Genomic DNA, 60,948 nt, shown 5'->3' with positions numbered 1-60,948 from the left:
AGAACAATGGGGCTGATACAAAGGGGACGTAATTCGTACGAAAGAACAATAGGGCGGATACAAAGGGGACGTAATTCGTACGAAAGAACAATAGGGCTGATACAAAGGGGACGTAATTCGTACGAAAGAACAATAGGGCGGATACAAAGGGGACGTAATTCGTACGAAAGAACAATAGGGCGGATACAAAGGGGACGTAATTCGTACGAAAGAACAATAGGGCTGATACAAAGGGGACGTAATTCGTACGAAAGAACAATAGGACGGATACAAAGGGGACGTAATCCGTACGATAGAACAATAGGGCGGATACAAAGGGGACGTAATACGTACGAAAGAACAATAGGGCGGATACCAAGGGGGCGTAAAACGTACGAAAGAGCAATAGGGCGGATACAAAGGGGACGTAATACGTACGGAAGAACTATAGGGCTGATACAAAGGGGACATAATTCGTACGAAAGAACTATATGTCGGATGCAAAGGGGACATAATTCGTACGAAAGAACAATAGGGCGGATACAAAGGGGACGTAATACGTACGAAAGAACTATAGGGCTGATACAAAGGGGACGTAATTCGTACGAAAGAACTATAGGGCTGATACAAAGGGGACGTAATTCGTACGAAAGAACAATAGGGCGGATACAAAGGGGACGTAATTCGTACGAAAGAACAATAGGACGGATACAAAGGGGACGTCATCCAATCAAAAGTAACATAGGGAGGATACAAAGGGGACGTCATCCAATCAAAAGTAACATAGGGCGGACACAAAGGGGACGTCATCCAAGCAAAAGTAACATAGGGAGGATACAAAGGGGACGTCATCCAATCAAAAGTAACATAGGGCGGACACAAAGGGGACGTCATCCAATCAAAAGTAACACTAGGTGGACCTATACGGGACATAACTCCGTACAAAAAGAAATAATTGCCGATATTTTTGGACTTATTCCGTATTGAAGCGCAAGGAAGATGTATAGTCAACATAATATACAGGCTAGGATAGGCTACAGTACTAACATGATAATCGTGCTTTAATGATTATGCTTTAATTATGCTTTGCATGTTATAACGTTGATAACATGATTATTATGCTATACTTATGGTTTGGTTGTTAAAATGCTAATGGCGTGATAACAATTTTAAAATAAAGCTATGGATGTTATAACGCTTACGGAATGTTAATTATGTTGTAATTTGGCTATGGATTTTTTAACGCTGATAACGCGATAATTATATTATAATTTTGCTATGGACGCTATAACGTTGATAACATGGTCAGTGTACTATGGACGTTATAACGTTGATAACATGGTCAGTATACTATGAAGTTTATAACGTTGATAACATGGTCAGTATACTATGGACGTTATAACGTTGATAACATGGTCAGTATACTATGGACGTTATAACGTTGATAACATGATCAGTATACTATGGAGTTTATAACGTTGATAACATGATCAGTATACTATGGACGTTATAACGTTGATAACATGGTCAGTATACTATGGACGTTATAACTTTGATAACATGGTCAGTATACTATGGACGTTATAACGTTGATAACATGGTCAGTATACTATGGACGTTATAACGTTGATAACATGATCAGTATTCTATGAAGTTTATAACGTTGATAACATGGTCAGTATACTATGGACGTTATAACGTTGATAACATGGTCAGTATACTATGGACGTGATAACATGATAAGTATAATAAGCGTTATGTATTATACTACTCACTGATAAAATGATAGTTATGTGATTTTTGATATCACTGATATCACTTTCATAGCGTTCGATCCATTCCATCGTCACAAATAAATATATCAACATCAGGAATAGTCAGTACGCAACCACAACAGGCAGGGTACATACACCAGCTGTCAGCTGAACCAAGGTAAAGCGTTCACATGTAGAAACGAAATCCCTGCTCTACTGTCGCCCCGGAATATAGAATGTGACCCATACTGTCGTCCGGAATATAAAATGTGACCCATACTGTCGTCCGGAATATAAAATGTGACCCATACTGTCGTCCGGAATATAAAATGTGACCCATAATGTCGCCCCGGAATATAGAATGTGACCCATACTGTCGTCCGGAATATAAAATGTGACCCATACTGTCGTCCGGAATATAAAATGTGACCCATACTGTCGTCCGGAATATAAAATGTGACCCATAATGTCGCCCCGGAATATAGAATGTGACCCATACTGTCGTCCGAAATATAAAATGTGACCCATACTGTCGTCCGGAATATAAAATGTGACCCATACTGTCGTCCGGAATATAGAATGTGACCCATACTGTCGTCCGGAATATAGAATACGACGCATACTGTCGTCCGGAATATAGAATGTGACGCCCTGTGTCGACCCGGAATGTAGAATGTGACTCCTATTGTCGGGCCGAAATGTGGAATGGTAACAGCAGAGATTGTTGTAAACCGCTGTCCATTGTCATGCTGTGCTGGGTTTCAACATGACGTCGGAGGTCCACCTTTCTCTGGAAGGCTCGGCCACATTTGTCGCACGCGAAAGGTTTGAATCCTGTATGTTTCCGACTGTGAGTGATGAGATTGGAGGACTGGCTAAAGGCTTTACCACATTGTAAACATTTGTGAGGCTTCTCTCCTGAAAAAAAAACGTAATTAAATGCATTATATTATTATATCAGCTGTTTTGAAATCAACTACGATAAGAAAACGAACCTCGTGAAACATCTGTAACAGTTCATTGTGCTTGTCACTATAGTTTCTATATTAACACTATGCTACAGTATTTTGTACATTTTCGCGGAAATGTTACTTTGTAAACCAAATAAATTACGTTTGTGGTAGAAGTACATGCAGTGTGATTAAGAAAAATAAGAATTTAATTTAAGAAATAATGTCTCTAATTTAGACAAGAAACTTTATGGCTGACCATTTAGTATTTGCATTAGGGGATCGTGTAGTTATAACAATTTATGAATTATTTATTTAGTCTCGTTTCCGTTATGAAGCAGACAGATAAGTACAGATTTCTCCTCGTCTTTCTGGTGTGCGCTTTCATTTATTTTGTAATGGTGTGTGGTTCCGTCTCTGTTTATTTTGTAATGGTGTGTGGTTCCGTCTCTGTTTATTTTGTAATGGTTTGCGGTTCCGTCTCTGTTTATTTTGATATGGTGTGTGGTTCCGTCTCTGTTTATTTTGTAATGGTGTGTGGTTCCGTCTCTGTTTATTTTGTAATGGTGTGTGGTTCCGTCTCTGTTTATTTTGTAATGGTGTGTGGTTCCGTCTCTGTTTATTTTGTAATGGTGTGTGGTTCCGTCTGTTTATTTTGTAATGGCGTGTGGTTCCGTCTCTGTTTATTTTGTAATGGTGTGTGGTTCCGTCTCTGTTTATTTTGTAATGGTGTGTGGTTCCGTCTGTTTATTTTGTAATGGTGTGTGGTTCCGTCTCTGTTTATTTTGTAATGGTGTGTGGTTCCGTCTCTGTTTATTTTGTAATGGTGTGCGGTTCCGTCTCTGTTTATTTTGTAATGGTGTGTGGTTCCGTCTCTGTTTATTTTGTAATGGTGTGTGGTTCCGTCTCTGTTTATTTTGTAATGGCGTGTGGTTCCGTCTCTGTTTATTTTGATATGGTGTGTGGTTCTGTCCCTGTTTATTTTGTAATGGTGTGTGGTTCCGTCTCTGTTTATTTTGTAATGGCGTGTGGTTCCGTCTCTGATTATTTTGTAATAGTGTGTGGTTCCGTCTCTGTTTATTATGATATGGTGTGTGGTTCCGTCTCTGTTTATTTTGTAATGGTGTGCGGTTCCGTCTCTGTTTATTTTGTAATGGTGTGTGGTTCCGTCTCTGTTTATTTTGTAATGGTGTGTGGTTCCGTCTCTGTTTATTTTGTAATGGTGTGTGGTTCTGTCTCTGTTTATTTTGTAATGGTGTGCGGTTCCGTCTCTGTTTATTATGGTATGGTGTGTGGTTCTGTCTCTGTTTATTTTGTAACGGTGTGCGGTTCCGTCTCTGTTTATTTTGTAATGGTGTGTTGTTCCGTCTCTGTTTATTTTGTAACGGTGTGTTGTTCCGTCTCTGTTTATTTTGTAATGGTGTGTGGTTCCGTCTCTGTTTATTTTGTAATGGTGTGTGGTTCCGTCTCTGTTGATATAGAGGTTACACAACGAGTGGTTGTTGGATATGGAATTTATTTCACACGAGTAAGTTATTTTTTAAAAGTTACAAAAGACACGAGCTTTAGCGTTCGTAAGTTATCTTTTAAAAGTTGCAAAAAACACTCGCTAAAGTTCGTGTCTTTTGTAACTTTTAAAAAATAACTTACTCGTGTGAAATAAATTCCATATCCAACAACCACTCGTTGTGTAACCTCTATATAAACACCTTCCGTGGTATCGACCATTCATTACCATATTGACCTCTGACAAGTCGGTGTTCAGAAAGTGAGAATATGAACGTCGAGCTCAAAAGTTTACTGTAGCAGTTTAATGGGCTAGAATAAATTTAGGCAAAAATGACACTCAGCTCTGTAGACCAGACATAGAGGTGGTTGTTACTTTATGTCAAACTATCTCTCTAAATCATCTTCAATTTCTACACACAATACACAATAGGAGAGATCCGAACACATACAGTGTGTATACTGTCGAAACAGTTGCGATAACTTACTGGGTAACGTTGCCCAGGTATTGATAGCGGAACGTTTTGAACTCTCGATGTGTTTCATTGTACGGGATGTGATGGAGGTTTGTTTCTTAACTACAAAACGTGTCCGCGATATTCCGAGCGCGTTCGTAGCTGTCCAAGTGCTGCTTACCAGGGCACATACTAGACACAAACACTTCTCCTTTTTCTCATATTAAGTGACAGGATATTATTGTATCGTTTAAGTCAGCAAGTAGTGTTATTTTGCAAATTAATGCATTTTTTAAACATTGTCATTTTCACTATCTAAAACTCATATACCGCGAGCGAGACTAGCGGCAGTAACGAGTTAGAGTGTACGTACTGACAATACAGAAAATTAAGAAAAAGAAAAAGAAACAAAAACAACAAAAACAAAAACAAGATATATTAGACAATGCTTTGGTTAAACATCTATACAATGAATACAAACACACTGGGAGTGTTGGAATGTGACAAAGATCACATCTGTACCCTATATCCCTGTAACCGATTTAATGACAAAAATGCTAAAAAGTCTGAGTAAAAGTCCGTGTAAAATCTATCGGCAACAAAGTGTAGCAATGACACCAACTCAAGTAATAATCGCTCGCAGCAACTGCTGAATTAATGATGAATTAAGCCAACCTTATCCTATTGTTCAAACAGAAAGCCAAAAGCGATAAAAATACAATGGTTTCGATCTTCAAACAGAGCGACAACTGAGGAACAATCATGTGATATGATATTCCAGTTTTTGAAACACGGAGCGATTGCTTGTGTGACGTCATGCACGATACAGCACGTGACGCCTAAAGGTCAAAAGTAATACGAGGAAAGGAAACTCATTTCCCTGATTTCTAGCACGTCATCCAGTGTAGGGCACTGATATTGATGACGGCTCTCCCGGGAATTCCTGGAAAGGTCACGTGGTTTTAAGGTTAGGGATGATTGTCGTTATGAATTCGGACGGTGCAGACTTTGTGTGATTTTGAGATAAAAGTTGGCATGAGAGAAATAATGACATTTAGATGTTGCTATATACATTTGCTTTTAGATGTGGCCATAGGTCATATCAAGTATTGACTGTTTTTATGCCGTTAGAACGATGTGGACATACAGGGGAAACTCTTTATCTCAAAGTCAGTGGAACCGCGAATCAACATATCCCGAGTAAGCCTGATGACTGACAGAGAAAACAAACCATTTTCACACATTATATTAAAAAAGACATCGTTAATTGGTACAGTGACCGATATCGACATATGGGTGGGGGTATTTGGGGGTTCTATTATAATCTAGGACAAGACATGTATGCGTAAGGTGTTTTCTTGTCAAGATACGTGTTGTAAAAGTATAATAGGTTTTTCATCATCTTACAATAAGGTGAGGCCGTTAGGACACTGCTAGCAAGTAAACTCCATGCAACACCTAAATTACAAATTAGCAGATGGAATAAGTGTGTGGATGAGTTGATTATCACAGCTAAAACAGCTTACATGTCATTCTTTACAAAATGCATTGGCACGGTCTAAATCAAACATTCCGGTTTACTGTACACAGTCTAAATCAAACCGTCCGGTTTACTGTACACAGTCTAAATCAAACCGTCCGGTTTACTGTACACGGTCTAAATCAAACATTCCGGTTTACTGTACACGGTCTAAATCAAACCGTCCGGTTTACTGTACACGGTCTAAATCAAACATTCCGGTTAACTGTACACGGTCTAAATCAAACATTCCGGTTTACTGTACACGGTCTAAATCAAACCGTCCGGTTTACTGTACACGGTCTAAATCAAACATTCCGGTTTACTGTACACGGTCTATATCAAACATTCCGGTTTACTGTACACGGTCTAAATCAAACATTCCGGTTTACTGTACACGGTCTAAATCAAACATTCCGGTTAACTGTACACGGTCTAAATCAAACATTCCGGTTTACTGTACACGGTCTATATCAAACATTCCGGTTTACTGTACACGGTCTATATCAAACATTCCGGTTTACTGTACACGGTCTAAATCAAACATTCCGGTTTACTGTACACGGTCTAAATCAAACATTCCGGTTTACTGTACACGGTCTAAATCTAACATTCCGGTTTACTGTACACAGTCTAAATCAAACATTCCGGTTTATTGTACACGGTCTAAATCAAACATTCCGGTTTACTGTACACAGTCTAAATCAAACATTCCGGTTTATTGTACACGGTCTAAATCAAACATTCCGGTTTACTGTACACGGTCTATATCAAACATTCCGGTTTACTGTACACGGTCTATATCAAACATTCCGGTTTACTGTACACGGTCTATATCAAACCGTCCAGTTTACTGTACACGGTCTAAATCAAACCGTCCGGTTTACTGTACACGGTCTAAATCAGACATTCCGGTTTACTGTACACGGTCTATATCAAACATTCCGGTTTACTGTACACGGTCTAAATCAAACATTCCGGTTAACTGTACACGGTCTAAATCAAACATTCCGGTTTACTGTACACAGTCTAAATCAAACATTCCGGTTTACTGTACACGGTCTAAATCAAACATTCCGGTTTACTGTACACGGTCTAAATCAAACATTCCGGTTTACTGTACACGGTCTAAATCAAACATTCCGGTTTACTGTACACGGTCTAAATCAAACATTCCGGTTAACTGTACACGGTCTAAATCAAACATTCCGGTTTACTGTACACGATCTATATCAAACATTCCGGTTTACTGTACACGGTCTATATCAAACATTCCGGTTTACTGTACACAGTCTAAATCAAACCGTCCGGTTTACTGTACACGGTCTATATCAAACATTCCGGTTTACTGTACACGGTCTAAATCAAACATTCCGGTTTACTGTACACGGTCTAAATCAAACATTCCGGTTTACTGTACACGGTCTATATCAAACATTCCGGTTTACTGTACACGGTCTAAATCAAACATTCCGGTTTACTGTACACGGTCTAAATCAAACATTCCGGTTTACTGTACACGGTCTATATCAAACATTCCGGTTTACTGTACACGGTCTAAATCAAACCGTCCGGTTTACTGTACACGGTCTAAATCAAGCATTCCGGTTTACTGTACAGAGTCTAAATCAAACATTCCGGTTTACTGTACACAGTCTAAATCAAACCGTCCGGTTAACTGTACACGGTCTAAATCAAACATTCCGGTTTACTGTACACGGTCTAAATAAAACATTCCGGTTTACTGTACACGGTCTATATCAAACATTCCGGTTTACTGTACACGGTCTAAATCAAACATTCCGGTTAACTGTACACGGTCTAAATCAAACATTCCGGTTTACTGTACACAGTCTAAATCAAACATTCCGGTTAACTGTACACGGTCTAAATCAAACATTCCGGTTTACTGTACACGGTCTATATCAAACATTCCGGTTTACTGTACACAGTCTAAATCAAACCGTCCGGTTTACTGTACACGGTCTATATCAAACATTCCGGTTTACTGTACACGGTCTAAATCAAACATTCCGGTTTACTGTACACGGTCTAAATCAAACATTCCGGTTTACTGTACACGGTCTATATCAAACATTCCGGTTTACTGTACACGGTCTAAATCAAACATTCCGGTTTACTGTACACGGTCTAAATCAAACATTCCGGTTTACTGTACACGGTCTATATCAAACATTCCGGTTTACTGTACACGGTCTAAATCAAACCGTCCGGTTTACTGTACACGGTCTAAATCAAGCATTCCGGTTTACTGTACACAGTCTAAATCAAACATTCCGGTTTACTGTACACAGTCTAAATCAAACCGTCCGGTTAACTGTACACGGTCTAAATCAAACATTCCGGTTAACTGTACACAGTCTAAATCAAACCGTCCGGTTAACTGTACACAGTGTAAATCAAACCGTCCGGTTAACTGTACACAGTGTAAATCAAACCGTCCGGTTAACTGTACACAGTGTATTATATCGAAGCTCGGGATGGTATACGATTCTGTCGATCTCTGAATACGAATCATCATCTGATGAATTTGACCTTTCCAGGCGTTTGTGCGAGATTGCACCAATCAATTAGTGTCTCGGACATAGATCACCGGGGGACTTACAGCCCCCAGTGTTTTATGAAATGTAGAATTGATGGATCCTGGTAAAGAACAAGATATCTCTACATATCCGATATATTTAAATTATACAAGAATCAGGACAGATTTGTAGGTAGTTTCAATTGACTTTTGTTGATAACAAATCAATCGAATTATCTGAACACAGATATGAAGTGTTTTTGCGCCTTTATATCAGACAAAATTGTCGTCCTCTCCAAATTCGGATGTAGCGACCCCGGTTATATATATTGCACTTCTCTACACATCTTATCACGTCCATTACACTTCTCTACACATCACGTCCATTACACTTCTCTACACATCTTATCACGTCCATTACACTTCTCTACACATCTTATCACGTCCATTACACTTCTCTACACATCTTATCACGTCCATTACACTTCTCTACACATCTTATCACGTCCTTACACTTCTACATTATCACGTCCATTACACTTCTCTACACATCACGTCCATTACACTTCTCTACACATCTTATCACGTCCATTACACTTCTCTACACATCTTATCACGTCCATTACACTTCTCTACACATCTTATCACGTCCATTACACTTCTCTACACATCTTATCACGTCCATTATACTTCTCTACACATCTTATCACGTCCATTACACTTCTCTACACATCTTATCACGTCCATTACACTTCTCTACACATCACGTCCATTACACTTCTCTACACATCACGTCCATTACACTTCTCTACACATCTTATCACGTCCATTACACTTCTCTACACATCTTATCACGTCCCATTACACTTCTCTACACATCACGTCCATTACACTTCTCTACACATCACGTCCATTACACTTCTCTACACATCTTATCACGTCCATTACACTTCTCTACACATCACGTCCATTACACTTCTCTACACATCTTATCACGTCCATTACACTTCTCTACACATCTTATCACGTCCATTACACTTCTCTACACATCTTATCACGTCCATTACACTTCTCTACACATCTTATCACGTCCATTACACTTCTCTACACATCTTATCACGTCCATTACACTTCTCTACACATCTTATCACGTCCATTACACTTCTCTACACATCTTATCACGTCCATTACACTTCTCTACACATCTTATCACGTCCATTACACTTCTCTACACATCTTATCACGTCCATTACACTTCTCTACACATCTTATCACGTCCATTACACTTCTCTACACATCTTATCACGTCCATTATACTTCTCTACACATCTTATCACGTCCATTATACTTCTTTACACATCACGTCCATTACACTTCTCTACACATCTTATCACGTCCATTACACTTCTCTACACATCTTATCACGTCCATTACACTTATCTACACATCTTATCACGTCCATTACACTTCTCTACACATCACGTCCATTACACTTCTCTACACATCACGTCCATTACACTTCTCTACACATCTTATCACGTCCATTACACTTCTCTACACATCTTATCACGTCCATTATACTTCTCTACACATCTTATCACGTCCATTATACTTCTTTACACATCACGTCCATTACACTTCTCTACACATCTTATCACGTCCATTACACTTCTCTACACATCTTATCACGTCCATTACACTTCTCTACACATCTTATCACGTCCATTACACTTCTTTACACGTCACGTCCATTACACTTCCTTACACGTCACGTCCATTACACTTCTCTACACATCTTATCACGTCCATTACACTTCTCTACACATCTTATCACGTCCATTACACTTCTTTACACGTCACGTCCATTACACTTCTTTACACGTCACGTCCATTACACTTCTCTACACATCTTATCACGTCCATTACACTTCTCTACACATCTTATCACGTCCATTACGCTCCCCTAAAGTCTTATCTCTCTCAGGAATTACACCTAATGACGCTGGAAGGAGTTGATTCCTCTCTCAGCAATTACACCTTATGACGCTGGGGAGAATTGATACCTCTCTCAGGATTTAAACCTGGTGACGCTGGGGAGAATTGATACCTCTCTCAGGAATTACACCTTATGACGCTGGGGAGAATTGATACCTCTCTCAGGAATTACACCTGATGAAACTGGAGAGAATTGATACCTCTCTCAGGAATTACACCTAATGACGCTGGAATGAGTTGATACCTCTCTCAGGAATTACACCTGATGAAACTCGAGAGAATTGATACCTCTCTCAGGAATTACACCTAATGACGCTGGTTAGAATTGATACCTCTCTCAGGAATTACACCTCATGACGCTGGGGAGAATTGATACCTCTCTCAGGAATTACACCTTATGAAACTGGAGAGAATTGATACCTCTCTCAGGAATTACACCTAATGACGCTGGTTAGAATTGATACCTCTCTCAGGAATTACACCTCATGACGCTGGGGAGAATTGATACCTCTCTCAGGAATTACACCTGATGAAACTCGAGAGAATTGATACCTCTCTCAGGAATTACACCTAATGACGCTGGTTAGAATTGATACCTCTCTCAGGAATTACACCTCATGACGCTGGGGAGAATTGATACCTCTCTCAGGAATTACACCTTATGAAACTGGAGAGAATTGATACCTCTCTCAGGAATTACACCTAATGACGCTGGTTAGAATTGATACCTCTCTCAGGAATTACACCTTATGACGCTGGGGAGAATTGATACCTCTCTCAGGAATTACACCTGATGAAACTGGAGAGAATTGATACCTCTCTCAGGAATTACACCTAATGACGCTGGAATGAGTTGATACCTCTCTCAGGAATTACACCTGATGAAACTCGAGAGAATTGATACCTCTCTCAGGAATTACACCTAATGACGCTGGTTAGAATTGATACCTCTCTCAGGAATTACACCTCATGACGCTGGGGAGAATTGATACCTCTCTCAGGAATTACACCTAATGACACTGGAGAGAATTGATACCTCTCTCAGGAATTACACCTTATGACGCTGGGGAGAATTGATACCTCTCTCAGGAATTACACCTTATGACGCTGGAGAGAATTGATACCTCTCTCAGGAATTACACCTTATGACGCTGGGGAGAATTGATACCTCTCTCAGGAATTACACCTTATGACACTGGAGAGAATTGATACCTCTCTCAGGAATTACACCTTATGACGCTAGGGAAAATTGATACCTCTCAGGAATTACACCTGATGAAACTGGAGAGAATTGATACCTCTCTCAGGAATTACACCTAATGACGCTGGAATGAGTTGATACCTCTCTCAGGAATTACACCTCATGACGCTGGGGAGAATTGATACCTCTCTCAGGAATTACACCTAATGACACTGGAGAGAATTGATACCTCTCTCAGGAATTACACCTTATGACGCTGGGGAGAATTGATACCTCTCTCAGGAATTACACCTTATGACGCTTGAGAGAATTGATACCTCTCTCAGGAATTACACCTTATGACGCTGGGGAGAATTGATACCTCTCTCAGGAATTACACCTTATGACACTGGAGAGAATTGATACCTCTCTCAGGAATTACACCTTATGACGCTGGGGAGAATTGATACCTCTCTCAGGAATTACACCTTATGACACTGGAGAGAATTGATACCTCTCTCAGGAATTACACCTGATGAAACTGGAGAGAAATGATACCTCTCTCAGGAATTACACCTAATGACGCTGGAATGAGTTGATACCTCTCTCAGGAATTACACCTGATGAAACTCGAGAGAATTGATACCTCTCTTAGGAATTACACCTAATGACGCTGGTTAGAATTGATACCTCTCTCAGGAATTACACCTCATGACGCTGGGGAGAATTGATACCTCTCTCAGGAATTACACCTTATGACGCTGGGGAGAATTGATACCTCTCTAAGGAATTACACCTTATGACACTGGAGAGAATTGATACCTCTCTCAGGAATTACACCTTATGACGCTGGGGAGAATTGATACCTCTCTCAGGAATTACACCTTATGACACTGGAGAGAATTGATACCTCTCTCAGGAATTACACCTTATGACACTGGAGAGAATTGATACCTCTCTCAGGAATTACACCTTATGACGCTGGGGAGAATTGATACCTCTCTCAGGAATTACACCTTATGACACTGGAGAGAATTGATACCTCTCTAAGGAATTACACCTTATGACGCTTGAGAGAATTGATACCTCTCTCAGGAATTACACCTTATGACACTGGAGAGAATTGATACCTCTCTCAGGAATTACACCTTATGACGCTGGGGAGAATTGATACCTCTCTCAGGAATTACACCTTATGACACTGGAGAGAATTGATACCTCTCTAAGGAATTACACCTTATGACGCTTGAGAGAATTGATACCTCTCTCAGGAATTACACCTTATGACGCTGGGGAGAATTGATACCTCTCTCAGGAATTACACCTGATGAAACTGGAGAGAATTGATACCTCTCTCAGGAATTACACCTAATGACGCTGGAATGAGTTGATACCTCTCTCAGGAATTACACCTGATGAAACTCGAGAGAATTGATACCTCTCTCAGGAATTACACCTAATGACGCTGGTTAGAATTGATACCTCTCTCAGGAATTACACCTCATGACGCTGGGGAGAATTGATACCTCTCTCAGGAATTACACCTTATGAAACTGGAGAGAATTGATACCTCTCTCAGGAATTACACCTAATGACGCTGGTTAGAATTGATACCTCTCTCAGGAATTACACCTCATGACGCTGGGGAGAATTGATACCTCTCTCAGGAATTACACCTGATGAAACTCGAGAGAATTGATACCTCTCTCAGGAATTACACCTAATGACGCTGGTTAGAATTGATACCTCTCTCAGGAATTACACCTCATGACGCTGGGGAGAATTGATACCTCTCTCAGGAATTACACCTTATGAAACTGGAGAGAATTGATACCTCTCTCAGGAATTACACCTAATGACGCTGGTTAGAATTGATACCTCTCTCAGGAATTACACCTTATGACGCTGGGGAGAATTGATACCTCTCTCAGGAATTACACCTGATGAAACTGGAGAGAATTGATACCTCTCTCAGGAATTACACCTAATGACGCTGGAATGAGTTGATACCTCTCTCAGGAATTACACCTGATGAAACTCGAGAGAATTGATACCTCTCTCAGGAATTACACCTAATGACGCTGGTTAGAATTGATACCTCTCTCAGGAATTACACCTCATGACGCTGGGGAGAATTGATACCTCTCTCAGGAATTACACCTAATGACACTGGAGAGAATTGATACCTCTCTCAGGAATTACACCTTATGACGCTGGGGAGAATTGATACCTCTCTCAGGAATTACACCTTATGACGCTTGAGAGAATTGATACCTCTCTCAGGAATTACACCTTATGACGCTGGGGAGAATTGATACCTCTCTCAGGAATTACACCTTATGACACTGGAGAGAATTGATACCTCTCTCAGGAATTACACCTTATGACGCTGGGGAGAATTGATACCTCTCAGGAATTACACCTGATGAAACTGGAGAGAATTGATACCTCTCTCAGGAATTACACCTAATGACGCTGGAATGAGTTGATACCTCTCTCAGGAATTACACCTCATGACGCTGGGGAGAATTGATACCTCTCTCAGGAATTACACCTAATGACACTGGAGAGAATTGATACCTCTCTCAGGAATTACACCTTATGACGCTGGGGAGAATTGATACCTCTCTCAGGAATTACACCTTATGACGCTTGAGAGAATTGATACCTCTCTCAGGAATTACACCTTATGACGCTGGGGAGAATTGATACCTCTCTCAGGAATTACACCTTATGACACTGGAGAGAATTGATACCTCTCTCAGGAATTACACCTTATGACGCTGGGGAGAATTGATACCTCTCTCAGGAATTACACCTTATGACACTGGAGAGAATTGATACCTCTCTCAGGAATTACACCTGATGAAACTGGAGAGAATTGATACCTCTCTCAGGAATTACACCTAATGACGCTGGAATGAGTTGATACCTCTCTCAGGAATTACACCTGATGAAACTCGAGAGAATTGATACCTCTCTTAGGAATTACACCTAATGACGCTGGTTAGAATTGATACCTCTCTCAGGAATTACACCTCATGACGCTGGGGAGAATTGATACCTCTCTCAGGAATTACACCTTATGACGCTGGGGAGAATTGATACCTCTCTAAGGAATTACACCTTATGACACTGGAGAGAATTGATACCTCTCTCAGGAATTACACCTTATGACGCTGGGGAGAATTGATACCTCTCTCAGGAATTACACCTTATGACACTGGAGAGAATTGATACCTCTCTCAGGAATTACACCTTATGACACTGGAGAGAATTGATACCTCTCTCAGGAATTACACCTTATGACGCTGGGGAGAATTGATACCTCTCTCAGGAATTACACCTTATGACACTGGAGAGAATTGATACCTCTCTAAGGAATTACACCTTATGACGCTTGAGAGAATTGATACCTCTCTCAGGAATTACACCTCATGACACTGGAGAGAATTGATTCCTCTCTCAGGAATTACACCTCATGACACTGGAGGGAATTAATACCTCTCTCAGGAATTAAACCTTATGACGCTGGTTAGAATTGATACCTCTCTCAGGAATTACACCTAATGACGCTGGAAGGAGTTGATACCTCTCTCAGGAATTACACCTTATGACGCTGGGGAGAATTGATACCTCTCTCAGGAATTACACCTTATAACGCTTGAGAGAATTGATACCTCTCTCAAGAATTACACCTCATGACACTGGAGAGAATTGATACCTCTCTCAAGAATTACACCTCATGACACTGGAGAGAATTGATACCTCTCTCAAGAATTACACCTCATGACACTGGAGAGAATTGATACCTCTCTCAAGAATTACACCTCATGACACTGGAGAGAATTGATACCTCTCTCAAGAATTACACCTCATGACACTGGAGAGAATTGATACCTCTCTCAGGAATTAAACCTTATGACGCTGGGGAGAATTGATACCTCTCTCAGGAATTACACCTAATGACGCTGGAAGGAGTTGATACCTCTCTCAGGAATTAAACCTTATGACGCTGGGGAGAATTGATACCTCTCTCAGGAATGACACCTTATGACACTGGGGAGAATTGATACCTCTCTCAGGAACTGTTTTTGATACACTGTACTGATGCATTTTAAAACTTATCAACTTTGTCCTTATCTCACTTTTTAGATTAAATACCTGTGTGTATGTAGGTATGCTTCTTCATGTCGGACTTTTGGTGGAAACGCTTGCCACAGTATGGGCATGGGTATGGTCTGGTATCACTGTGGATGAGGAGGTGTGTTGACAGGGTGGATGAACGTTTGAATCCCTTTCCACATTGTTTACACTCAAATGTCCTCTCATGAGTGTGAACAAGCTTGTGTTGGTCAAGGCTAACCGCGTGACCAAACGTCTTGTTGCATACGTCGCAGGCGTAGGGTCTCGTGCCGCTGTGAGAACGTCGCACGTGCACCTCCAATCCATGAGATGTACTGAACAGTTTGTTGCATTTGGCGCATTCGTATGTACTTGCGCATGGTCCTGGTGATAGCTCTCCCTGAAGACTTTCTTGGTCTTCGGTACAAACGTCCTTGTCGTTAGTGTTATCCGGAATATACGGATAACGAAACGGGTAACCACCAAAACAGTTGTAAGACAGCAGCAAGTTTTGTAGAAGACACCTAGCGTCCACCCCAAGACTTCCCGTCCACCCACCATACATATACGGAAGTAGGTTCATCGGCCAAATCCAAGATGATTCAGCATCTGTGAACAGGGAGTCATATATAACCATACAGAGTTTTACTTAATGGCAGGAAGAGATTAACTATACTGTACAACAGACAGAAAACCAACAATACAATTCACAAGTGTCATAGTGTGTTAACTACAACAGACAGAAAACCGACAATACAATTCATAATTGTCATAGTGTGTTAACTACAAAAGACAGAAAACCGACAATACAATTCACAGGTGTCATAGTGTGTTAACTACAAAAGACAGAAAACCAACAATACAATTCACATGTGTCATAGTGTGTTAACTACAAAAGACAGAAAACCGACAATACAATTCACATGTGTCATAGTGTGTTAACTACAAAAGACAAAAAACCGACAATACAATTCACATGTGTCATAGTGTGTTAACTACAAAAGACAGAAAACCGACAATACAATTCACAAGTGTCATAGTGCGTTAACTACAAAAGACAGAAAACCGACAATACAATTCACAATTGTCATAGTGTGTTAACTACAAAAGACAAAAAACCAACAATACAATCCACAGGTGTCATAGTGTGTTAACTACAACAGACAGAAAACCGACAATACAATTCACAGGTGTCATAGTGTGTTAACTACAACAGACAGAAAACCGACAATACAATTCACAGGTGTCAAAGTGTGTTAACTACAAAAGACAAAAAACCAACAATACAATTCACAGGTGTCATAGTGTGTTAACTACAAAAGACAGAAAACCGAAAATACAATTCACAATTGTCATAGTGTGTTAACTACAAAAGACAGAAAACCGACAATACAATTCACAATTGTCATAGTGTGTTAACTACAACAGACAGAAAACCGACAATACAATACGCAGGTGTCATAGTGTGTTAACTACAAAAGACAAAAAACCAACAATACAATTCACAAGTGTCATAGTGTGTTAACTACAACAGACAGAAAACCGACAATACAATTCACAATTGTCATAGTGTGTTAACTACAAAAGACAAAAAACCAACAATACAATCCACAGGTGTCATAGTGTGTTAACTACAAAAGACAGAAAACCGACAATACAATTCACAGGTGTCATAGTGTGTTAACTACAACAGACAGAAAACCGACAATACAATCCACAGGTGTCATAGTGTGTTAACTACAACAGACAGAAAACCGACAATACAATTTACAATTGTCATAGTGTGTTAACTACAAAATGTACAACAGACAGAAAACCGACAATACAATACACAGGCGTCATAGTGTGTTAACTACAACAGACAGAAAACCGACAATACAATTCACAGGTGTCATAGTGTGTTAACTACAACAGACAGAAAACCGACAATACAATTCACAGGTGTCATAGTGTGTTAACTACAAAAGACAAAAAACCAACAATACAATTCACATGTGTCATAGTGTGTTAACTACAAAAGACAGAAAACCGAAAATACAATTCACAGGTGTCATAGTGTGTTAACTACAAAAGACAAAAAACCAACAATACAATTCACAGGTGTCATAGTGTGTTAACTACAAAAGACAGAAAACCGACAATACAATTCACAATTGTCATAGTGTGTTAACTACAAAAGACAGAAAACCAACAATACAATCCACATGTGTCATAGTGTGTTAATTCGTGCCGGGTCAATTTGGCCTGGTTCCTTGGTGTACTAAAAAAAAATTCATTCCGCGCCGTAGTTTCTACTAATTATTCGCTTTGTTTTAGATAGATAATATTAAAGAACTACGAAAATAGATATGTTTATCGTAAGGTACTTACATTATTTAAACTTACAAGAGTTTTTTTTTTAAATATTAAATTCCCTCAGACACACACCACTAAAAGAGGAAACTGTCCAATCCCCAAACATACATCACTGACAAGTCAAAGTGTCCGAACCCCTAACAAACTTTACTGACAGGTAAAATCCCCCTTACGTACGTCGCTTACAGGACACATCGCTGACGGATCAAGTGTCCAATCCTAATATCTGACTATCATATTTCAAAATACAGTATCAAAAAGGAAAAGAAAACAAACAAAAACAAAATAGTAATAAATAAATATGAACAAATTAAAGTACACCAAAGTGTGAATTCGCGTCATTCGAGAAGTAATCATCGTTATCGGAGAATGTCTAATGTCGACATTTTTTGTTTTGTTTTGTAAATAACAGCCAGGAATTAAATTACATTTTACTCAAAGACAATTAATGTGTCTATTTACCATTCACACCTCTAGTTGAAAGTGAAAATGAAATAGAGTTCATTTTACTATTGTATTTATTCGACGAGTTAATTTATTTCCAATGAAACAAGGTTTTGACAGTTATCACATCACCTGAGAAACGTTGTATTTGTGTCCAGTGTTAAAAAAAAACCAAAGGTAACGAACGAACGTTTATTATGTCACAATACGGATTCAACGATGGCAATACAATACAATACAACACAAAGCAATAATATACAATGTAATACAATAACATACAATGTAATACAATATAATACCATACAACACTACAATACACTAATATACAACAAAATAAATCACACTACCTTACAGCACAATACAATAAATCACCACACAATACAATATAATATAATACAAAACACGATACAATACAATACAATAGAATAAATCACCACACAATACAATACAATATAATACAAAACACGATACAATACAATACAATACAATAGAATAAATCACAATACAATACAATACAATACAATATAATATAATACAAAACACGATACAATACAATAGAATAAATCACAATACAATACAATACAATACAACACAATACAATATAATATAATACAAAACACGATACAATACAATAGAATAAATCACAATACAATACAATACAATACAACACAATACAATATAATATAATACAAAACACGATACAATACAATACAATATAACACAATACAATATAATACAATACAAAACACGATACAATACAATACAATAGAATAAATCACAATACAATACAATACAATACAATACAACACAATATAATATAATATAATATAAAACACGATACAATACAATAGAATAAATCACAATACAATACAATACAATACAACACAATACAATATAATATAATACAAAACACGATACAATACAATACAATATAACACAATACAATATAATACAATACAAAACACGATACAATATAATACAATAGAATAAATCACAATACAATACAATACAATACAATACAACACAATACAATATAATATAATACAAAACACATTACAACACAATGCAATTAAACACATTACAACACATTACAACACAATACAACACAATGCTGCTATTGGTACGTATGTACATAATATACATTTGTTATATAGTATTTCATAAACAGCAATGCCCATCTACAGCGGAATTTTTGTGAGATAACAAATTGAAGGAATTGATATTCTTGTTTTGCTAGATGTTATTTTTTTACTTTGATTTTGTAACATATTGTTTTATACTATTGTTTTGTTAGGTATTGTTTCATACTTTTGTTTTTTTAAGATATTATTTATACGATAGTTTTGTTAGATATTAATTAATAGTATTACATTGTTATATATTATTTATCATATGGCAGTGTAATCCTTCAGATGTTTTACATGCTATTAAGTTAAGTTTTATATTATTATATTATAATAATTTAATAATATATCGTATTTTAATTATTGATTTGTATGACATTGTTTACATCACACACCACAGTACGGCTGTGTACATAACTGACTATTTAACGATGAATTGTCAAACGAAGATATTCAATATTCCAGACTCACATTTAAATTTTTGTATCAAATGTTTAAAACATAAGAACCACTTCATAGTCAATAATTATCGAATGCCTTTTTTACCTTATAATTAACTCTGTACATTTATATGATCCTCGTCTGAATGTTGTTTACAGTTTTAAATTCTGTCTTCATTTTTGGAGGAAATAAAGAAAATGATATTAATAACCACGATGTGTACATTCCGGTGATTTTAAAGTTAGGCATGATATGATCAGATTGACCTAGCTGGCAGCAGTCTGTAGTGGATCAAGTTCTTTATTGACTTTGAGTCTTCCGACTGATCAGAATCCTATACATACATAATATACAAATTTTACTTAGCATTGAAAACATAGAGAAAAAAAAAATCATAGATTCGTGCCAGAGACAATATACTCGGAGAGCGTAACTATGTTAAAGAAACTCTTTTGACATTTGCCACTTTGATGTATTTGGCCAATTTTTCTAATTCTTTGGTATTTTGTCCGTTAAATAATTGTATCAATTTAAACATACTTGGTTTTTTTTAATAGTAACTTTTCAAATATTTCTTACGAATATCAGGATAACATGGGCATTTTAGAATGGGATTGCTCCTCGACATCCTTTAGACTACATACTAGCAGTGTGTACTTCACAATGAGAGGGTGTAATTGTCTCCAACAGTAGCTCTCACAAGTTTAAGGCATTACGGATAAACCTAATTTAGGAGAGAAATAGTTTACACTCACGAAAACAATAACAACAATAATCTTATTAAATAAAAAAAAACCCGCGACATTTAGATAAATATATATAGTAGCTGACAATGTACCCGGGAAGTTGCCCTGTGTTTCGACTGCTTTGATTAAAGTGTCTTTTCGTTGAAGAACAGGATACTGTCCATTGACAAATCATATCTCTACAGTGTCCAAAGGAAGAAAAAATCCATTTGTGTTATAATTGAAAGCTAACATTGTTAAATCAAGCTGAACACAGTCTGTTTAAATGTCCTATAGGCTGGCTATATAATAGAGTGGGATCTCTCTTTAATAGTTAAGCAAACACAGACATTTGAAATTAGAGAAACACCTGTTTAGCATGAAAGAGTGGCTCGATATGCATTGGTTATCAGGACTAGGGAGGAGGTTACAAGGTATTTTACTATAACTACTTCAGATTTACTTAAGATCATATTATAATTATACTTCTGTCAAAATTCCCACCCTAGCATTGCTAGCACGTCAAACTACACGTACTTATGTCTAGGATCAATTCATAAAAGAGATAAGAGATATTCGACTTCAAATTAAGCAAATAAGCCATTTATAAATTAAAAATATACTACCAACCGTCGTCTTTTCTTTCTTGCCAGGGTCTAAATGCTGTAAAATTTCCTCCAATCGTGCTTATCTTCTCTGCGTCAAGTGTCGCACGTGCTGGCCACGCGTTGTCTCGGAAATGGAGGATGGATGAGGCAAAAGGACCGTGTTGAAGATCTGATTTGGAAATATCTGGTACTATAAATAAAATGTCAAAAGTTACCAGTATTCTTCATAATGTCAATGGTCGTTTAGCCTATAATTATAATCAATCTGTTCATATGTCGAATCAGGGTAATACTTGCCAATTAGCATCTATTGTGTAGAGATCTCCTAACATTGATTATTTCACTATTCCTACATTACAATATTAAGTACATTTAGTTACAGATTAAAGAAATGAAGATAACCACCGTGTTTTACAATGACCACTTACATTCTTCAGTTTATTTGATTGTTTTGTGTTATATATGGGTGATGTATTGTATTGTTTTGTGTTATATATGGGTGATGTATTGTATTGTTTTGTGTTATATATTGGTGATGTATTGTATTGTTTTGTGTTATATATGGGTGATGTATTGTATTATTTTGTGTTATATATGGGTGATGCATTGTATTATTTTGTGTTATATATTGGTGATGTATTGTATTGTTTTGTGTTATATATGGGTGATGTATTGTATTATTTTGTGTTATATATGGGTGATGTATTGTATTATTTTGTGTTATATATGGGTGATGTATTGTATTATTTGGTGTTATATATGGGTGATGTATTGTATTGTTTTGTGTTATATATGGGTGATGTATTGTATTATTTTGTGTTATATATGGGTGATGTATTGTATTGTTTTGTGTTATATATTGGTGATGTATTGTATTGTTTTGTGTTATATATGGGTGATGTATTGTATTATTTTGTGTTATATATGGGTGATGTATTGTATTATTTTGTGTTATATATTGGTGATGTATTGTATTGTTTTGTGTTATATATGGGTGATGTATTGTATTATTTTGTGTTATATATGGGTGATGTATTATATTATTTTGTGTTATATATGGGTGATGTATTGTATTATTTTGTGTTATATATGGGTGATGTATTGTATTGTTTTGTGTTATATATGGGTGATGTATTGTATTGTATTGAGTTATATATGGGTGATGTATTGTATTATTTTGTGTTATATATTGGTGATGTATTGTATTGTTTTGTGTTATATATGGGTGATGTATTGTATTGTTTTGTGTTATATATGGGTGATGTATTGTATTATTTTGTGTTATATATTGGTGATGTATTGTATTGTTTTGTGTTATATATGGGTGATGTATTGTATTGTTTTGTGTTATATATGGGTGATGTATTATGTTATTTTGTGTTATATATGGGTGATGTATTGTATTGTTTTGTGTTATATATGGGTGATGTATTGTATTGTTTTGTGTTATATATTGGTGATGTATAAATAAATTTGCTAATGAAAGAAAACTAAAGAAAAATAGACCATCTGTAAACTTGATATATTCTGGAAATTTTTGAAACGTCCATAGGGAGAAAAAAAGAATAGTGTAGAAAAAACTAACACTATGTAGTTGTATATAGTCCGCGTGGTAAAAAAAACCTAATACTGCATAAAATATTATATAATCCGCGCGGAAAACAAAAACTAATACTGTATGCAATTGTATATAGTCCACGACGAAAACAAAAATGTATTCCATATAAAATTGTATATAGTCCACGACGAAAACAAAAATGTATTCCATATAAAATTGTATATAGTCCACGACGAAAACAAAAATGTATTCCATATAAAATTGTATATAGTCCACGACGAAAACAAAAATGTATTCCATATAAAATTGTATATAGTCCACGACGAAAACAAAAATGTATTCCATATAAAATTGTATATAGTCCACGACGAAAACAAAAATGTATTCCATATAAAATTGTATATAGTCCGCGCGGAAACCAAAAACTAATACTGTATGCAATTGTATATAGTCCACGACGAAAACAAAAATGTATTCCATATAAAATTGTATATAGGCCGCGCGAAACCAAAAACTAATACTGTTTAAACTTCTATATAGCTTGTGTGGTATATAAAAAACAAAACTGTATAAAATTGTATATAGTCTGCGTGGTAAAAAAAACCCAACAATCTGTATACTTAAAAAAAAAAAAAAAAGGAAAAATAACTGTTTAAATTTACACAAAATCCGCATAAAAACATATATATATATAATTGCTCGGTGATCAAAATTTTATTTACCTACGGATTAAATAAATATGTTTTTAAAAAGCCAATTTTGCCAGACTGATTTTTATCTTGGTTCTCCTGTTTTTGTCTAACTATAAGCTCGATGTACGAATATAAGATCATGATACAATTATTCAAGAATAGTTTACATTTTCTCTTGTGCTACATGTTTTGATTGAGAATTGTACTGACAATATATTGTTTTCCATAAATTCTACTGAAATTACGCCAGTTTAACCATTTACACCAACAAAGCTTACCGTTTTTTGGCACCACCAGCTGAAAGGCACTGGTCATAGCGTCCATTCTCAGTGTTTCTTCTCCAAATTGACGAATTGTATTTCTCACCAAAAATGATTTTGGCATCGTCATTGAAATGTTTAAATTATACTTTTTTATTCTTTGACGAAGATGAACAAGGTCTCGTGCCTTGAGTGGATTTAAAATCCTGAAATCCTGTTCACAATTAAATAGTCACACGCTGACGACCGACCCGCACGCGCCGATGGACACAATTCAACCAATCGGCTTTGTTGTAACAACGGTTCGATATTTGCTCACAAATGATCGGAAAGGAGTAAATATTTGTTTAGGAGGTAGTGTTTCCGATGTGGTATTGTTGTTATCCTTTAATGGTCTGTAATATGTATTAGACGAACATACAATGTCGAGGTTAGCGCAGTTTTGAACTATTTAAAAGGAGCGGGTTCTTAAGATGACAACAGTAAAAGACACCTCCCAAACCAAACTTGTTGTCCAATCTCCAACAGTGTTCTTAGAGAACAAAGTGATTTCTCGATGTGTATATATGTATCCATTATATTAATTTGCTTATCACCTGCTAAAATTCACACACAGCAGGCATATATTAACGTGACGGTGATACTGACTTCGGTCTTTGTCATATATTAACGTGACGGTGATACTGACTTCGGTCTTTGTCATATATTAACGTGACGGTGATACTGACTTCGGTCTTTGTCATATATAAACGTCCATTTTACTGTATGATCGCGCACAATGAACCGAAGTTGACTTGATGTTTAACCGTAAACACTGCTAACCGATTTCCAGTGTATACATACAGTGGATTTAGTCTGTAATACTGAATGTTTGTGACTGTCGTGGATAATAGATGAACTTCGAATTTCCCGCTAGTATCTCTTACAACACAAAAACGCTATTTTTCCAAGCTATAATTGTGTTATTAGATTTATTGAAAAAATCTTATGTGTTTGGAGATAATATGGCAAACAATTTAAGTGTAAGTTTAAGAACATTAAGATTGTAATTAATTTTGATGTATGGAAGCTGAGAAAATTAGATAAAAGGTGTGTTGACCATAAACTAGTAGCTTTATCAGATTTTAAAACAAAAAATAAACAAACACCAAAAAAACAATTAAAAAAACCCCAAACAAACAGAAAAGTTGCTTGAAAGATCATAATCACCAAAAATAGTTCAACAATTTATCTTCTATTAAACGTTTAGTTCAAAAAATAGTTTTTGGCAAAAATCTAGAATAGTGAAAAATAACTCAATCAATTTAAAGATATTTTTTCCTCAAATTTTAAGAAAACTCGTTTTTAGAACCTTCAGTTGAAGTATTGAATGCTTATATGCTATTAAATTTTGATCAACATAAGACCAGACTCGAGGGGGTAAGTAATTTTATTTCAATTTTATAAAGTCGGCTGTCCGTTTAATTCTATAGAAAACATACATCAACTACAAAATTACTAATTAAATAACGTTTATCTCGATCTACATAATGACTAATGAAATACAGACATGATATATATAGACATGATATATATACAGACATGATATATATACAGACATGATATATATATAAAGACATGATATATATACAGACATGATATATACAGACATGATATATATAGACATGATATATATATATAGACATGATATATATATATAGACATGATATATATATATAGACATGATATATATAGACATGATATATACAGACATGATATATATACAGACATGATATATATATATAGACATGATATATACAGACATGATATATATACAGACATGATATATATACAGACATGATATATACAGACATGATATATACAGACATGACATATATATATAGACATGATATATATACAGATATGATATATATACAGACATGATATATATAGACATGATATATATACAGACATGATATATATACAGACATGATATATACAGACATGATATATATATATAGACATGATATATATACAGACATGCTATATACACAGACATGATATATACACAGACATGATATATATAGACATGATATATATATAGAAATGATATATATACAGACATGATATATACAGACATGATATATATATATAGACATGATATATGCACAGACATGATATATACACAGACATGATATATACACAGACATGATATATATATATAGACATGATATATACACAGACATGATATATATATACAGACATGATATATATATAAAGACATGATATATACAGAGACATGATATATATATAGACATGACATATATACAGATATGATATATACACAGACATGATATATATATAGACATGATATATATATATAGACATGATATATATACAGACATGATATATACACAGACATGATATATACACAGACATGATATATATATAAACATGATATATATACAGATATGATATATACACAGACATGATATATATACAGACATGATATATATACAGACATGATATATACACAGACATGATATATACACAGACATGATATATACACAGACATGATATATATACAGATATGATATATATACAGACATGATATATACAGACATGATACATGATATATATATAGACATGATATATATACAGATATGATATATACACAGACATGATATATATACAGACATGATATATATACAGACATGATATATACACAGACATGATATATACACAGACATGATATATATACAGACATGATATATACAGATATGATATATACAGACATGATATATATAGACATGATATATATACAGATATGATATATATATATATGATATATATAGATATGATATATACAGACATGATATATATACAGACATGATATATATACAGACATGATATATATACAGACATGATATATATAGACATGATATATATACAGACATGATATATATATATAGATATGATATATACAGACATGATATATATACAGACATGATATATATATATATAGATATGATATATACAGACATGATATATATACAGACATGATATATATACAGACATGATATATACAGACATGATATATATACAGACATGATATATATAGACATGATATATATACAGACATGATATATATAGACATGATATATATACAGACATGATATATATACAGACATGATATATATAGACATGATATATATATATACAGACATGATATATATACAGACATGATATATATACAGACATGATATATATAGACATGATATATATATATAGACATGATATATATACAGACATGATATATATAGACATGATATATATATATAGACATGATATATATACAGACATGATATATATATACAGACATGATATATATAGACATGATATATATATATAGACATGGTATATATACAGACATGATATATATATACAGACATGATATATATAGACATGATATATATATATATAGATATGATATATATAGACATGATATATATATACAGTTATGATATATATACAGACATGATATATATACAGACATGATATAAATACAGACATGATATATATACAGACATGATATATATACAGACATGATATATATACAGACATGATATAAATACAGACATGATATATATACAGACATGATATATACAGACATGATATATATATATATAGACATGATATATATATAGACATGATATATACAGACATGATATATATAGACATGATATATACAGACATGATATATATACAGACATGATATATATACAGACATGATATATATACAGACATGATATATATAGACATGATATATATACAGACATGATATATATACAGACATGATATATATACAGACATGATATATATAGACATGATATATATACAGACATGACATATATACAGACATGATATATATATAGACATGATATATATACAGACATGATATATATACAGACATGATATATATACAGACATGATATATATACAGACATGATATATACAGACATGATATATATAGACATGATATATATAGACATGATATATATATATAGACATGATATATATATAGACATGATATATATACAGACATGATATATATAGACATGATATATATATATATAGACATGATATATATACAGACATGATATATATACAGATATGATATATATACACAGACATAATATATATACAGACATGATATATATAGACATGATATATATATACATGATATATATATACAGACATGATATATATAGACATGATATATATATATATATGATATATATATACAGACATGATATATATAGACATGATATATATATACATGATATATATATATACAGACATGATATATATACAGACATGATATGTATATACATGATATATATATACAGACATGATATATATAGACATGATATATATACAGATATGATATATATATACATGATATATATATATAGACATGATATATATATATAGACATGATATATATACAGACATGATATATATAGACATGATATATATATATAGACATGATATATATACAGATATGATATATATACAGATATGATATATATACACAGACATGATATATATACAGACATGATATATACACAGACATGATATATATATACAGACATGATATATATACAGACATGACATATATAGACATGATATATATATAGACATGATATATATACAGACATGATATATATACAGACATGACATATATACAGACATGATATATATACAGACATGATATATACAGACATGATATATATAGACATGATATATATAGACATGATATATATACAGACATGATATATATACAGACATGATATATATAGACATGATATATATATATAGACATGATATATATAGACATGATATATATATACAGACATGATATATATACAGACATGATATATATAGACATGATATATATACAGATATGATATATATATATACAGACATGATATATATACAGACATGATATATATATATACAGACATGATATATATATATATAGATATGATATATACAGACATGATATATACAGACATGATATATATATAGACATGATATATATATACATGATATATATAGACATGATATATATAGACATGATATATATAGACATGATATATACAGACATGATATAAATACAAACATGATATATATAGACATGATATATCTAGACATGATAAATATATATATAATGTGTATGGATATATCATGTCTGTATATAATGTGTATGGATATATCATGTCTGTATATAATGTGTATGGATATATCATGTCTGTATATAATGTGTATGGATATATCATGTCTGTATATAATGTGTATGGATATATCATGTCTGTATATAATGTGTATGGATATATCATGTCTGTATATAATGTGTATGGATATATCATGTCTGTATATAATGTGTATGGATATATCATGTCTTTATATAATGTGTATGGATATATCATGTCTGTATATAATGTGTATAGATATATCATGTCTGTATATAATGTATATGTATATATTATGTCTGTATATAATGTGTATGGATATATCATGTCTGTATATAATGTGTATGGATATATCATGTCTGTATATAATGTGTATGGATATATCATGTCTGTATATAATGTGTATGGATATATCATGTCTGTACATATCTTGTTGATGCATATGTTGTCATTATAAATATGAAGCATTTTTGGTTTGTAGACTGATAGGCGCTAAGTTATACCAACATGAAGTCATTCCATGTAAATCATTTGTATTGCGTAATGACATCTTTAGTTGGGTGCTTCAAATGTCAATCATTCTTCTCGCAAGCAATTAATACAAAATGATTCTTCAATTGGACATACATTCTTATATAAAAGTTTTTTTTCTGATCAATATGTTGCCATTGACTTGATATTTAAATTGAATTAATGATATTAAATTATCGGTGTGGCTAAATACACTGTATTACAATACCTGACACAGAACGATATCGATATGTAACATCGCAAAATTTACTTGTAGCATTGATTTAACAATTAATAAAGAAAAAAAAATATCAGCCGTATTTGATTCACGCCAACTCAGGTAGGAAGTTTTTGATAAATGATAAAATAAATATACATAAAATAAATATACATAAAATAAATATATATAAAATAAATATACATAAAATAAATATACATAAAATAACTATACATAAAATAAATATACATAAATAAATATACATAAAATAAATATACATAAAATAAATATACATAAAATCCATGTCCAGACCCTCTATGGTAGGCAGATGGGTTTTCCCGTCAAATCTTTTAAGTTCCTATGTATTGTTAAACATAGCGAGGTAACTGATCAAGTCCATTACCGTGTAGAACACGTAACGTGAGGAATGTCGCGGTATAAATCACTCTCACCGATCATTAATGTAATCATGATCATATCATCTTAGACATATCACGTAATGATAGAATCTCTTTTTTGGACAGTTTTGACGTATGACAACATCGTGGGTCGCTCTCGGAAACTTCATAAAAAAAGTTGGATTATTTGTTCATTATATGGACTAAGACCACAATTAGCTTGCTATATGTTTCATTGTAAAATTAAAATTCATAATAAATTCCCAAAATCTCATATGCAACTTTCCATCTCACCTGGCCAAGACCAACATGTGAGAAGCAAAATATAAAAGTTTCAACATAACATGTTGGGCATTTTCTTTCGGAGATAGCTGTCACCAACTTGGATTATATACATCCGGGTCAGGGGTAGAGGTCAAATCAGGACTCATCACACAGGGTCCTGGAGCACAATAAATGATCAATAATATTATTTTACATCACAAAACCTAGATTGACATCTCTACTATAAATCCACATTAAATTCATCAACAGAAATCAAGTTCAAAGAGGCATTTGATTTGTTTTCCTGAAATACATACATTTTTTAGGGGACTTCATTCGTGGGGCCTGAACCCGGAAGTACTTAATTGTGGTCTCAGTCCATATGGCCGAAGGTCGTCTATATTCACAGACTTTTATATCCCGACACGTCGATACAATGCCAGGAATTTTCTCTTTATGACGAAAGTAGCAGGGGAAAGATCGGGTGTAGGTAGACTCAGCTCCGGCAGATGGAACTTGTCAATGGTAGATCTGCATCCAGGCACTATGGAAAACATTGGTGGTTTAATGTTAAATTTCTATCAAAATGCATTAAAATCTTGTGTAACATTGACTATGAGTACATCATGACGCCATGATACACTTTTAATCTGCTTTCAATTACCTGTTTATGCTTAACACATTCAGATTCAGATTTTAAAAATTAACAATAATCTGAAAAGAAACCATCACAAGGAAAATACATTTTAATTGGTATAACTACTGTCTATAACAACACAGATAAATCCGTGTTTGAAATTGGTTCGTCTTCTGTCTATAACAACACAGAGAAATCTGTGTTTTAATTGGTAAGTCTAATGTCTATAACAACATAGAGAAATCCGTGTTTTAATTGGTTCGTCTTCTGTCTATAACAACACAGAGAAATCCGTGTTTTAATTGGTATGTCTACTATCTATAAAAACAGGGAAATCCGTGTTTTAATTGGTATGTCTACTGTTTATAAAAACAGAGAAATCCGTGTTTTAATTGGTATGTCTACTGTCTATAACAACACAGAGAAATCCGTGTTTTAATTGGTATGTCTACTGTCTATAAAAACAGAGAAATCCGTGTTTTAATTGGTATGTCTACTGTTTATAAAAACAGAGAAATCCGTGTTTTAATTGGTATGTCTACTGTCTATAAAAACAGGGAAATCCGTGTTTTAATTGGTATGTCTACTGTCTATAAAAACAGAGAAATCCGTGTTTTAATTGGTATGTCTACTGTCTATAACAACACAGAGAAATCCGTGTTTTAATTGGTATGTCTACTGTCTATAAAAACAGAGAAATCCGTGTTTTAATTGGTATGTCTACTGTCTATAAAAACAGAGAAATCCGTGTTTTAATTGGTATGTTTACTGTCTATAAAAACAGAGAAATCCGTGTTTTAATTGGTATGTCTACTGTCTATAAAAACAGAGAAATCCGTGTTTTAATTGGTATGTCTACTGTCTATAAAAACAGAGAAATCCGTGTTTTAATTGGTATGTCTACTGTCTATAACAACACAGTTCACCATGTTATGATATATTACTCTTTACAACACAGTACACAATGTTATAATGGATTACTCTTTACAACACAGTTCACAATGTTATAATGGATTACTCTTTACAACACAGTTCACAATGCTATAATGAATTACTCTTTACAACACAGTTCACAATGTTATAATGGATTACTCTTTACAACACAGTCCACAATGTTATAATGGATTACTCTTTACAACACAGTCCACAATGTTATAATGGATTACTCTTTACAACACAGTCCACAATGTTATAATGGATTACTCTTTACAACACATTTCACAATGTTATAATGAAGGGGATCTTTCATATAGGACGATATTTCTTTTTACGGATTGTTCGGATCTGAATAACGATAACCATCCCGGCTTATTTTATACTTTTCAGATTATCAACCAAACAACCACCTGTTCCTCTCTATCGACGCTGTAATATAAACACAGAGAACACTTTTTGTTAATCAAGATAGATATCTACTTCGATCCTTTTCACGCAGTACGTTACCAGAGAAGAAGGTCTACAGTTAAGCTACTGATTATTCCGAACACGGCCAATTCTTAGAGTAAATCATTTCTGGAATGTAACGGCATTTACATCTTTTTTCGGTATCCATGGTCACTTTTGCACATCGTTACATTATTGTAATGTGGAGGAAACTTCATTACGCGTTTAATTTAAACTATTGAAAGGAGAAAATGTTTTTACGAAATAAAAAATAATTCATAGGAACGGATTACCGAACGAATTAAAAGGGAAATCATTCAAATAAAAGTATTACGGACACCCTATATCTCAATCAATATTTCGTACCGGTGTCTGATGTGACCGTACTGATCATATTACATTAGGACTCCAGTGATTGTCCTGTACCATAAACGATTCACAAATGAATTGTTCTGCTTGTGCGACAGTTAATATTATAGGATGACATTTTGATATTGTGATGAAATATTCATATCATAAAATCTGCCATGGTGAACTTTTCTACACACAACGAAGGGACAAAACAGGCTCGCATCAAAATGTTACAAAAATGATTGGAGAACGAAAATAGACTGACTGGAGAGGGGACACACAGACAGACTGATTGGGGAGGGGACACAGACAGACTGTTATATATCTGATAGGGGAGGGGACACAGACAGACTGTATACATCTGATTGGGGAGGGGACACACAGACAGACTGTATACATCTGATTGGGGAGGGGACACACAGACAGACTGTTATATATCTGATTGGGGAGGGGACACAGACAGACTGTTATATATCTGATTGGGGAGGGGACACACAGACAGACTGTTATATATCTGATTGGGGAGGGGACACACAGACAGACTGTATACATCTGATTGGGGAGGGGACACATACAGACTGTTATATATCTGATAGGGGAGGGGACACACAGACAGACTGTTATATATCTGATTGGGGAGGGGACACACAGACAGACTGTTATATATCTGATAGGGGAGGGGACACACAGACAGACTGTTATATATCTGATTGGGGAGGGGACACAGACAGACTGTTATATATCTGATTGGGGAGGGGACACACAGACAGACTGTTATATATCTGATAGGGGAGGGGACACAGACAGACTGTTATATATCTGATTGGGGAGGGGACAGAGACAGACTGTTATATATCTGATTGGGGAGGGGACACACAGACAGAGTGTTATATATCTGATTGGGGAGGGGACACAGACAGACTGTTATGTATCTGATAGGGGAGGGGACACAGACAGACTGTTATATATCTGATTGGGGAGGGGACACAGACAGACTGTTATATATCTGATTGGGGAGGGAACACAGACAGACTGTTATACATCTGATTGGGGAGGGGACACAGACAGACTGTTATATATCTGATTGGGGAGGGGACACAGACAGACTGTTATATATATGATTGGGGAGGGGACACACAGACAGACTGTTATATATCTGATTGAGGAGGGGACACACAGACAGACTGTTATATATCTGATTGGGGAGGGGACACACAGACAGACTGTTATATATCTGATTGGGGAGGGGACACAGACAGACTGTTATATATCTGATTGGGGAGGGGACACACAGACAGACTGTTATATATCTGATAGGGGAGGGGACACACAGACAGACTGTTATATATCTGATTGGGGAGGGGACACAGACAGACTGTTATATATCTGATTGGGGAGGGGACACAGACAGACTGTATACATCTGATTGGGGAGGGGACACAGACAGACTGTTATATATCTGATTGGGGAGGGGACACACAGACAGACTGTTATATATCTGATTGGGGAGGGGACATATACGACAGTTCTATATTGTACCGGACATATACAACAATTCTATATTGTACCGGACATATAAAACAATTCTATATTGTACCGGACATATACGACAATTCTATATTGTACCGGACACATACAACAATTCTATATTGTACCTGACATATACGACAGTTCTATATTGTACCGGACATATACAACAATTCTATATTGTACCGGACATATACAACAGTTCTATATTGTACCGGACATATACGACAGTTCTATATTGTACCGGACATATACGACAGTTCTATATTGTACCGGACATATAAAACAATTCTATATTGTACCGGACACATAAAACAATTCTATATTGTACCGGACATATACGACAGTTCTATATTGTACCGGACATATACGACAGTTCTATATTGTACCGGACATATAGAACAATTCTATATTGTACCGGACACATAAAACAATTCTATATTGTACCGGACATATAAAACAATTCTATATTGTACCGGACATATACAACAATTCTATATTGTACCGGACATATACGACAGTTCTATATTGTACCGGACATATAAAACAATTCTATATTGTACCGGACATATAAAACAATTCTATATTGTACCGGACATATAGAACAATTCTATATTGTACCGGACATATACGACAGTTCTATATTGTACCGGACATATAAAACAATTCTATATTGTACCGGACATATAAAACAATTCTATATTGTACCGGACATATAAAACAATTCTATATTGTACCGGGCATATACAACAATTCTATATTGTACCGGACATATACAACAATTCTATATTGTACCGGACATATACAACAATTCTATATCGTACCGGACATATAAAACAATTCTATATTGTACCGGACATATACGACAATTCTATATTGTACCGGACATATACAACAATTCTATATTGTACCGGACATATACAACAATTCTATATCGTACCGGACATATAAAACAATTCTATATTGTACCGGACATATACGACAATTCTATATTGTACCGGACATATACAACAATTCTATATTGTACCGGACATATAAAACAATTCTATATTGTACCGGACATATACGACAATTCTATATTGTACCTGACATATACAACAATTCTATATTGTACCGGACATATACGACAATTCTATATTGTACCGGACATATACAACAATTCTATATTGTACCGGACATATAAAACAATTCTATATTGTACCGGACATATAAAACAATTCTATATTGTACCGGACATATAAAACAATTCCATATTGTACCTGACATATACAACAATTCTATATTGTACCGGACATATACAACAATTCTATATTGTACCGGACATATAAAACAATTCTATATTGTACCGGACATATACGACAATTCTATATTGTACCGGACATATAGAACAATTCTATATTGTACCGGACATATAAAACAATTCTATATTGTACCGGACATATACAACAATTCTATATTGTACCGGACATATAAAACAATTCTATATTGTACCGGACATATACAACAATTCTATATTGTACCGGACACATAAAACAATTCTATATTGTACTGGACATATACAACAATTCTATATTGTACCGGACATATACAACAATTCTATATTGTACTGGACATATACAACAATTCTATATTGTACCGGACATATAAAACAATTCTATATTGTACCGGACATATACAACAATTCTATATTGTACCGGACATATAGAACAATTCTATATTGTACCGGACATATACAACAATTCTATATTGTACCGGACATATACAACAATTCTATATTGTACCGGACATATACAACAATTCTATATTGTACCGGACATATAAAACAATGCTATATTGTACCGGACATATACAACAATTCTATATTGTACCGGACATATAGAACAATTCTATATTGTACCGGACATATAGAACAATTCTATATTGTACCGGACATATAGAACAACTCTATATTGTACCGGACATATACAACAATTCTATATTGTACTGGACATATACAACAATTCTATATTGTACCGGACATGTAAAACAATTCTATATTGTACCGGACATATAGAACAATTCTATATTGTACCGGACATATACAACAATTCTATATTGTACCGGACATATAGAACAATTCTATATTGTACTGGACATATACAACAATTCTATATTGTACCGGACATATAAAACAATTCTATATTGTACCGGACATATAAAACAATTCTATATTGTACCGGACATATACGACAATTCTATATTGTACTGGACATATAGAACAATTCTATATTGTACCGGACATGTAGAACAATTCTATATTGTACCGTACATATACGACAATTCTATATTGTACTGGACATATACAACAATTCTATATTGTACCGGACATATAAAACAATTCTATATTGTACCGGACATATACGACAATTCTATATTGTACCGGACATATAAAACAATTCTATATTGTACCGGACATATAAAACAATTCTATATTGTACTGGACATATACAACAATTCTATATTGTACCGGACATATACAACAATTCTATATTGTACCGGACATATAAAACAATTCTATATTGTACCGGACATATACAACAATTCTATATTGTACCGGACATATACAACAATTCTATATTGTACTGGACATATACAACATTTCTATATTGTACCGGACATATAAAACAATTCTATATTGTACCGGACATATACAACAATTCTATATTGTACCGGACATATACAACAATTCTATATTGTACCGGACATATACAACAATTCTATATTGTACTGGACATATACAACAATTCTATATTGTACCGGACATATAAAACAATTCTATATTGTACCGGACATATACAACAATTCTATATTGTACCGGACATATAGAACAATTCTATATTGTACTGGACATATACAACAATTCTATATTGTACCGGACATATACAACAATTCTATATTGTACCGGACATATAAAACAATGCTATATTGTACCGGACATATACAACAATTCTATATTGTACCGGACATATACAACAATTCTATATTGTACCGGACATATAAAACAATTCTATATTGTACCGGACATATACGACAATTCTATATTGTACCGGACATATAAAACAATTCTATATTGTACCGGACATATAGAACAATTCTATATTGTACCGGACATATAAAACAATGCTATATTGTACTGGACATATACGACAATTCTATATTGTACCGGACATATAAAACAATTCTATATTGTACCGGACATATACGACAATTCTATATTGTACCGGACATATACAACAATTCTATATTGTACCGGACATATAGAACAATTCTATATTGTACCGGACATATAGAACAATTCTATATTGTACCGGACATATACAACAATTCTATATTGTACCGGACATATAAAACAATTCTATATTGTACCGGACATATAAAACAATTCTATATTGTACCGGACATATACGACAATTCTATATTGTACCGGACATATACAACAATTCTATATTGTACCGGACATATACAACAATTCTATATTGTACTGGACATATACAACAATTCTATATTGTACCGGACATATAAAACAATTCTATATTGTACCGGACATATAAAACAATTCTATATTGTACTGGACATATAAAACAATTCTATATTGTACCGGACATATAGAACAATTCTATATTGTACCGGACATATACGACAATTCTATATTGTACTGGACATATACAACAATTCTATATTGTACCGGACATATAAAACAATTCTATATTGTACCGGACATATACGACAATTCTATATTGTACCGGACATACAAAACAATTCTATATTGTACCGGACATATAAAACAATTCTATATTGTACCGGACATATAAAACAATTCTATATTGTACCGGACATATAAAACAATTCTATATTGTACCGGACATATACGACAATTCTATATTGTACCGGACATATAAAACAATTCTATATTGTACCGGACATATAAAACAATTCTATATTGTACCGGACATATACGACAATTCTATATTGTACCGGACATATAAAACAATTCTATATTGTACCGGACATATACAACAATTCTATATTGTACCGGACATATACAACAATTCTATATTGTACCGGACATATACAACAATTCTATATTGTACCGGACATATACAACAATTCTATATTGTACTGGACATATACAACAATTCTATATTGTACCGGACATATACGACAATTCTATATTGTACCGGACATATAAAACAATTCTATATTGTACCGGACATATAAAACAATTCTATATTGTATCGGATATATAAAACAATTCTATATTGTACCGGACATATAAAACAATTCTATATTGTACCGGACATATAAAACAATTCTATATTGTACCGGACATATACAACAATTCTATATTGTACCGGACATATAAAACAATTCTATATTGTACCGGACATATACAACAATTCTATATTGTACCGGACTCGGACATATATGACAATTCTATATTGTACCGGACATATACAACAATTCTATATTGTACCGGACATATATGACAATTCTGATGAACGATAAAAGCATTGTATGAAATGAAAAGAGTGCCTTAACAAGTTTATTTGATTTTTTTCTACGGATGAAAGATATAGTCGTGTTAGTTATGAAAGTCACCAGGAACGAATCAGTGTAATAGTATTGACTGTTTCCTCCTCTATAGGTGTGCGGGAGCCGACATCTGGCGGTCTGTTAGGCCCCGGAACACAATCAACAAACCAACAATAGCTTTGCTTCCTGTCGAGAGCAAAATATCCGGAATTGTATGGGATACATTTTCACCGTCGCCAAACCGCTTTTACAAAAGTTTTTTTTTTGTTTTTCTTATTTATTAATAACAATACCAAATAAAACAAATGATTCAGTCCTATTAAATCAATTCTACCGGGGTTTTTTTTTTGTCTCGATTTTAACTTTTGATATTTGAAAGTAAATACATAATTTATATTTGACTTTGATCGGCATATGTTTGCCAGAGTTACTGAGGCATTTCTTCAATAATCAGAGTGACGCTATATTTATCAATCGATGTTAGTCAGAATTTACTTTTATATGTCAGACAATACTAGATTACCTACTAGGACTAAACAATGGGCCAACCGACGCTGACTTTGTGTGTAGATCGCGGTGATAATAACAGCCATTCAATATCAGTACGGAAAAAGAAAGCGATATTTCCTTCGTTGCTGGCCCCTTTTAAAAGATTGTGTATAGGCTTAATAAAGGCCAAAGTAAAGCCAATTAACACTTGTTTGTTGATCGATAGATCTGTTTATCGAATATTGAGGAGAATATATCGTCAGAATTAAAGACACGTGACTCAAAAATCAAAAGATATTGGTGTACAACTGTAGACCTATTTGAAGTTAATGACTATGAGGAGGTATTTTAAACATCAAAAAATGTTCTTGTATGCACATTTCTGAATAAGGCGCCAAACACACCAGTTAACCATTTATCTTAAAAACGTCCTTCTTACTATGATAAGATGTCTTAAAAGTATGATATACATATGTAGGATCATTTTTGTTGATTGAAATGCCTTCCTTTTATGACATATTTGTGCAATAGCATAACAGCAGGGCTATTTTTCAGGTTTATTATTTGTGTGACTTGAAAATATTCCATTCTGCTTCATACCACAAATTAATTCTGTAGAAGAAACAGTAAGCATGTGCAGTAAATTATTGGTGATTTTAAGAAACTATGTGTCTAAACGAATTCGGTACTAAATTATGTTTTTTCACGACACTTATAAGACAGTTCTGAACAAAATTACAGCTTCAAAAGAAACTTGTAAGAGAGCTCTAAACAAAATTACAGCTTCAAAAGAAACTTGTAAGAGAGTTCTGTACAAAATTATAGTTACAAAAGACACTTGTAAGAGAGTTCTGTACAAAAATATAGTTACAAAAGACACTTGTAAGAGAGTTATGTACAAAATTATAGTTACAAAAGAAACTTGTACGAGAGTTCTGTACAAAATTATAGTTACAAAAGACACTTGTAAGAGAGTTCTGTACAAAATTACAGCTTCAAAAGAAACTTGTAAGAGAGTTCTAAACAAAATTACAGCTTCAAAAGAAACTTGTAAGAGAGTTCTAAACAAAATTACAGCTTCAAAAGAAACTTGTAAGAGAGTTCTAAACAAAATTACAGCTTCAAAAGAAACTTGTACGAGAGATACAAGCACTTTCAAAATTTTCAACAACAAAACAGGAGCCACGTGATTCTCAAGAAAGTCTGTCTGTCTGTCTGTCTAAGGAATCGAAAAATACTCACATTAATTCAATAAGAATAGGTTTAAAACTTCCATTTACACATTAACTCAATAAAAGAATATATTTGAAATTGTTCTTACAAAAGTAACCCAATAAAGAATATGTGTACAACTGTACTTACCACATTAACTCAATAACGAATAGAAATAAACCTGTACTTACCACATTAACTCAATAACGAATAGAAATAAACCTGTACTTACCACATTAACTCAATAACGAATAGATGTAAAACTGTCCTTACCGCATTAACACAATAAAGAATAGATTTACAACTGTCCTTACCACATTAACACAATAAAGAATAGATTTACAACTGTCCTTACCACATTAACACAATAAAGTATATATGTACAACTGTCCTTACCACATTAACACAATAAAGTATATATGTAAAACTCTCCTTACCACATTAACACAATAAAGTATATATGTAAAACTCTCCTTACCACATTAACTCAATAAAGAATATATGTACAACTGAAAGTTTCTCTTTTTTGTATCTCCATCATGTGTTATTTTTGTTTCTTTCTTTTTCTGTCTAGAACCCTTAATAAAGATACTTTGCTCACTCTTACCACATTAACTCAATAAAGAATATATATAAAACTGTCCTTACCACATTAACTCACTAAAGTATAGCTGTAAAACTGTCCTTACCACATTAACCCAATGAAGTATAGATGTAAAACTGTCCTTACCACATTAACTCAATAAAGAATATATATAAAACTGTACTTACCACATTAACTCACTAAAGTATAGCTGTACAACTGTCCTTACCACATGAACTCAATAAAGTATAGATGTACAACTGTCCTTACCACATTAACTCACTAAAGTATAGATGTACAACTGTCCTTACCGCATTAACACAATAAAGAATAGATTTACAACTGTCCTTACCATATTAACTCACTAAAGTATAGATGTACAACTGTCCTTACCACAATAACTCAATAAAGAATAGATGTACAATTGTCCTTACCACATTAACTCAATAAAGAATATATATAAAACTGTCCTTACCACATTAACTCACTAAAGTATAGCTGTAAAACTGTCCTTACCACATTAACCCAATGAAGTATAGATGTAAAACTGTCCTTACCGCATTAACACAATAAAGAATAGATTTACAACTGTCCTTACCACATCAACTCAATAAAGTATAGATGTACAACTGTCCTTACCACATTAACACAATAAAGTATAGATGTACAACTGTCCTTACCACATTAACTCACTAAAGTATAGATGTACAACTGTCCTTACCGCATTAACACAATAAAGAATAGATTTACAACTGTCCTTACCACATTAACTCACTAAAGTATAGATGTACAACTGTCCTTACCACATTAACTCAATAAAGTATAGATATTAAACTGTCCTTACCACAATAACTCAATAAAGAATAGATGTAAAACTGTCCTTACCACATGAACTCAATAAAATATACATGTACAACCTAACACGTTATATACACAACCTACCTAACACGTTATACAGACAACCTACCTAACACGTTATACAGACAACCTACCTAACACGTTATATAGACAACCTACCTATATAACACGTTATACAGACAACCTACCTAACACGTTATACAGACAACCTACCTAACACGTTATATAGACAACCTACCTAACACGTTATATAGAAAACTTACCTATATAACACGTTATGCAGACAACCTACCTAACACGTTATATAGTACAACCTACCTTACACGTTATATAGACAACCTACCTAACACGTTATATAGACAACCTATCTAACACGTTATATAGACAACCTACCTAACACGCTATATAGTACAACCTACCTTACACGTTATATAGACAACCAACCTTACACGTTATATAGACAACCAACCTAACACGTTATATAGACAACCTACCTAACACGTTATATAGACAACCTACCTTACACGTTATAAAGACAACATACCTAACACGTTATATAGACAACCTACCTAACACGTTATATAGACAACCTACCTAACACGTTATACAGACAACCTACCTAACACGTTATACAGACAACCTACCTTACACGTTATATACATAACCTACCTAACACGTTATACAGACAACCTACCTTACACGTTATACAGGCAACCTACCTAACACGTTATACAGACAACCTACCTAACACGTTATATAGACAACCTAACTAACACGTTATATACACAACCTACCTAACACGTTATATAGACAACCTACCTAACACGTTATATACACAACCTACCTAACACGTTATATAGACAACCTACCTAACACGTTATATACACAACCTACCTAACAGGTTATATAGACAACCTACCTAACACGTTATATACACAACCTACCTAACACGTTATATAGACAACCTACCTAACACGTTATATACACAACCTACCTAACACGTTATATACACAACCTACCTAACACGTTATATAGACAACATACCTAACATGTTATATAGACAACCTACCTAACACGTTATACAGACAACCTACCTAACACGTTATATAGACAACCTACCTAACACGTTATATAGACAACCTACCTAACACGTTATATACACAACCTACCTAACAGGTTATATAGACAACATACCTAACATGTTATATAGACAACATACCTAACATGTTATATAGACAACCTACCTAACACGTTATACAGACAACCTACCTAACACGTTATATAGACAACCTACCTAACACGTTATATAGACAACCTACCTAACACGTTATATACACAACCTACCTAACAGGTTATATAGACAACCTACCTAACACGTTATATACACAACCTACCTAACACGTTATATAGACAACCTACCTAACACGTTATATAGACAACCTACCTAACACGTTATATACACAACCTACCTAACAGGTTATATAGACAACCTACCTAACACGTTATATACACAACCTACCTAACACGTTATATAGACAACCTACCTAACACGTTATATACACAACCTACCTAACACGTTATATACACAACCTACCTAACACGTTATATACACAACCTACCTAACACGTTATATAGACAACCTACCTAACACGTTATATACACAACCTACCTAACAGGTTATATAGACAACCTACCTAACACGTTATATACACAACCTACCTAACACGTTATATAGACAACCTACCTAACACGTTATATACACAACCTACCTAACACGTTATATACACAACCTACCTAACACGTTATATAGACAACATACCTAACATGTTATATAGACAACCTACCTAACACGTTATACAGACAACCTACCTAACACGTTATATAGACAACCTACCTAACACGTTATATAGACAACCTACCTAACACGTTATATACACAACCTACCTAACAGGTTATATAGACAACCTACCTAACACGTTATATACACAACCTACCTAACACGTTATATAGACAACATACCTAACACGTTATATACACAACCTACCTAACACGTTATATACACAACCTACCTAACACGTTATATAGACAACATACCTAACATGTTATATAGACAACCTACCTAACACGTTATACAGACAACCTACCTAACACGTTATATAGACAACCTACCTAACACGTTATATAGACAACCTACCTAACACGTTATATAGACAACCTACCTAACACGTTATATACACAACCTACCTAACACGTTATATAGACAACATACCTAACACGTTATATACACAACCTACCTAACACGTTATATACACAACCTACCTAACACGTTATATAGACAACATACCTAACACGTTATATAGACAACCTACCTAACACGTTATATAGACAACCTACCTAACACGTTATATAGACAACCTACCTAACACGTTATATAGACAACCTACCTTACACGTTATATATACAACCTGCCTAACACGTTATACAGACAACCTACCTAACACGTTATACAGACAACCTACCTAACACGTTATATAGACAACCTACCTTACACGTTATATATACAACCTGCCTAACACGTTATATACACAACCTACCTAACACGTTATATAGACAACCTACCTAACACGTTATACAGACAACCTACCTAACACGTTATATAGACAACCTACCTAACACGTTATATAGACAACCTACCTAACACGTTATATAGACAACCTACCTAACACGTTATACAGACAACCTACCTAACACGTTATACAGACAACCTACCTAACACGTTATATAGACAACCTACCTAACACGTTATATAGACAACCTACCTAACACGTTATACAGACAACCTACCTAACACGTTATATAGACAACCTACCTAACACGTTATATAGACAACCTACCTAACACGTTATATAGACAACATGCCTAAAACGTTATATAGACAACCTACCTAACACGTTATATAGACAACCTACCTAAAACGTTATATAGACAACCTACCTAACACGTTATATACACAACCTACCTAACACGTTATACAGACAACCTACCTAACACGTTATATACACAACCTACCTAACACGTTATACAGACAACCTACCTAACACGTTATATAGACAACCTACCTAACACGTTATATAGACAACTTACATAACACGTTATATAGACAACCTACCTAACACGTTATATAGACAACCTACCTAACACGTTATATAGACAACCTACCTAACACGTTATATACACAACCTACCTAACACGTTATATAGACAACCTACCTAACACGTTATATAGACAATCTCTCTAACACGTTATACAGACAACCTATCTAACACGTTATATAGACAACCTACCTAACACGTTATATAGACAATCTACCTAACACGTTATATAGACAACCTACCTAACACGTTATATAGACAACATACCTAACATGTTATATAGACAACCTACCTAACACGTTATATAGACAACCTACCTAACACGTTATATAGACAACCAACCTTACACGTTATATAGACAACCAACCTAACACGTTATATAGACAACCTACCTAACACGTTATATAGACAACCTACCTAACACGTTATATAGACAACCTACCTAACACGTTATATAGACAACCTACCTAACACGTTATATAGACAACCTACCTAACACGTTATATAGACAACCTACCTAACACGTTATATAGACAACCTACCTAACACGTTATATAGACAACCTACCTAACACATTACATAGACAATCTACCTAACACGTTATATAGATAACCTACCTAACACGTTATATAGACAACCTACCTAACACGTTATATAGACAACCTACCTAACACGTTATATAGACAACCTACCTAACACGTTATATATACAACCTGCCTAACACGTTATACAGACAACCTACCTAACACGTTATACAGACAACCTACCTAACACGTTATACAGACAACCTACCTAACACGTTATATAGACAATCTACCTAACACGTTATATAGACAACCTACCTAACACGTTATATAGACAACCTACCTAACACGTTATATAGACAATCTCTCTAACACGTTATACAGACAACCTACCTAACACGTTATATAGACAACCTACCTAACACGTTATATAGACAATCTACCTAACACGTTATATAGACAACCTACCTAACACGTTATATAGACAACATACCTAACATGTTATATAGACAACCTACCTAACACGTTATATAGACAACCTACCTAACACGTTATATAGACAACCAACCTTACACGTTATATAGACAACCAACCTAACACGTTATATAGACAACCTACCTAACACATTATATATATACAACCTACCTAACACGTTATATACACAACCTACCTAACACGTTATATAGACAACCAACCTAACACGTTATATACACAACCTACCTAACACGTTATACAGACAACCAACCTAACACGCTATATAGTACAACCTACCTTACACGTTATACAGACAACCTACCTAACACGTTATATAGACAACCTACCTTACACGTTATATAGACAACCTACCTTACACGTTATATATACAACCTACCTTACACGTTATATATACAACCTACCTTACACGTTATACAGACAACCTACCTAACACGTTATATAGACAACCTACCTTACACGTTATATAGACAACCTACCTAACACGTTATATATACAACCTGCCTAACACGTTATACAGACAACCTACCTAACACGTTATATAGACAACCTACCTAACACGTTATGCAGACAACCTACCTAACACGTTATATAGACAACCAACCTAACACGTTATATACACAACCTACCTAACACGTTATATAGACAACCAACCTAACACGTTATATAGACAACCTACCTTACACGTTATATAGACAACCTACCTAACACGCTATATAGACAACATACCTTACACGTTATATAGACAACCTACCTAACACGCTATATAGACAACATACCTAACATGTTATATAGACAACCTACCTAACACGTTATATATACAACCTGCCTAACACGTTATACAGACAACCTACCTAACACGTTATATAGACAACCTACCTAACATATAGACAACCTACCTTACACGTTATAAAGACAACCTACCTAACACGTTATATAGACAACCTACCTAACATATAGACAACCTACCTTACACGTTATAAAAACAACATACCTAACATGTTATATAGACAACCTACCTAACACACTATATAGACAACCTACCTAACACGTTATATACACAACCTACCTTACACGTTATACAGACAACCTACCTTACACGTTATATAGACAACCTACCTAACACGTTATATACACAACCTACCTAACACGTTATATACACAACCTACCTAACACGTTATATACACAACCTACCTAACACGTTATATAGACAACCTACCTAACACGTTATATACACAACCTACCTAACACGTTATACAGACAACCTACCTTACACGTTATATAGACAACCTACCTAACACGTTATATACACAACCTACCTAACACGTTATATAGACAACCTACCTAACACGTTATATAGACAACCTACCTAACACGTTATATAGACAACCTACCTAACACGTTATATAGACAACCAACCTAACACGTTATATAGACAACCTACCTAACACGTTATATATATACAACATACCTAACACGTTATATAGACAACCTACCTAACACGTTATATAGACAATCTACCTTACACGTTATATAGACAACCTACCTAACACGCTATATAAACAACCTGCCTAACACGTTATACAGACAACCTACCTTACACGTTATATAGACAACCTACCTAACACGTTATATAGACAACCTACCTTACATGTTATATAGACAACCTACCTAACACGCTATATAAACAACCTGCCTAACACGTTATACAGACAACCTACCTTACACGTTATATAGACAACCTACCTAACACGTTATATAGACAATCTACCTAACACGTTATATATACAACCTACCTAACACGTTATACAGTACAACCTACCTAACACGTTATATAGACAACCTACCTAACACGCTATATAGTACAACCTACCTTACACGTTATATAGACAACCTACCTTACATGTTATATAGACAACCTACCTAACACGTTATATAGACAACATACCTAAAACGTTATATAGACAACCTACCTAACACGTTATAAAGACAACCTACCTAACACGTTATATAGACAACCTACCTAACACGTTATATAGACAACCAACCTAACACGTTATATAGACAACCTACCTTACACGTTATATACACAACCTACCTAACACGTTATATACACAACCTACCTAACACGTTATATACACAACCTACCTTACACGTTATATACACAACCTACCTAACATGTTATATAGACAACCTACCTAACACGTTATATAGACAACCTACCTAACACGTTATATAGACAACCTACCTAACACGTTATATACACAACCTACCTAACACGTTATATACACAACCTACCTAACACACTATATAGACAACCTACCTAACACGTTATATAGACAACCTACCTAACACGTTATATACACAACCAACCTAACACGTTATATAGACAACCTACCTAACACGTTATATAGACAACCTACGTAACACGTTATATACACAACCTACCTAACACGTTATATAGACAACCTACCTAACACGTTATATACACAACCTACCTAACACACTATATAGACAACCTACCTAACACGTTATATAGACAACCTACCTAACACGTTATATAGACAACCTACCTAACACGTTATATAGACAACCTACCTAACACGTTATATATACAACCTGCCTAACACGTTATACAGACAACCTACCTAACACGTTATACAGACAACCTACCTAACACGTTATACAGACAACCTACCTAACACGTTATATAGACAATCTACCTAACACGTTATATAGACAATCTACCTAACACGTTATATAGACAACCTACCTAACACGTTATATAGACAATCTCTCTAACACGTTATACAGACAACCTACCTAACACGTTATATAGACAACCTACCTAACACGTTATATAGACAACCTACCTAACACGTTATATAGACAACCTACCTAACACGTTATATAGACAACATACCTAACATGTTATATAGACAACCTACCTAACACGTTATATAGACAACCTACCTAACACGTTATATAGACAACCAACCTTACACGTTATATAGACAACCAACCTAACACGTTATATAGACAACCTACCTAACACATTATATATATACAACCTACCTAACACGTTATATACACAACCTACCTAACACGTTATATAGACAACCAACCTAACACACTATATAGACAACCTACCTAACACGTTATATAGACAACCTACCTAACACGTTATATAGACAACCTACCTAACACGTTATATACACAACCTACCTAACACGTTATATAGACAACCAACCTAACACACTATATAGACAACCTACCTAACACGTTATATAGACAACCTACCTAACACGTTATATAGACAACTTACCTAACACGTTATATAGACAACCAACCTAACACGTTATATACACAACCTACCTAACACGTTATACAGACAACCAACCTAACACGCTATATAGTACAACCTACCTTACACGTTATACAGACAACCTACCTAACACGTTATATAGACAACCTACCTTACACGTTATATAGACAACCTACCTTACACGTTATATATACAACCTACCTTACACGTTATATATACAACCTACCTTACACGTTATACAGACAACCTACCTAACACGTTATATAGACAACCTACCTTACACGTTATATAGACAACCTACCTAACACGTTATATATACAACCTGCCTAACACGTTATACAGACAACCTACCTAACACGTTATATAGACAACCTACCTAACACGTTATGCAGACAACCTACCTAACACGTTATATAGACAACCTACCTAACACGTTATATACACAACCTACCTAACACGTTATATAGACAACCAACCTAACACGTTATATAGACAACCTACCTTACACGTTATATAGACAACCTACCTAACACGCTATATAGACAACATACCTTACACGTTATATAGACAACCTACCTAACACGCTATATAGACAACATACCTAACATGTTATATAGACAACCTACCTAACACGTTATATATACAACCTGCCTAACACGTTATACAGACAACCTACCTAACACGTTATATAGACAACCTACCTAACATATAGACAACCTACCTTACACGTTATAAAGACAACCTACCTAACACGTTATATAGACAACCTACCTAACATATAGACAACCTACCTTACACGTTATAAAAACAACATACCTAACATGTTATATAGACAACCTACCTAACACACTATATAGACAACCTACCTAACACGTTATATACACAACCTACCTTACACGTTATACAGACAACCTACCTTACACGTTATATAGACAACCTACCTAACACGTTATATACACAACCTACCTAACACGTTATATACACAACCTACCTAACACGTTATATACACAACCTACCTAACACGTTATATAGACAACCTACCTAACACGTTATATACACAACCTACCTAACACGTTATACAGACAACCTACCTTACACGTTATATAGACAACCTACCTAACACGTTATATACACAACCTACCTAACACGTAATATAGACAACCTACCTAACACGTTATATAGACAACCTACCTAACACGTTATATAGACAACCTACCTAACACGTTATATAGACAACCAACCTAACACGTTATATAGACAACCTACCTAACACGTTATATATATACAACATACCTAAAACGTTATATAGACAACCTACCTAACACGTTATATAGACAATCTACCTTACACGTTATATAGACAACCTACCTAACACGCTATATAAACAACCTGCCTAACACGTTATACAGACAACCTACCTTACACGTTATATAGACAACCTACCTAACACGTTATATAGACAACCTACCTTACATGTTATATAGACAACCTACCTAACACGCTATATAAACAACCTGCCTAACACGTTATACAGACAACCTACCTTACACGTTATATAGACAACCTACCTAACACGTTATATAGACAATCTACCTAACACGTTATATATACAACCTACCTAACACGTTATACAGTACAACCTACCTAACACGTTATATAGACAACCTACCTAACACGCTATATAGTACAACCTACCTTACACGTTATATAGACAACCTACCTTACATGTTATATAGACAACCTACCTAACACGTTATATAGACAACCTACCTAACACGTTATATAGACAACATACCTAAAACGTTATATAGACAACCTACCTAACACGTTATAAAGACAACCTACCTAACACGTTATATAGACAACCTACCTAACACGTTATATAGACAACCAACCTAACACGTTATATAGACAACCAACCTAACACGTTATATAGACAACCTACCTTACACGTTATATACACAACCTACCTAACACGTTATATACACAACCTACCTAACACGTTATATACACAACCTACCTTACACGTTATATACACAACCTACCTAACATGTTATATAGACAACCTACCTAACACGTTATATAGACAACCTACCTAACACGTTATATAGACAACCTACCTAACACGTTATATACACAACCTACCTAACACGTTATATACACAACCTACCTAACACACTATATAGACAACCTACCTAACACGTTATATAGACAACCTACCTAACACGTTATATACACAACCAACCTAACACGTTATATAGACAACCTACCTAACACGTTATATAGACAACCTACGTAACACGTTATATACACAACCTACCTAACACGTTATATAGACAACCTACCTAACACGTTATATACACAACCTACCTAACACACTATATAGACAACCTACCTAACACGTTATATAGACAACCTACCTAACACGTTATATAGACAACCTACCTAACACGTTATATAGACAACCTACCTTACACGATATACTAACTAACTATCGTGGTGTTTACTTACTTACTGTCTTACATCTCACTCACTTACTCACTCACTCGCTTACTTACTTAAGTCAATGTCACGGGTCCGAGATATATCGAGTATTGGAGGTAATGAATTTAGATTTCGAAATTTTGTATAACTCATTTGACTGCGTTTTTCTTAGGGAATTATTGGTTTGATGTATTTTAACCAATCATAGCACAGTATTTGGAGTGGAAATATCGCCCTTAATAAAGCTACCTTTATTTGGAAATATCAAAACAGAAGAATTATCTCCCTTTATACAGCATTCATCCGTTGTCTAGTTCAACTATCTGACAAATACTGACATTTATTCGATGCCTGTCACTCTCAGGAAGAAAGAATATAAACAGTAAAAATAACAACGGAAAATTCACATCAATAAATTTACGTTCTGAGTGTTGATTATTTTGATATGTACTCACCCAGTGTAAACAACAATATGTTACATATATCAGTGCTTAAAGAGAGACAACACTTACGGAACTGTAAAACACTTGTAACCTTATGTTAATATATTTTTCTAAAATCTTGATACAAAATGTGTCATAATGTTTTGTTAACAAGTATTTATTGACAAGTGGTTGATTAAAAGATGTGTGTTAGAGAATTCAAGAAAATTGATGGTTGGAAAATGTACTTGAAGGATTTCACAATATAGTATAAATACCATGTTGGATTATCAATTATGTACACCTATTAAGGAGAGCTGTGTGAATTCTGTTAGATTGTGACTTTCCTGGAACTGTGAGGTTTATAAACTTTATTGGTTCTGTAGAAATAGATAGAAAAGGATTACTCAAGAACAGCTCTTATATGATAAGTAATTAACAATGTTGATTTAATACACCACCTTGTCAACCATTTAATTCTAATTATGAATTATCTCTGTGACTTGCTAAGTTTTGTATGTATCATTAAATTGTGTTTTGAACTTAGCTGCTTGGTTCCATCTTTCTGTTAGTATCACGTAACAATTATGAAAACATCGTTCCAAGTGCTGAATTTCAATAAAATACATCAATTCAATATTAATACGCCAACAATATCGTCCCAGTTTAATTTCCGTAAATTGTGTTTTCTTTGCCAATTATTCGCATAAATCTTATTTAACACGAATTATTGTATTTAATGGTATTTGATGTCTTTTAGTTTGAAGAAGGACAAGGCGATGGAATGGTGTATTAGTAGGCTCACCTGCTGTTCCATTAATTTTGCATCTTCTCGTATATTGCTATCAAATATTGAAAATTACTCTGTTCTTTGTTTTTTATTCAAGCGCACCCTAATGGAAATGTTTTTTTTTTTTTTTTTTTTGCAATTTTATTGTGGCTAACGATAAGTAGTAGCTATCTACAGATCTTCCGAAGTGCTTAGACGGACACCATGGGTAGATAGCTACTGCATAGCAACAATGAAAACGAAAAAATAAAAACTTTCAATCCCTATTTGAATCGCGAGATTTCCCATATTCTATCGATTTACACATATTAAAGAGAGCTTTGTGGATTCTGTTAGATGGCTAATTGCTTGTAACTGTGAACTGTGGGATTTATAAATGTTCTTGATTCTGGAGAAATATAAAGAAAAGGATTACTCAAGAACAGGTCATATATGATAAGTAATTAACCGTGTTGATTATGATCCACCCCCACGACCATCTTCCCTACATCAAGTTGCTGTAGTCTCTATAGCATAGATTTCCGTTTATTAACCTCAGAATGTTACCCGATATATAATGTGTCAGTGACATTTAACTTGGAGAACAACAATTCAGTCTTCAGAGCTCCAGCGAGAATGTGTCTCCTCACCATTATGTTGATCATTGCAGTCAAAATTTGTTTGTATATATTCATCGCACGTGCCTGTCCGCAAACGGCTTAAATAGATCGGCCTACCGAACAATATTCCCAGCCACAGACATATGCCCCTTCGCCACATTTTGATAACACTCGTGCCGGTGATATTAATACGCGAACATTTTCATTACTTATGCAGTGACAAAAAATATAAAACATTGATCAAAGAACGGTACGTTTGCTTGAAATTTATTTACTTGTGTTAATTTAAACAATTAACATATCTTCTTAAACTTGGATGTATGGCTATTACACCAGGTGTCTGTCTTCTTTGTGGAATGGCTTCTGCTGATATTATAAAACATTTAATGATAAACTGTTGGAAACTACTTGAAGAAAGAAACGCAATTTTTTACATGATAGTTGACATTCTACCTGTCACCGAATCAGTTCAACTTTTTAATCAAAATGATAATGAAATACTGGCCTTTTTACTTGGCGGATTAAATGATGTAACACAAAGTATAAATTGTGAAGATTGGCGCAATATTATGTTAAATATTGCAAAAATGATAGAGCCGATGAGGATGAAAATGAGGAAAAATGTTCAAACTTGTAAATATACCTTCAATTAACTTGAAAAATAACTATGAAGGAGGTCATGTAATTGTATATTATATGATTTAACTACTTTTCTATGGACATATTTTTGTATTAGTCACGTGATGCATATATCATTTGTATATATTTTTTGTGTTGTATAGTGTTTGTATGAAAAATTAATCTTCATGTAATTGGAGGAAATAAAGATTATTCATTCATTCATTCATTATGCCCCTTCGCCACATTTTGATAACACTCGTGCCGGTGATATTAATACGCGAACATTTTCATTACTTATGCAGTGACAAAAAATATAAAACATTGATCAAAGAACGGTACGTTTGCTTGAAATTTATTTACTTGTGTTAATTTTTTTTTAAACTTGTGTCCTTTAATTATGTTGAACTGTATTATTTTCAGCGGAGTAATATAAATACTGCAAGCAAATAAACAGAGCGTCAGGTTTAAACTAATAAATAGGGGATATCCCTTGTCTTGATGAATAACACTTGCAACTTGTTGCGGAATCAAAACTTTGGTATTTTAACCCGTTCTTCGCACTCATGAAAATATAAAATAATCAAACAATTTGTTAGTGAATCGTGAATGGTTCACCACTCAAAAATGTTTTGAATAATTCGCATTTGCTGATATATCTTGGATAAAACTGGAAGCCCCTCTTGTATATCGGTCATCTGGACGTTTGCTAAGTCTACACTACCAGAGAAAGCTTGTAGTGTTGAACGTGCGGCTTAATATATATACGTACAAAGTGTATCTGATACAGAAAACACAGATACTTGTACCATTTAAAATAATCTCTAAAAGTTATTTGATTTTAATTAGCTTATAACGATCAAACTGGAAACATGCCATGCAATTTATTACCACTGTTTAATCACCAAAACATTTCCAAGGCCATTCATTTTAGATAGAGACATCTCTGACGCGGAAGTTTGGGTTAGGTAGACTCTTGAACTGGGTCGACCGTGACAGACCTGCATCATCTTATCTTAACCAAGTTGACCTGTAAGTAAGAAGCTTGCATCTGCATTGCACGGACATTTAAAGAAACATTATTTTGTTGATTTTTACATGGTGTTACTGTTCCCTGAAGGTCTCACACAACATAATTAGCCAATCAGCGACGTTTTAGCTCGAAGCAAGTCACTAAAGAAAATGTGTTCCTGAGGTTTTTAGCTGTTTTCTTCAGTAAAACGCGTATGAAAAAAAAAAAATAAAAAAAAAATATTAAAATTGAGTGCATCGTCTAAGATCTTCAGATCTTGCGCTGTAAACAGAATGGCGTAGGCCTACAGGTGTAGAAAGGCGGGGGTACCCAAGGTGGGGTTTTCCATTCAGTATAAACATCCGGGTACCTCACTTTAGAATACCAGTGTGCTCGTGCTAAACTAATCAAATGACAAAGCTTCAGGTAGGGAACACTTTAAACTTTAGATTCACTAGGGGGTCACATCACGTGAACTTTAAACGAGCGGAATTGTGTCATTAATAACAACGAGATATTGGAAAATATTTAGTTGTGTGGGACGTGTACTAGGTTTTCCGATGATGAAATCATTTACTTCACACAGTATTTGTACATTGTTCCCAGAACTAGATTTTCTTATGTTGTTACCATTCCCTGAACTAGGTTTTCTTATCTTGTTACCATTCCCTGAACTAGGTTTTCTTATCTTGTTACCATTCCCTGAACTAGATTTTCTTATGTTGTAACCATTCCCTGAACTAGGTTTTCTTATGTTGTAACCATTCCCTGAACAAGGTTTTCTTATGTTGTAACCATTCCCGGAACAAGGTTTTCTTATGGTGTAACCATTCCCGGAACAAGGTTTTCTTATGTTGTAACCATTCCCGGAACTAGATATCTGTATGCAGTTACCATTCACGAAACTTTATTTTCATTTACATAAATAACACAGATGTACCGATTATAAGAACCAGTTGTAAAATTTTGATATATACGAAGGTTAAACCTTTTAATGTATTATCATTTTTACATTTCTGATATTTAAGATTTCACGTATGATTTTATTTCACTCCTCTAATAAATAAAAAGAATCACCTCTAATTTTATTACCAGTTTTAAACTAGTAACCTAAATCTCCTGTTATAGTGGGGATCATATAGTAACATGAATATCCTGTTATAGTTGGGATCATATAGTAACATGAATATCCTGTTATAGTGGGGATCATATAGTAACATAAATCTCCTGTTATAGTGGGGATCATATAGTAACATAAATATCCTGTTATAGTTGGGATCATATAGTAACATGAATATCCTGTTATAGTTGGGATCATATAGTAACATAAATATCCTGTCCGAGTTAGGATCATATAATAACATACATCTCCTGTTATAGTGGGGATCATATAGTAACATAAATATCCTGTTATAGTTGGGATCATATAGTAACATAAATATCCTGTGATACTCTGGGATCATACAGTAACATAAATCTCCTGTTATAGTGGGGATCATATAGTAACATAAATATCCTGTTATAGTGGGGATCATATAGTAACATAAATATCCTGTGATACTCTGGGATCATATAGTAACATAAATATCCTGTTATAGTGGGGATCATATAGTAACATAAATCTTCTGTCCGAGTGAGGATCATATAGTAACATAAATCTCCTGTTATAGTGGGGATCATATAGTAACATAAATCTTCTGTCCGAGTGAGGATCATATAGTAACATGAATATCCTGTTATAGCGGGGATCATATAGTAACATAAATCTCCTGTTATAGCGGGGATAATATAGTAACATAAATCTCCTGTTATAGTTGGGATCATATAGTAACATGAATATCCTGTTATAGTGGGGATCATATAGTAACATAAATCTTCTGTCCGAGTGAGGATCATATAGTAACATAAATCTCCTGTTATATTGGGGATCATATAGTAACATAAATATCCTGTTATAGTTGGGATCATATAGTAACATAAATCTCCTGTTATAGTGGGGATCATATAGTAACATACATCTCCTGTTATCGTGGGGATCATATAGTAACATAAATATCCTGTTATAGTTGGGATCATATAGTAACATGAATATCCTGTTATAGTGGGGATCATATAGTAACATAAATCTCCTGTTATAGCGGCGATCATATAGTAACATGAATATCCTGTTATAGTGGGGATCATATAGTAACATAAATCTTCTGTCCGAGTGAGGATCATATAGTAACATAAATATCCTGTGATACTCTGGGATCATATAGTAACATAAATCTCCTGTTATAGTTGGGATCATATAGTAACATAAATCTCCTGTTATAGCGGGGATCATATAGTAACATGAATATCCTGTTATAGTGGGGATCATATAGTAACATAAATCTTCTGTCCGAGTGAGGATCATATAGTAACATAAATATCCTGTGATACTCTGGGATCATATAGTAACATAAATCTCCTGTTATAGTTGGGATCATATAGTAACATAAATCTCCTGTGATACTCTGGGATCATATAGTAACATAAACCTCCTGTGATACTCTGGGATCATATAGTAACATAAACCTCCTGTTATAGCGGGGATCATATAGTAACATAAATCTCCTGTTATAGTGGGGATCATATAGTAACATAAATCTCCTGTTATAGTTGGGATCATATAGTAACATAAATCTCCTGTGATACTCTGGGATCATATAGTAACATAAATCTCCTGTTATAGTGAGGATCATATAGTAACATCAATCTCATGTTATAGTGGGGATCATATAGTAACATAAATCTCCTGTGATACTCTGGGATCATATAGTAACATAAATCTCCTGTTATAGTTGGGATCATATAGTAACATAAATCTCCTGTGATACTCTGGGATCATATAGTAACATAAATCTCCTGTTATAGTTGGGATCATATAGTAACATAAATCTCCTGTGATACTCTGGGATCATATAGTAACATAAATCTCCTGTTATAGTGAGGATCATATAGTAACATCAATCTCATGTTATAGTTGGGATCATATAGTAACATAAACCTCCTGTGATACTCTGGGATCATATAGTAACATAAACCTCCTGTTATAGCGGGGATCATATAGTAACATAAATCTCCTGTTATAGCGGGGATCATATAGTAACATAAATCTCCTGTTATAGTGGGGATCATATAGTAACATAAATATCCTGTGATACTCTGGGATCATATAGTAACATAAATCTCCTGTTATAGTTGGGATCATATAGTAACATAAATCTCCTGTGATACTCTGGGATCATATAGTAACATAAACCTCCTGTTATAGCGGGGATCATATAGTAACATAAATCTCCTGTTATAGTGGGGATCATATAGTAACATAAATCTCCTGTTATAGTTGGGATCATATAGTAACATAAATCTCCTGTTATAGTTGGGATCATATAGTAACATAAACCTCCTGTTATAGCGGGGATCATATAGTAACATAAATCTCCTGTTATAGTTGGGATCATATAGTAACATAAATCTCCTGCTATCGTGGGGATCATATAGTAACATAAATATCCTGTTATAGTTGGGATCATATAGTAACATGAATATCCTGTTATAGTGGGGATCATATAGTAACATACATCTCCTGTTATAGTGGGGATCATATAGTAACATAAATCTTCTGTCCGAGTGAGGATCATATAGTAACATAAATATCCTGTTATAGTTGGGATCATATAGTAACATAAATCTCCTGTTATGAACTGGGATCATATAGTAACATAAATATCCTGTGATACTCTGGGATCATACAGTAACATAAATCTCCCGTTATATTGGGGATCATATAGTAACATAAATATCCTGTTATAATCTGCGGAAAGTCCTGTAATCGTCAAGTCGTCAGAGTAAGGATCAAATCTACATTGATAACAAGTTTTAGCTTCACCATTGATATTGTAAACATAACCTTGCAATAACAGTTTTCGACTTGTTTTACAAAAGAAAATATATTGGGATACAACAGATCACAATCTCTCTTCCACATATAAATCGTACATAATACTGTTGTATTTACTGTATATAACACTGTGGTATTTACTGTATATAACACTGTTGTATTTACTGTATATAACACTGTTGTATTTACTGTATATAACACTGTGGTATTTACTGTATATAACACTGTTGTATTTACTGTATATAACACTGTTTTATTTACTGTATATAATACTGTTGTATTTACTGTATATAACACTGTTGTATGTACTGTATATAACACTGTTTTATTTACTGTATATAACACTGTTGTATTTACTGTATATAACACTGTGGTATTTACTGTATATAATACTGTTGTATTTACTGTATATAACACTGTTGTATGTACTGTATATAACATTGTTGTATTTACTGTATATAACACTGTGGTATTTACTGTATATAACACTGTGGTATTTACTGTATATAACACTGTTGTATGTACTGTATATAACACTGTGGTACTTACTGTATATAACACTGTTGTATTTACTGTATATAACACTGTTTTATTTACTGTATAAAACACTGTGGTACTTACTGTATATAACACTGTTGTATTAAGTTATATAACATAGTTATATTAAGTTATATAACACTGTTGTATTAAGTTATATAACATAGTTATATTAACACTATTGCGTTGTTTGTATAGCAATTATGTATTTACTGTTTTGTAACACTGTTACAAGTGTACCCCATGCATTTCACACTGTCCCCCTTTCATCAAGTTAGATGCTCAGTCAATCGTTGTTTATTTTTTTAATCTGGACTATTCACAGCTACGGCTACAAATCAGTGTGAAGCGTGCAGCCTCCCACATCGCTGTGACGTCACGTATTTAGTGTGTGCCGGAGTACCATCTACATCCCTACAACCACTGCCGTCAGACTGAGGTTGTTAAAGGTACACGACGGACACAGGTGATTGCACAGGTAAGTTTCTGATATAGCAGCCATGCTTGATAAAAGAGACTTAAGGATTTGTCACGCATACTTTAAATGATGTCACAGTAGTTAAACGTACTCAGAAAATTACCACGGTATTGCTCGTACTCATAGAAGTTAAACTA

General features: G+C 34.3%; 1 protein-coding gene across 1 annotated transcript; it reads right to left on the bottom strand.

Moving 5' to 3' along the window:
* Positions 1-370: 370 nt before the first annotated feature.
* LOC117342462 (zinc finger protein Gfi-1b-like) lies at positions 371-24,391 on the bottom strand. Its single transcript, XM_033904622.1, has 4 exons — positions 24,231-24,391; positions 21,725-21,892; positions 16,045-16,614; positions 371-2,651 (listed from the first exon to the last, which is right to left on the bottom strand). Exons 1-4 carry the CDS (start codon positions 24,340-24,342, stop codon positions 2,416-2,418), a joined length of 1,086 nt encoding a protein of 361 aa, XP_033760513.1. The 5' UTR covers positions 24,343-24,391; the 3' UTR covers positions 371-2,415.
* Positions 24,392-60,948: the final 36,557 nt, after the last annotated feature.

This window comes from Pecten maximus, chromosome 14, assembly GCF_902652985.1.
Source record: "Pecten maximus chromosome 14, xPecMax1.1, whole genome shotgun sequence".
NCBI classification, from domain to species: domain Eukaryota; kingdom Metazoa; phylum Mollusca; class Bivalvia; order Pectinida; family Pectinidae; genus Pecten; species Pecten maximus.
This window is presented reverse-complemented; position numbering and strand designations above follow the sequence as displayed.

Coding starts and splice junctions, on each gene's coding strand:
- LOC117342462 (XM_033904622.1), bottom strand. CDS start 24,342: ATGACGATGCCAAAATCATTTTTGGTGAGAAATACAATTCGTCAATTT. Junction 21,893..24,230: donor GCTGGTGGTGCCAAAAAACG/GTAAGCTTTGTT, acceptor TTTTATTTATAG/TACCAGATATTTCCAAATCA. Junction 2,652..16,044: donor GCATACCTACATACACACAG/GTATTTAATCTA, acceptor TTTTTTTTTCAG/GAGAGAAGCCTCACAAATGT.